We start from the raw sequence: 53386 nt of genomic DNA, 5'->3' as shown, positions 1-53386 counted from the left end.
GCCCACTTAAACCAGTAGCTCTCAATCTTGCCAGCACTTTGGAATCACTTAGGGAGCTTTTAAAAATCCCAATGCCAGGGACGCTTGGGTGGCTCAGTTGGTTGAGCACCGACTTTGGCTCAGGTCATGATCTCACGGTTCATGGGTTCAAGCTCTGTGTTGGGCTCTGTGCTGACAGCTCAGAGCCTGGAGCCTGCTTTGGATTCTGTGTCTCCTTCTCTCTCTGCCCCTACCTCTCTCTCTCTCTCAAAACTAAACATTAAAAAATCCCTGGGGCGCCTGGGTGGCGCAGTCGGTTGAGCGTCCGACTTCAGCCAGGTCACGATCTCGCGGTCCGTGAGTTCGAGCCCCGCGTCAGGCTCTGGGCTGATGGCTCGGAGCCTGGAGCCTGTTTCCGATTCTGTGTCTCCCTCTCTCTCTGCCCCTCCCCCGTTCATGCTCTGTCTCTCTCTGTCCCAAAAATAAATAAACGTTGAAAAAAAAAAAAAAATTAAAAAAAAAAAAAAAAAATCCCAATGCCCAAGTCACACTCCAGACCAATACATCGGAATTTCTGCAGATGGGACTTTGGCATAAATACTTCATATCAATAATCATAATCTCCTTAGGTGATTCCAATGTCCCGCCAGGGCTAGGTATTCCTAAAAGCCCTTCTCCCATTCCTCTGCACAGAGAAAACTTCTGTTCATCCTTCAAGACCCAACTCCCAAGGCCTCTTTGGAGGAATTGCCTGAAATTCCCAACGACATCTTAGTCATCTGACTGTATCATAATTATTTGCTTATCTACCTGTACATGTCCATGAGCTCCGTGAAGACAGGTGCTGTGTGAGATCCATTCCTCCATTGTGAACACCCAGCTTAATGTCTGATATGCAGCTAATGACCAATAGATGCTTCAGAACGAAAGGGAAGTATGTTACAAAGGCCAGGAATAAGAAAGGGGTGGGAGTGGAGGCCACAGGTTGTTTCTGGGTGGTAAGGCCATGGGGTCTGGTCCCCTGGCGGCAGGATGAGGGTACCTCCCCACCTTTTAGTAACAGAAAGGGTCCTCTTATGTCAATAAGTTTCATGCTGTTTGGTCCACATTTCCTGCTTCCCTAGGAAGTGTCACCAGCAATACTCAGAAAGTCAGGGAGACAAGCGAGTGGGGATATGCCTTGTGCCTGGAGCCCTAGGTGACCAACCTTTTTTTTTTTTTTTAATGTTTATTTTGAGAGAGAGTAGAAAGGGGCAGTGGGGGCGGGGGGGGGGGCGGAGAGAGAGAATCCCAAGCAGGCTCCATGCTGTCAGTGCCGAGCCTAACGCAGAGCTTGATCTCCCCACCATGAGATCATGACCTGAGCTGAAATCCAGAGCTGGATGCTCCATCGACTGAGCCACCTGGGCACCCCAGTGACCATCCCCTTGTAGCCCCCATCCCAAGCCCATTCTGTCTTGCAGGGCACCTTTGCTCTGAGGAGTGCTCTGAGCAATCTGGGTCCCCTACTTCTGTCCCAGATCCAGGACCTGTCCAACAACCTGGTTCTTGGCAAAGGGCCGTGCCTGGGAAACACTAGTGCAGGGGGAGGAGGCTCCTGTCAGTCAGCTGCACCTGCAGACATTCAGGACCCAGTCCAGGATCCGAGGGAGCAGACAGAGACGGCGTGGCTGGGCTGAACCAAAGGACAAATGTGCACCCTGCAGGAGCATAGCTCCTTTCCTCATCACCTCCCATCTCCCTGGGCAGCCCTGCCCCTGAGAGTCCTCTCCCCATTCTTATCTTATGACCTCTTCCCCACCCCCAAATGCCCACTGAGGTGAAGTGATGTGACAAGGCCACACAAAGACTTTGGGCTGGGACTGGACTATGGGGCCAGAAAGGGGGTAAGAGCACAGGATTTGGTGTGAGATCACCCTGATTTGAGGGCCAGATCCATCACTGTCTCCTTGGGGCCTTATTTCTTCATCTGTAAAATGGGATTAAAATGACAGTTCCCACCTCATAAACTTGTGGAATGGATTCAGTGAGGTATGAAGTGGAAAGAGCTCCTCACATGTTTCTGACCAGGCCTCCTGGTCACTAGTCCAGATTTGAGGTCATGGTGAGGGCTCCCTACACCATGACACACACACACACACACACACACACACACACACACACTCACATGCTCAACTTCTAGGCCGACACCAGCCTCTCCCCTCCTCCCACAACTCCCCCTTAACTGACCAGCCAAAGTCCTGGTCGCCCACAGAGTCCATTCAACACGAGCAAGTGTTTTCTTTACATGTTTGGGCTTTTACTTCAATTTGAAGCAGATGGTTGAGCACAGATGTGAACAGCTTTGGCCTTTTGAGCACAAGGAAGGAATAGGCCTTGGCTTTGAACATGCCCCTCGCCACCTTACTGGCCCATTTCCCTGGTCCCTTCCTTCCCTCTGCCCACCCCCTGCATAACCGGGAACAGACGACTGGCCTTCATGCAGGGCACCATCTTGTTTTCCCAGCCAGGAGGGTGGGCCATGGGCAAGGAGTGGCTGGCTGGGCTGGCTGGGGAGCAAAGACCCTTTAGGCTGGTCACCTTGGGGGACAAGACCCTGGGGTGGGGTACGGGGTGGTCAAATTGGTTTCTTTTCCCCCTTACTCCCTTGCCATGATGCTCAGGGCCCAAGAAGCCTGGACCAGAACACTGACAATCAGGGTCAGAGGCCTAGGCAGCCAGTGGGAAGGAGAGAAGAGGGCCAGGATCTCACATCCCACTCCATATAAGCACCCCCAGCCCCCTCTCACAGCCCCCAGAAGGCTTATCTTGTACCCAGCCAGCTCAGGACCCAGCGTAGAAAGAGAGTGCCAGGTCAGAGGGTCGAGTGCTTCCAATGGTCACCAAATGTCCATCCCTTCCACGAGTTTCCTGTGGGATCGCTGACTCGTCTTTGGCTTGAGATGGAACTCGGGCAACAGGAGGAGCAAAAGTCCTAGAGCAATGGGGTGGCTTTTTGCCATGGGGTTTTGTCACCACCATTTCTTCAGTGTCTCTGTGGAATCTTTGGCAATGAATTTCTGCAGCCAGACAGGGGCCTCAGGCCCTGGGCAAGGGGGAGGCTTTGCTCTCCCCTCCCCACCAGGCCGAGGGCAAAGTGCAGAGTCACCAGAGTGGCTGAGGGGGGACAGGAGGGCAAGAGGGAGGCAGGTGTGCCCCTGCCCCACCCTGAGAGGCAGTGGTCTGAGCATCTGGTGGAATCCTGGAGAAGACAAGGCTGGACTTGGAGAGCTCACCTTCTCCTCGGGCTTGACCAGAACGAGGGCCCACGGAAGCATCCTGGGTCTAGACCGGGGCCAGTCACTCCTGAAAGAAACAACCAACCATCAGAAAAACTTGACTCTCCTGACTCTTTCCTAAAGGCCAGCTGATCCCAGGAGCTGGCACCCCAGCACCTCCTCTCTCTTGATCCTTGCTGGCTCCTGCCCCGGGAGGGACCTGTGTGGCTCAGGCAGGGGACTGCATCCTGAGGGGTTCAGTAAGTGATGGAGCCGGCATCTGGACCCAGAACTGGCTGCCTCCAGAGCCCACACTGTCCCCTTACTCCTCACTCTGCATTTCAGAGCCATTGCTGACTTGGCCGCTTTGGGGATATGGGCAGGGCTGCAGGGGTTAGAGGGGGGCTCAGGGACACCTGGTGCTGATAACACAGTCCTCCGGGTCACACCTCTGAGGCATGTGAGTCAGGTCTGCCCCCCCCCTCCACAGGAATGACCACCCGCAGCCCCTTTTCCCTACGCTGTTCAGACAAGAGCACTATACCAGGAGTCCAGGGGCCTCCTCTAGGTGCTGTCCATCCACCCCGCCAGGTGGGTGACCCGAGACAAGTCACTTAACTCCTCTGGGCCTCAGTGTTCTCCTGACACAGCTAGAGCAGGTCAATAATTTTCAAACTTTCTTTTAAGCAGCAGAAATGAAGTCTAACCCGTGAAACCCTAACACAGAAAACAGATAAACATGGTCTGGTGTGTTTGCAGTAGCAGGGTAGGGAGGACACAGGGAGAGGGGGTCACAGGGTGCATTCCCTCCAACGGGAGGCCTGGGACATCTCTGAGAACCCAGGGTGCGTAGGAGCCTAGTTTGAAAACCACTAGGTTGCGCCGTCCGTCGTGCGCGCCTCGCAGTCCCGACCTTTGGAACCCTCACTCTGGCAGCTGAACCTGGTGTCGCTCATGAGAAAAGTGACCGCAGGGTGTGACGTGCTACCAGGGACAGGAGACAGGGAAAGGTCACAGGGGCTGCTGGGACTTCAGGTTCTGGGGGAGGTCAGCACTGTGAGGGGTGGGGGGGGGGGTCCTGCGAGGCCTCCAAGTCTACCCAAACACGCCAAAGAGCAACAGCAGTGCCCTAACCTGGCACAGCACACTCCTACGAAAGCAGCTCCAAATACTGCTTCTCTGGGATTCTTGCAACAACCCTGAACAAACAGCTAAGCACTCGTTTTTGAAGCAAAACATCTGTCAGGCACCTCCACCATGCCAGGGGGGCTTTCTCTGCACCCTCATCTCAGAGGTGAGCCATCGCCGGTGGAGAGGGGGAGCTGGAAGCTGGCGGTCATCAGGATTCGAATGCGGATCGACAATGTTTGTTCTACCACAGAGAAGCTGCTTCTGCTGAACCGGAGGCTTGGGGAGCCGGGATGGGGCCAAACCACAGCCTGGAGGGCCTGCCAACCACAGGCCCCGGTGAGCCTCGCAGGCCTGGGGCGCCGGGCTTGGCCAGCGGCCAGGGTGCGAGGCTGGGGTAAGGCTGGAAGTGGGGTCCGAGGAGGGCGAGAGCTGGGCCAGGAGGAGGGGGCGTCCCCTAGCTAACAGAGGCTGAGAAGGGAGAAAGGAAAGAAGAGGGAGCATCTTGATGGGGTGAGTCCCGGCTCACATCCTCCGAGCCCACAGTGCGGTGCGTGGCTGGCCCCAGCAGGAATCTGCTTTTTGTTACCGAGTCTGAGGAGGAGGATTAAGAGGCGGAAAGGAAACCCGTGGGGATGGCACAGGGTCTGTGGTCCACGGGGTGATTTACAGCCCGCGTCAGCCAGTCGCTGGCTGCCTGGGCAGGCCCTGCGGAGAAGGGCCCAGAGTTCCTCTCTGTCCAGCCGGCCTGCGGTCTGGGGGTTCGGCGCAGAAAGCTGGCTGGGCAGGCGGGCCGGAGCTGTCCCACTGGCTACTCGGTCAAGGCGCCAGGGCCCTGCCCGGGCTCGTTATTGGCCCTCAGGCCCTGCGGAAGCCATGACTACCACCCAAGAGCAAGGAAGCCAGGTTCTTCTCGCCAAAGCCTGACCTTCAGTTCTTGCTCCCACCCTTTCCCTGGTGTCTACACTGGACCTGTGTTCCCACCGCCCACCTCGGCACAGGAATCCCAGCACACGTATCATCCATACGTGGAAGTCTTATGTCAAATGGGGCGTGGTGGGAAGAACACCAGGAGGCCTTGGGTGCCAGGACCTCCTCTGTGATTAACCAGCTTTGTGACTTTGGGGAACTCACTCTCCCTCTCTGTGCTTAATTCCTTCACTTGTACAGCACACACATGGATTTGCACTCCCCCCAAAGGGTACGAACATTAGGCAGGTGAGGTTATCCCATCTGGGAATCTGGGAAACATTTTAGACCTTGACCCCACTACATATATTAGCGTATTAAAGGACTGAAAAGTCCTGCAATGAAGAAATTCACAAGACTTTATTTACTCGTTGTTTTCTGAACTCCTATGATCCTGTGATCACAACTGCACCCTGAGTCAATCTGTGGCCCTTCCCTCTAGGTGCCTCCCAGAAGCAGCACTAGGCCACATCAAGTATCTGCTTCCTTCCTGCCTACCAGGTGGCCCCAGTCTCTCAGTGCCCCAACTCAAATGTCCCAGTGGAGGCAGCCGGTGGTCCAGCCTCAATCAGATTTCCTCCACAGATCAGCTGTGGCTGAAGGGTTAGGAGACAAACCCATGGATGCCCCTTCAGAAGGGGCAGGGTGTATGTGTGTGTGTATTAATTACAGGCACATAATTACAAATGCGACAGAGAGGGCTGGCAAATACCCCCAACTTTGGCAACCATACTACAGACCCTTTCTCATGAAACTGGTGGCAACATCCTATGTCACCTCATATAGAAGCACAGCCTGAGAGGGCCTCCCGAACCCCATCCAGCTCTGGGATTTATAGGTGGTGTTTCCTCTTTGGGCCAAGGCTCTGGGTACAGAGGGGAAAGGCTGTTGGCTCACTGCTCACAGAAGTCTCCTACATCCCAGCCCCTTACCACAGAAGATGCCCTTTAAACAGGTTCTGCAGTGAAAATAAACTTTGAACACGACTAGGCAAGATGGCCTCCCAGGTCCCTTTCCGCGGTCTGACGTGCTGAGTCTGTTGGAGGTGCTTTGGTCAGAGTGGCAAAGTGGCTGAGTCTATCACATTTAGAAATCATTTTTTTTTAATCTGTTCATTTGTGGTCAGAGCATCATTTGTGGTCGGAACATCAGCTCCACAAGGACAGGGACATGGTCTGTTTTGTTCCCTGACGTAGCCCGAGAGCCTAGAACAGTCTGGACACATACTAGCATCCTGATAAATATTTGTTGAACACGTGAATAAATATTTCCAGTCACAGGCATTTTATTCACCATAGCTTTTATATACCATGGAGTATGTTTCCTGTTTCAAATGTAACTTCGCATTTTTGAAAATATGCCTATGCTTTACGGAAACTTGGGGTAATTGTTGTGAACCCTGGAACAATTCTGCATCATTTTTTGCTTTTGTTCACCTCCAGTTTTTTATTCTGACTCTATGTCCTCTGCTTACCAAGTCTGTCTCTGGCTTTAGGTAGATTGGTTTCCTCCTTTGATCACTTCTGTGTATTGCAGGGCAATTTTACCATTTTAGAGGCATTTAAAAATGACTGTGTCTGCTTTCTAAGGTATTTTACCTTTTAAATTCATTTTCGGTCCATGTTACCTACTTAACCATTTTTCATTATTTTTAAATTATACTTTTTTTTTTTTTTTTTTTTTACATTTTAGCAATTTGGATACAGCCTTCTACATGCAGAAAAAGACATCTAATGGAACGGAAATCCCTTCTTTTGCATTAGTTTGTCCTAAAAAGAATAGTCAGGTTTCAGATGTTAGTTTAAAACAAAAACTCAAGGGGCGCCTGGGTGGCTCAGTTGGTTGGCTGAGCGTCCGACTTTGGCTCAGGTCATGATCTCACAGTTCATGAGTTCGAGCCCCGTGTCAGACCCTGTGCTAATGGCTCAGAGCCTGGAGCTTGCTTCGGACTCTGTGTCTCCCTCTCTCCCTGTCCCACCCCTGATCGCACTGTCTCTCTCTCTCTCTCTCTCAAATGAATAAACATTTAAAAAAATTTTTTTAAAAATACAAGAGACAAGCAGAGAGGACGTGGGAAAAGTATTTTTCAAGACCCATGCTATTAGGTATTATTTTTTCTTTCACTTTTAAGTACACCCACGTTTGGGCTGGAAAGGGGGTTCTGTGTTTGGTTCTAAATGCAGAACATTGGGGTTCACCTTGGCCCCAAAGTCAGCAGGCTATGGGGCTCTGGGCAAGTGAGTTAATCTCTCTATGCCTCAGTTTCCTCATCTTTATAGTGAACCTAGTAACAGTACTCACCTTCCAGTTGCCAAGAATCAATGAGACAATGGAGCGGTGCCCCGCCCCCCCCCATCAGGGCCTGGCACACAGTGGGAACACTGGAAGGTGCTGGCTCATGTTCCTGGAAAAAGCTGGGTCCTCGGTTTGACTAATGGGTGTTTAGAAACATAAAAAGGCATCACAGGCTGAAAAGTCTCAAAGTAAGTTTATGTCATCTTGACCAATTTGCTTTCAATGGATTGTTTTTAAAAATGTAGACACAACTTCTAAAATCACATAAGGCATGTCTCTTGCCTCATGAATGGATAACCAAAGTGTGGTGTATCCATGCCAGGGAATATTATTCAGCCACAAAAAGAAATGAAGCTCTAACACATTTCCAGAACATGGATGAACCCTGAGAAGAGTATGCTGAGTGAAAGAAGCCAGGCACCGAAGACCGTGTGTCACAGGATTCCATTTACACGAACTGTCCAGAATGGGAAAATCCACAGAGTAGGCTAGGACTGAGGGACAGTGAAGACTGTGGGGTAGGAAGAAATAGCTAAAGCATACAGGGTATTTTTTTTTTTTTTTTTTTTTTTTTGCCTGATACAAAAGTTCTAAAATTGTGGTAATGGCTGCACATAGGTGTGAAAATACTAAAAACCACTGAAGTGGACACATTTTTTTTTTAAGTAATTTTTTTTGTTGTTAAATTTATTTAGTTATTTTGAGAGAGAGAGAGCACGCGAGGGTGCACACAAAGCAGGGGAGGGGCAGAGAGAGAGGGAAAGAGAGAGAATCCCAAGGAGGCTCCGCACCATCAGCACAGAGCCTGATGTGGGGCTCAAACTCCCAACTGTGAGATCATGACCTGAGCCAAAAGCAAGGGTGGGACGCTTAACCAACTGAGCCACCCACGCGACCCTGAAGGGGACACTTTAAACAGGTGAACTATATACGATCTCAATAAAGCAGTTAAGTTTTTAAAAACATTACACAGGTAGGACATGTTAATTATAGAAAAACTAGAAAATACAGAAGAGTGAACAGAAGAAACAACACTTCAATCACCTCAGTCTCCCCACTGGGAGCAAACCACTGATAGCCTTGGGTGACTTATTGTTCCATATATTTTTATGCTTAGACCTACCTATATAGTATTTTTTTTTGTTTGTCTGGGTATTTATTTGTTTACTTGTATTTTAAGATTTTTATTATTTAAGTATGCTTGGCACCAATGTAGTAGTTTATGAAAGTGGAGTTATGTTGTGTAAACTGCGGGTGTTTGTGTTTTCTCCAACACCCCAGCCTGTACACCTTTGCATCTGGCAGATGTGTTTTCACATCTCCACGGGCCAGGCTGTGCTGAGGTTATTCTGGGCACAAGCACAGGCCTGGGCTTCTGGCCTCCCAACTTCCCAGGGAACTGGAAGCAGGTATGGACCAGCCCACCCCCAGCGCCTCCCGCCCCGCCTGGCCTGGGCGCCAGGGGTGACAGGCAGGAAATTTATGAGCAGTTGGAGTTGGCTGCTATTTTCTGAGGGCGGGAACATGGTGTGAATCAAGGATCCCACTGTGTCCGGGCTGGGAGGGCCCTCTGAGGTCCCAGCCATCTAAGATTTGCAAAGTTACAGCCAGAGCCCCTTGTGGGCCAGGAGAATCTGCCTGGGGACCATGAATTGGGAGAATTCATTTACTCATCAAAGATGTACTCAGTCCCTACTGGGTGCCAGCTCTGTGACAGGCATGGGGTTAGAGTCCCTGCCCCGGGGCAGCTGACGATGTAACTCCAGGGTGAGACTGAAAACCACTGCTGCTGGTACATGCCATTGATTCGCCCGGTCCCCCTTGTGTTCGCTCCTCACTAGAGGAGCGGCTGAAGTGGCCAGGGGGTCTAGGCTAGTGTGCAGACAGCTGCCTGGGCAGCTAAGAGGCTCCCCTGCCCTGCGGGGCCCAGCCCCCCAGGTGGGAGCATGGGTGGGTCCAGCAGTCTAAACCCCCCATTGACTGAGGCCAGTGGAGACGACCAAACTTCAGTCAGTCAGTGACATACAGAAGAACCGTCCTACCAGGAAGAATGAACGCCCTCATCAGACAATGTTGAGGATGAGAGCAGGTAACCCTGGGGCCCCCTCCTGTGCTAAGACGCCAGCCGCAGAACCGGGTCCAGGTATGCTGGGCAAGCATTGCGAGAGCACAGTCCACACACCCCACGCTGCCCTGAAGCTTTACTTGGAGTTACTCCCGCCGGCTGGACCATAAACTCCAGGAGGGCAGAGTTTTGTGGCTGGGTCCCTGCTGTCTCCTGGTCCAGGATAATCGGGGCGAACTTGAGTCCAGTCTCTTCACCCCCCCAGGCCCCACCTCCACTGCAGGCTGAGAAAAACGCGCCTCTCCTCTGCACTCCCGAGGCACCGTATGTGGACTCCCACACCCCTCCGTGCCACGAATTATTGTTGGTACGATTGCCATCATCATCCCCTCGCTCACCCCACATACCTCGAGTGCGAGCTCCCGAGGGAAGGAGGGGGTCGCGTCATCCTGTCCACCGCTGTCCTCCCAGGCCTAAGGCCAGAAGTGAGTGAATCGGCGCTCAGAGCTACCATCTACTGCCTTGTGCCGGGCACCACGCTGCCCTCCTTTGCATGTGCTGTCTTATACACTCCCTGGGAGGTGGCCATCTCTGCTCCCATTTTGCAGATGAGGAAATGGAGGCCGGTCCGGTTTCCTGACTGGCCTGGGTCACGCTGCTAAGATGCAGCAGAGCAAGGCAGACCCCCTGACCTCTGGACAGCTCAGCTTCTTCACTGGCAAGCGGGCTGGTGAGTCCTCAAGCCATGCACCCAGCTGCCACCTTCCTTGGTTCTAAGAAAAATCTCCGTCTTTGTCCTTTGAGCCTAAGGGAAAGGTGGCTGGCAGTGGGAGGCCTGGCATTCCCAGAGCCAGGGCCAGAACCCAGAAGGAGCCCACTGAGCCTGCAGGGGATGGCCAGGGAGAGCCGCGGCCCCCGCCACGCTGACGCCTTCTTGGGCTACAGGCCGCTCTCTCTGGCTGCCAGTCTCTCACTTTCTTTCTCCATGCTTTGCCTATGTGTCTCTGTGCCAACTTTCTTTTGGCCTCTCCTTTGTTTATATCTCCCCGTCCATCAGCCTGTCTGTCTTTCTTGGCCCCCACCCCACCCCACCCAGAGCACAGAGCACTGGGAGGGTCGAGCTGGCCCGAGAGAGGCCTGAGGCCCAGCTGCTGCAGCTTCCCATCTGCTTCCCATTCTGTGATGCTGTCCAGCCAATTCCACTCGGCTACACACTGCTCTTCCAGACCCCAGGAGCTCAAGGAGCCCGTGACCTTGCCCCATAGCCAGGGGAGGCACTCAGGCTGGAGGGGAGCAGACAGCTGGGCAGACAGGTGGCCCAGCCAGGTGAGGAAGGCCCTGCTCCCTGGCAGCTTCCCGGTGGGCGCTGACCCATGCCCCTCACCCCACCCCCACCCCCACCCCCACCCCCACTATGCACATACACACACACATCTAACCGCAGTGCTGACAGATCCCTGTCAGACCTGCTTCTTCCCCAGCTGGGGATCGCTGGCCATCACTGCCCTATATCTTTCAGTGCCTCCCCCCCCCCATCCTTACTGCAACTGACAGCAGGGGTGATGGGGAACCAAGCAGACAAGCCAATTCACGCCCAAATGCTGGCCAGCGCGCCTTTGCAAAGATCACAATGTATCTCTCCAGGAGACCTCCAGGAAGGAGTCTAGCTGTGGATATTTCAGGACCAGCGGGGCAATAACATGTGGTCATGGAGCCCCTGGAGAGCCCAAACAATCAAATGACTTCCACAAAAACAGCGTGCAAATGCAGTTTTAAGGTGAGAAAAACACCACCCCTACCCCTTCTCATCATCCCTGGGCCTCTCACAGCCAGATTCCGGAGGCACGGTGGGGGACATCTTTGATCAGGGCTCTTTACTCACTGCCACCCTGTCCATCGGTGACACCACAAAAGTAGCTCCCAGCCGCATAAGGGAAAGGCCGAGACTGGACGAGAAACGATTATTTTACCCACGTGCGTGTGCACACGCACACCTACTGACAGGCAACACAGCGCGGTGGCTGAATGTGCCAGCCGTGGCACCACATGGCCTCTGTTTGAATCCTGACTTCCTCATTCTTCCAGCTGTGTGACCTTGGGCACGTTCCTTAACCTCTCTGTACCTCAGTTTCTTCACCTATAAAATGGTAATAATAGTAATCTACTGCAGGAGGTTGTAGGGAGGACTCAAGAGCACAGTGGTGGCCCCGCGAAGCACTCGGCACTAGGCAGTCAGGTGCCAGAGCACACGTGTGTGCATCTGTGTCTCCCTTCCATTGGCCCGTTAGCTCCTCAAGGCAGGACTGTGTCTCCACCTCAGACTGCCAGGGTCCCACCCAGTACTGGGCACAGAGGAGCTGCCTATTAGATCTTGGGGAGGACAACTGGAAACCCCTCCTTTCCTATGGCTTCCACTCGTCCGTTCTTTCGGCAAACATCTACGGAGCGTTTAGACCATGCCAGGCTCCCTTTGAGGCACTGGGGATGCTGCAAACAGCAAAACAGACACGGAGCCCTGCCCTCCCCGCACTGACATCCTAGAACCAGCTCTTGCACAGAAGCAGACTTCCCCAGAGAAAGGAAGCCTCATGTTTTCTGTGCCAAAACAGCTTGGACAGGTCCTTTCCTAATAATTGATGCACTTCCCTGCATTCTCAGCCCGACGTTACTGGATGTACTTTAGCTTCCTCTTGACAACCCAAGGTCAAGCCCAGAAACATCGGGCCAGAGAAGACTCCACAGGTCCTCGAGGCCTCGGGGGCCCTTTACCCAGACACTAAACGGCTCCAAGCCTCTTGGCTCTTCTGAGCCTCTGGCACTGCTCTCTTTGTTTTTCTGCTTCTTCCCACACCATCAGGCCGCTGGCTGTGACTCTGGGCACTGTCCCTGCACCTGCTCCAGGTTACCACTTCAATAGGTTATTTCTGCTCAGCTGCTCTGATCTGAGACACCGGGGAGTCCAGCTTGTCAGAACTGCGCACAGATTAAGGGCCGTGGGTTCTGAAGAAGGCCCCTTCAGGGCTCCCCTATGAGCTTTTATGCTTGGCCCTTGTGTCATTTAGCCCTGCCCTCCAAGGGGTGGGGCCTTTGTTTGTTTTGTTCTCCAACGTGACCCGGCACCCAGAACAATGTCTGCCGCACAGTGGACATTCCAAAGTATTTATTCTTAAACAAATGTGCAGGACCCTCACACTTTCTTCATCTTTTACTGCTCCTGTTAACTCAAGAGACTGAACAAGTAAGAATCACTGTGTGGATAGGCTGAGGGGGTGAGTGGGCCAAAGTGGGCCAACCTTTGCCAGTAACCACACTGGCTGCCCACCCATGTCCCATGTGTGCGTGCAGGTGGGGCTGCGGGGGGCAGGAGAGCACCACTGCCACGGACTGGGTGGGGTGATTCTCAGCAACACCTCTACCCACCTGGACGGGAACTCAACCTACCATGTAGGAGGCCCCCCATCTGATCCTGACAGACGGTGCCTAGAGACCGACCCAGCGGGATACCCGTGCGTGTGTGTGCGCGCAGGATGGACGGGGTGTCCTCTGCGCGGCGATGCAATCAAGTCCTCTGTGGCCAGCCCAGTCTGATATCCATTCTCAAAATCACTGGGTGGGGAGGGGACACTGGGGCCCCTCTGCCCAGTGCCCTGATGGACGTGGAACCTCTCTGACCACACAGCATTTCCAGCTGACAAAGCCCTTTCTCAGCCATTGTTTCCTTGAAGCCTGCTCACCTGTGGCCATTTCCATCCGTGTTTTAGGAGGAGCAGAGCATAGAGAAGGCAAGACCCTGAGGTGACAAAGCCCATGAGTGGCTGGGCTGAGACTCAGACCCACATCTCCCAGTCCTGGGCCTTTCACTGCCAGACACTCTCTGCAGCTCATACCCACCTTGGGAGCAGCAGAGGACAGAGACGGTCTAGATTCAGGAGCACCTGTGTCATGGGGCTGAGGAGCCTGCCTTACCCCACCTGGCCTGCCCAGCTGTGTGACCTGGGTGACTTCACCTCTGGGTCCCAGCCTCCCCATCTAGCTGCCATGGTTAGAAATATGTGTCTCGGGGAGGTCTGGGTGGCTCAGTCAGTTAGGCATCCGACTTTGGCTCAAGTCATGATCTCGCGGGTTGGTGAGTTTGAGCCCCACATCATGCTCTCTGCTGTGGGCGCAGAGCCCACTGCAGATCCTCTGTTTCCTTGTCGCTGCCCCTCCCCCACTCTCTTGGAAGGAAGGAAGGAAGGAAGGAAGGAAGGAAGGAAGGAAGGAAGGAAGAAATGTGCGTCTCCAGAGGTTGCTATAGGAGTTAAGGGAGTAACAGGCATGAGAGGGCTCTGCAAAGTGTAAAGCACAGCGCAGAGAGGTACATGGTCACTAGTGGCCTAGCCTGGTCACCCAGGTTCTTTTAACCTTAGTGTCGTCAACTGAAAATGGAGCTATTGGCACTCACTTTGCGGAGCCACGGTGAAGAGGGAGCAAGCTCACGGAGGCGGGGTTCTGGCGCTGTGGTTAAGGTTAGGACACCAGTTAGCCCCACTGAGAAGAAAACCACCCTGTCACAAATCAGGGCCAATGCTCCAGGGATGTCACGTAGCTGCATGTCACGAGCCTGCTGCACTCCCAACTGAGAGATCCTGATGTCTTTCTCACTTTCAGGGGGAGCACCCCTTCTTCTAGGACAGGTAGGGGATGTCTGGGCAGGACGACTGAACTGATGAGGAGAAAGGCTCTCTCCAGCAAAGCCCCTGTTCTGCCTTTGGATGTAACATGAGGATGAAGTGCTCAGTGCTGTGGCAGCCACTATGTAGCCATGAGATGAAGAAAGAAAGAAGTCTCTGCCTTCAGCCTAGGAATACTCAGCCCCAGCTGTGTGGATATTAGTTGAAGGAATGGTGTGTCATTATTTGGGGGCCTACTATGCGCCAGAAACTGGGATGCAAACATGAAAGGGCACCCAGTCTGATTGGAGAAGCAGGCACTAAATAAACACTGTATGCCGTAAGGTAGTGTAGTGTGGGGGTTATAATATCACATAATATATCCTGTAACACACCAGCTAAAAGTGTAACAATATAACATGGGCTCCAGCACGTCACATAACAGAACATCTTATATTGTTACTTCACAGTATATCATAGGACACTCTCCTGAATTAGACTATACACACCCCTGTGGTAAAGGCAAGTAGAGTGGCCATGCTATGAGGCCCTGAGGAGGAGGCTGGGGTAGGGGTCAGAGAGGTCTTCCAGGAGGAACTGAGCCTTCCAGAATGAGCAGGAGTTAGCCAGCCAGACAGGGGAGAAGGGCATTCCAGGCAGAAGGAACAACATGAGCACAGAGGCCAAAAATAGCCCCTTTGGGCGAGGAGTTCCTTGTTGCTAGAGTGTAAATTGGGACACAGGGAGTGACCGGTTGGAGCCAGGTCACTTGGGGGAGGGTCAGGTGTCCTACGAAGGGGTGTGGCCTCTACTCTTGGCCTGTGGGGAGCCCCTGAGGGTCCCGAGCAGGGAGTGAGGTGGTCAGACCTGGCTTCTGGCTGAGCTGCTAGGAGGGGCTCATGTGGGGGCCCACAGAGCCGGAGCAGTTGGGCAGCTGGGCCAGGTCCCAGGTGGCTGTGAATTCTGGGTGGAGGGCAGGAAGGTCTTGAAGGAAGGAATGGCTCCCTACTTCTCCCTCCAGAAATATTTTTACTAGGAGCTCAAGGAAGGCAGGGATTGATATCTTCCCCTAGAACCAGCTTTCTGGTGTGCTAGGGCAGGTAAAAGGGAAGAACCAGTTCAAGGACAGGCGAGGAACGGGGGCCTGCAGCCACCCCTCTGATCCGGGCCTTCTGCTGTGCTGGGTACAGTGTTCAAGGCTGAGCAGGGAGCAGGGAAGCCTCAGGGCTGGAAAGCAACTTCTGGTCATTGGGCTGACTCTACATTATAACCAGGGGCCTGGGGCCAGCAGTCACTCCTCCTTGCCTGGCCCCCCGCCCCACCCCCACCCCCGACACCTTTGGCCCCACAAAGACCAATTTCTCAGGCAGAGGACATGGGAGAGAGGAGGGAGTTCACGAAACAGCTTCACATACTTTGTGCATCAATCCTTGAGTAGATTCAGAAGGCAGGCTAGGCATCTTCCAGACGGGACACTTGAACACGGACACCCAGTCACACAGCCCCGGGGCAGAGCTGAGGCTGGCTTCAGAGTCTGGGGCCCAGACACCTGCCCACTGACACCAAGCAGGGAGGGTAGATCTCAGCCCCCTCTGAGCCCTTCAGACGGTGAGATTAATGGCCCTGAAATTGTGATAAACATAAATATTTGGTCCTTCTGGAGCTCCCTCTCTCCAACTAAAACTGGGAGGGGAGGAGAGAGAAAAGGAGGGCAAAGGAATGAAATGCAGGGGCCTGGGTACAGTGTAGATGAGACACACGGATGCCCTCCAACACCCACAGTCCTTGGCTTGTAAGAAGCCAGCCACCCACAGCCATGGGACAACAGACTTTTCCCACTGCTGCGGTGAGGGGTTCCGGAGCTTCTGGGTCTGCTGGGGCTGTGTGGGGGCAGACAGTGGGAAAGGGGTGCAGGGAATTGAGAAAGGAAAGGGGAGACCCCAGTCCCTTGGCCCTGACCCGTGTCCCACCCCCCCCCATATCAAATCAGCACCCTCTGACACTTGGGAGGCATCCCTCTTCCCACCTCCACCTGGCAGCAGCCTGGGGCCTGAGTCTCAGCTCCACATCGGTGCTCCAAGGGGTATGAGGAAGGCGGGCCACGCCTTGCCATCTTGCTTCCTCCCGGAAGCTGGTGTCGCAGCTGCCGGCCCTGCCCCAGCACCCGTGGCCTCCGGACAGACCACAGGGTGACTGCTCCCAAGAGGTGCCCAGATTCCAGGCACACATCTCCCAGAAGCTTCTGGGACAGCCAGTTCTTTAAAAAGGCTTCATGTCATACTGCAATCAGCTGAGGGGCCCAAGCACAAGGGTGTTTATGAATGCCACTGTTCTCCCAAAGCATCTCCACGTTGCTCTCTGATGAGCCGACAAGGGTCTCTGCGTTATCTCTGCCCCACTGACGTCGCTGGCATCTTTTGTGACTGGGTTTATGACTTTCTGCCTCTCATCCAAGACCTGAGCATTGATGGCCTGGGCCTTGCCCATAGCGCGCCCTCCCAGGCACCTTCTTTCCCGTCTGTCCTTCCCTACCCCCCCTGCGCCCCCCCCCCCCGCCCAGGTTTTATGAAAACAGTCACTTCCAACTCCCTCCAACTCTAACAGTTTTGAGAAGGAAAGGATTCTGGCAGCATCCAGGAGAACTAATTAGGTGGTCTTCAGGCACCTTAGAGGAAGAAGAAAAGTCATAAGTGGTGTAAGAAGAGGAAGAAACAACATAAAAAGAAAACGAGGGGAAACAAAATAAAAACCAGAGATAAAAAGTCAAGAGAAAACGGCGGCGCCTGAGAAACAAGAATTCCAGCCGCCAACTTTTACGGCGTCCAGCCCTGTTATTCATAAGTGAGTTTCCTCTCTCACAAAGGACCTTTTGCACGGTTTTCCCTTCTGCCTCCAAACCAGCTGCTCGCGCTGTTGTATCCTGAGTGATGATGAGGCTCTGAAAGGGTTTTTTGGGAACAGATGGCCAGGGGAGAGCTGGGGAATGTGCCAGCAGAGGGCTGGGCGGGCTGCCAAGGCCTGCGGTGACTGAGTGCTTGGGCTTCCAGCTCGCGTGCTTTCCCTGCCCTCTGCCCTCCGTGGCGCCAGCAGGCCTTCCCAGCGAGCGCTCGGAACATCTGGAGTCTGGGGCTGCCAGGAGGGGGGGCCGCGGCGGCCGGGCGGGGGACCCTCTGTTCCAGCGAAGCTCCCATGGACTCGCCACCAGGCCCGCCTCGCAGAACAGCTAATCAAAACCACAGCGCCCCGAATGGGAACCAGGCGTGCTCCCAGCTGCAGCCAGAGGCCGCCAGGCGACTTAACCCGGTGTCAAGCCTCGCTGGCGGTGCAGCGCTGGGGGTGCGCGGGGCTGATGACACCCCCAGCCTACCCCACCCCGCGCCACCCCCAGCGCCACCACCGGCGGGCTATTGGCTCCCTGCAGCTAAATGCAGCCTCCACGTGCTGCGGCCCGGCCGCTTACATAAGAGCTGCTGCTCGGGGCAAGGCGTTGCACCCGGCATTTGCTGGGGGCCCTCTGGGCGCAGGCCACCCCAATGGGCAGTGGGTGAGCCTGGGGTCCCGGCAGGCCTCCAGAGTTGAAGGGAGGGCATGGAGTTTGGAACCAAAGAGACACAGGCTGGAAACGGCTCGACCGCTTGCTAGCCATGTGGCCTTGGGCAAGTGCCCTCCTCTTGGCCTCGGTTTCCCCTCTGTGCAATGGGGAAGGAGGTCCTAACTTGTGCGGTTAGTGTAACGTGAGGTAGAGACAACGTACGTGAGGTGCCTGGCAGACAATGGGCACTCACTGCATGGTCGGCATGACCGTAGGGGGCAGTTTATTAGCACTATTACTTGTGCACAACCAAACATTATGCATGTTTTTTGGTATGAGTCCATGAACTTGAAAAGTCAGGGGATTTCTGAGTTGGCTGCATGTTCACCTTATGGGTATGACACCAGGGGTTTGGGCTGAAGTGCTGGAGAGGGGAGGGGTCCCCCATTCAGAACTATTCATTCTTATCTGCCTTTTGGTTGGTCAGTCTTTCGTCCACCCCAGGCACCGCCCCTTCCAGAGATAGTCCTTCCTGGGGTTCCATATGAAATTGTTACCTTACTGCTATAAATTCCAGAGACTTCCTTTCTGGCACTCCCGGAGAAAATGCCAGGCCCTTCTCATATGGCAACCTGTTGAATCCTTCCAGCAAGGTGGCAAGGAAGGCATGTGGGCTCTCACTTTATAGATGAGGGAATGGGGGATCAGAGCGGTTAAGTGACATGCCTAAGGCCACACAGCTAGGTCTTGCCCATGTCAGGACTCTCCCCCACAAAACTCTATTCTTGGCCTACTTCACAGTCTTCCTGAAGGTCTCCCTGTTCTGCTTTCATATGTCTTAAAGTTACACAACAGCACCAGAGAGAACTGAAGAGAACTGTAGGGTTCAACCTACCCCTCCCCCAACCTACACAGACACCCTTTCTCCAGTGTCTTGGACCAAGGGTCATTGAGCTTCTGCAGAGATTTCCAGAGGGACACCCTGGCTCAAAGAGCAGCTGGCAGGAGGATGGGAGGGGGGTTCTCGGAAGGGTCTCTACATTCCCAAGGGTGATCCTTTAGAGCCTCAGCGGGGTCTTCCCATGTCTCTGTGACCTTCTGACCATGAGTGGTTGGTTCTTTCTCGCTGTGCCCAAGATGCCAAGTTTTCACTCGTGGACAGCATGCTGGGGAGAAGGGTGCATGTCAGGAGCAGAGCAATTTGGAAAAGGGGACAGGAGGCGGGTGAAGAGTGCGTGAAAGCAGAGAGTAAAGCAGCGCTAGCCTCCACCCCACCCTGGGACCACCCGGGGAACATCGGAGGGCCGACTTCCGGGGAAAGCTGGCTCTGAGCTCACCTGTGAGGCTCCCCAGCCAATGATCCCTCCAACCCAGTCCCTGCCAGACTTGTGGACTAATGATGTCAAATGTGAGAGGAGAAACGGCAGCTGAGAGAACACTCTGTTAGAGCAAACAGCTGGCGACAAACGTCTATGTAATTGGAATGCCAGAAAAAATAAATTGCATCCATTTTTATGACTAGAAGGGAATTTGATGGTGGTTTCCCACCCACCCCCCTTTTTTCCCAGCATAGATGGACTCTATGGGCTTTGAAGGCAAATGGTATTTAACTCAGTAACTTGGCCGGTAGGATTTGGAAATAGAACCTCCTCTCACACACCCACTTCCATGTGGGAGGCAGAACAGGGAAGGGTAGGGCCGCTGCACCCCTCTCTGACTGGCTAAGGGACCTTGGTCAAGTTCCTTAGGTCTCTGGACCTCAGCTTCATTATCTGTGTAATGGGACAGCATCAGTACCTCCCTCGTAGGCTTGGCAAAAAGAGTCACGAGTCGATACATCACAAGATCTAAGCACCATGCCCGACACGTAGTCCAGGCTCTAAGAACATCAGGTATTACCAGTGTTCCTGGGACACAATGCACTGGAGACCCAGCAGTCCCTGTGAGAAACTTTCAGGTCTGTGTAAGATGCCCATGCAGGGCACAGGGAAATTAAGAGTACCACGTTTAGTCATTCAGACAGAAAAAGGGGCTGAGGTGACCTCAGCTCAGAAAGCCCAACCAGAAAGGGCCTCAGAAATCACTTCTGGTGACAACTCGCCTCAGAGAAGTGGACACTGAGGCCCCAGTGCAGATGACTATGTACATGCAATGGGGACAGAGCCAGGGCTGTGCCCCTTGGCAGATACTCTAGGGACACAGGAGGCCAGGCACACCAGCAGTTGGGTCCAGCCAGAGCAGGAGCTCTTAAGACTGGGCCACATGCTCCAGGGCTTGGGTACAGTCCACATAAGGCTCTGGGCTCAGCCAGTCAGTAAAGGGCCCCTCGAAACACCCTTGGCTCCCATGGACCCCCAACCCAAAACCAACGTACCACCTCCGCTTGTCCCCAGCACCAAAGCTACAGAAGTCTGCACACAAGATGTTCTTCCGAAAAGGAGCAGGTCACCCTGGGACCTGCCATCACAAAGAAAAGCCTCCCCCGCCTAAAAAGCAGCAGGAAAAGAGGGAAGACATAAGTCTGATGGAGCTGCATCAGCTTCAGGGCTTCCTCCGGCCCAGATCACCCAACGTGTTAGGAGCAACCTCCAGTCTTGCAGAGCCAGCCTCCCTCCATCTGGCACAGCCCTGGGGGTCCCTAACCGCTGCCCAGGCTTCTGGAACAGCCCTTAACTCGGTGCATCATGACGTTTTCTCTCTCCCCATCCCCAAATAGCCTGCAAGCAACTTGAGGGCACGGACTTACTGGTCATTTAGCACTAGCGTTTAAACTATGCCTTCAGTGTTAGTAGCTGTCGTTATTACCATTATTATTATTACTCAGTAGGTTAAAGGCGCTGGTAAGGGGCGTCCTCGATTGTGGGAAATTGGTCCTTTCCTATTCTGCAGGTCTGGCAAGGCCCACCCGGCCCAGGTGTGAAACAGTCTTGCTGCTCTTCCTCCTCCTCCTCCTCCTCCTCCTCCCCCTCCCCCTCCCCCTCCTCCAAAGCTCCCAGGAGTTGCTGCTTTAAAAACAGGAGCTGCAGAAACATGGCCCAAAGCCAGGTGCTTAACGTGCATTATCTCCAGCTACAGCCAGAGTCAGAACTGTGTTCTCCAGGGCCCATCCACTCCTCCCCACCATCTCTGGGCTGGGCGGCCTCACCGGCTGACACAGGCCTCACCGCACAACAGGGGCTTCCAAACGAGGCTCCGAAACCTCAGAGTTGTGTCCCATGAGGACCAGAGACAGAAGACCCACCGGTCAAGGGACACCGAACTCCCATCCTTGGTAGGGAAGAGCTGAGGTGAGGCAAAAGGATGCACCTGGGACTTGGGGTGGGGAGCACTGAATTCAGATTCAATCCCATTCTTAACACAGGTCTGGCGGGTGGGCAAGGCAGCTCATTAGCGCTACAAGGGATCTCAGATGACACGGTGTACAATCTCTCAAGGAGGCATCCTGAGAAAGGGTCGCCCGGCCTCTTGGGGACACATGAACTGTGTGAGGGAGCCATCAAGTGGGACAGCTGGCTAAAGATGCTATCAGTCATACCGGTGAGGGTCACTGCCATCACAGCAGCTGTTTACAGAGGACTTCCTTGAGCCACTTACACTGGCACATGTTTTCTAGTTTGTTCCCTTCTTTACTTTTTATCTCTCTCATTAGGATTTAAGCTTGGCTCACCCCCATCCCCAAATCCTCAGTGGCCACAGGGGAGGGGTACAGAGGCTTGATCTGAGCCCCAAATCCATATACTCTGTGTACAGGGACTATGGAGGGCCAAGTCTCAGTGTGGATGGAACTCACTGCACATGCTCAATGAACATTGAGTGAATGAATGAATGAATGAATGAGTGAATGATCAAGTGAATTTCCAGGGATACCGGTCTCCTTCATTCTGGTTAACAAAAAGGTGGCCTGCCCCAGCCACTCAGGGCCACTGGGCAGGTCACTAGAGACCATCCCTGAGGAAGGACATCTCAGAACTCACCTCACCTGCCTGGTGACAGAGAGGCAGGGAAGCACAGGTCACAGAAATGGGGTGGTGCTGTGAACCCCCTACCTGCCAGGGCAGAATGCTGGGGCTGGAGAAGTCCTCAGATGTCCCGGCAACTCCAGGACCCTATCCGTCTAAGTCCTCTCAGCAGAGCTGACTGTGTAGGCATAGCCCTTGGGAGATAGCAGCCCGGGGACAGTTAGGAGGATGGGATGTGGGTTGCAAGCAGCCCCATGCCCTTCTGAGGTGAGGCAAGACCTCTGCGTGGACACACAGGCTGGAAAGGGCCTGAGAAATCACTGATGATGCTCCCACTGTGCCCATTTATCAGTGAGAGAACTGAGGCTCGAAGAGGTTAAGAAATGGGTCCAAGATGACACAGACACAGCTGTTAGGTGACTGTGAACTCAGGGTTCTTTGTTGCTCTGAACTGCCGTCTGCCACCTCAGTCTCCCAATCTGGACAATGGGAAGTTGGACCAGATGGCCTCTAAGGTGTCTTAGATTTGAAGTGATTTTAGGGGAAGCCAAAAGCTCATCTCTGCTGGGGCTCATCTTGACCCCACTCCCCTGCTGTCCTCCCCAGCCCAGGACGTGGTCTGCTCCAATCAAGGAATAGGGAAGAGAGGGGGCCTCAGCACTGTCTTGCTGCATGGGGGGACTTTGGGGGTCAGGTGAGGGGATGAGGGGTGGATTTGGAGCAAATGGCGCCTGACCACCCTGCCCATCCACACCTCGGGACCGCCCGAATGCCACGGGAAGTTCACCCAGAGTTTACAAACCTCCTTTGTCACAGAGCCCTGCATGGAGCCATCAATCACGCCCTTAATTTACCCGTGTCACTTTCCAGAGGAAAGCCGCCCTGCCAGCAGCCAGTGGCGCTTCCTCTCTCACCCACTTGATGAGGATTTCATCTAATTGGTCCATGTTAAATCACTCCCAGGAATGCAACGTACAATTACTGCAGCAGTGGCTGGCGGTGAGGACGTGCCTGGCCCTCCTTGGTGGAGGCAGGAGAGTCTAGGGGGGGCCTCCCTGGCTCAGGGCCCAGAGGCCGCTGGGAGAACCCAGAGAGGAGCCTGATGGAAAGGGGGGCCGGAGGAGGAATGTCAGGGACAAGAGGGAGAGGCAGGTCAGGAAGGAAGAAGGAGGCAGCAGGAAGGAGGGAGGATGCCAGCCACCGGGTTCCCCCACCTTCCCCATCCCTGGATGCCCAGGGGAGCCAGGCGTCTCTCACAGCCTCCACCCTCCTCATGGACACAGCCTGGGTCCCACCCTCTGTGTCTCTTCCCCTAGCCTCCCAGGAACAGGCATCCAGAGGGTTGCCACAGCTTTGCCCGGCACTGCCTGGCACTGACCCCCAAATGGAAAGCTGGAAGCACAGGCCATTCAGGGACCACAGCTGTGCCCACCACCTTTCCTCCTGCACATATTTCTCTAAACACATCAAGCTCTGTACAGGCTGTTCCCTCGGTCTCGGATGCTCTTCCATGTTTCATCTTCCTGGCGAACTCTTGGTTATCCTTCTGGTCCCAGATCAAATACCACTTACACTAAGATGCCCTTTCAAACCACGTTGGGCGGGAGAGGTAACCTGTCCCTCCTCTGCCTGGCCTTCCACGGCCCTCAGCAGAGACCTCCGAGACCACCCTGTACCATCCATATCTACTGGCAGAAGGGTCACTCTGACCATGCTGTGAGCTTCATGGGGCCTGGGGCCACATGTCTGTCACTTTTATAGCCCCTGCCCAGCACGCTTTGTACGTGGGTGGGGTCGGCAAATCTCTCCACAATGAATAAATGAATTACAAATATCACCCGCCTTAATATACGGCCTCAGGTAATCCACAGGCCAAGTCACACTCCCAAAACGTGCCAAAGGGCTCTCCTGGGCTGTCACCCTGCTCAGAGGATCTCATTCTAATATAAATTTATTAGGGGCCATGTGAGCAAACTAGCACCAGAATACATAAAACCAGAAAGAGCTTCAGACACACCATCTTCCGCAGTAAGTGAGCAAATGAGCAAACCCAGGCCCAGAGGCCCAGGGTGACTGTCCAAGGTACCCACCAGGCCCATGACCAGTAGAGTCACCCCCATAATCCCAGGGGCGTGAGAAGCTCCGAAGGCGGAGCAACCCCCAGCAAACCTCTAAGAGGCTGATCTCGCTGGCCCCCTTAGAAGCCTCGGTGAGCGTGGGGTGCCCCGATTTCTCTTCCCACCTCTCCCATCCCCCTCCGGAGGCTGCTGCCCGAGTGGCTGGCACATACCTTACGCTTCTTGGCACGTCCCTCGGCCTGCAGGGTGCGGGTGCAGCGCTGCACACACTCGGAGAAGCTGAGGTTGCTGTGGTCGGCACTGTAGTCAAGGTCAGCCAGCCGCGCCAGGGACAGGATGTAGTTACAGGCAATCCTCAGGATGGCCAGTTTGGACAGCTTCTGCCCATATGAGTAACACGGCACCTGTGGGTTGAGAAGGCATCAGGAGGGGCTGCCGGGGGTCTCTGTGCTGAGCTAGGCCCAGCAGGGCACACCGGCCAGGCCGGCGTGGGGCCCCTCACAGTGACATCCCACCGCCTGAGAGGGGACGGCTGGGCAACAGAGGTGGCCTGTCTAATCCCCTAACGCAGAGTTTATTTTCGAAGCACCTGCTGTTTTCCACGCATACATCTCAACTCATCCACTCACAAACTCCGGGAGGCATCCACATTCCCACTTTGTAGTGGAAGAAACTGAGGCTCAGCTCATGCCCACGAGGCAATAGGAATGAAGCATATGAGTTCCCGCCGTGACAGAGCTCTGTCCCCCACCCTCCCTAAGGAGTCTCTCAGAGAGAACGGACACATTTGTCAGCTCCCACGTTCCATTCATTCACTCAGGCAGTGACACTTGTTTTGCTGGGCACTTGGGGGTCCAACTCTGAACAATAACTTGATTCCTGGCTTCGGAGAACTCACGCTCAAGAGTTACGTTACAATGTCATAATGGAATTAGGTACCCAGGGTCCTGGGTCAAACGCAAGTGCTTAGCTGGGAGGGCACACATATGCTTGGTTTTCTTTTTCTTTTCTCTTTTTCTTGATGCCCTCTGGACCCTAAGTGCTGCTGGGCATACAACAGGTACACAATAAATACAGCCCCAACCAGACATGCTTGTCAGTGACTCATCGCCAAGTACACACTCACTAATTGCACACGGGTGAGTACGGCGTGAAGCGACGGAGCCTCTACCTTTTTAACATTGTCCTGTGTGAGCAAAAGGCAACGCAGACTACAGCTGAGTTCTGCGCGGTGACGTGCAGGCGATACTCAAGGCCCATGTGACCGGTGCTAACCGGTACAGCCGACTGCCCCTCTGATGCACACCGTTCACCTAGATGGCTGAAACGTGCTGACCCAGCAACCAGGGCTCTGGTCTCCTCTGCCCTGTGGCTCTCCAGGATCTATACCCAGCATCCATCCCTACCACCGCCGCTGGTACTAATCAACCCCATGCCATAGACTGGGTCACCCCAGCACATCCCTTCCGCAAGTATTTGGTGAGTATCCCCCATCTGCCAGGCACCGTTCTGGGCCAATGGTTCTCAACAGGGGATGATTCCGTCCCTCGGGGGACTGTTTGCAATGTCTGCAAGACACGCCTAACTGTCCATCTTGGGGAGCAATGGAGGGGAGGTGCAACTGGCTCCCACTGGGGAGAGGCCAGGGTTGCTGCTAAACAGCCTGCAGTGCACAGGGGCCTAAAAGGCCCCCACCACACAGAATTGCCTGGCCCAAACTGTCACTGGTGCAGAGATGGAGAAAGCATGAAGAAGACAGTCACTCAGATGGGGACTCTAAATGCATCATCTATTTTGATCTCACTTGAAACCTCACCTTGCCCAGGAGCTCTCTCTGACCTTCCCCACCCAACCCTAAGCCAGGGGGCAAGGGGCAGAGTGCAGGAGGGGGCACCTGCCCTTAACAGTGCTCTAGTAGCCCCCCAACCGTCCTTAATTCACAATCATCGCAACTAATTTAATGGCCCGTCTTCCTGTGAGCCGTTGGAGGAAGGGCCATGTCTGCAGGACCTAGCACAGGCCAAGGCCATAAACAAGGGCATTTGTTGAACGAGGGAATGAATGAATAAATAAATGACTGATCTACCTCCATGTTCCCCAGGTGTCTCCAGAATGTTTAGAAATGGGTTCAAAACCCTTCCCTCTCTCGGAGGATGAAGATTAGCTATTGAGGGTAGAGCTGAAGCACACGTACCTTTTGGTCATCTGGGTTCAACTCCTGACTCTAGCTCTCACCAGGGTGAGTGATATCACCTTTCCAAGCCTGGGTTTCCTCTTCAGATGCTCCCGGCACTGCCCTTACAGCACGGTAGGGTTAAGTGAGATGACCTGATACAAGTCGGTGAGTTATTACTGCAGAACGTCTCCAAAGAGGGGCCCCAGAGCAGGTGAGGAGCAAGAGGCCGGAAGCCAGGACACAATGCCGGCTCATCGCCCCGCTCCCCCACTAGTTGGGGTCCTGAAATGGCACCCACGTCAGAGGCGAGGTTTGCTGTCTCCTTTTGAAATCCTCCAGCAGCCAAGGAGTTGCCCCTCACCAAGCTGGGAAACTGAAGGAGGACCCGCTTGGTGACAGACAGCATGCCAACTCCTGTGCGCTCCCCCTTCCCACCTCCCATGCCCAGCCCTGGCTGCGGCTCCAAACCCATCCAAGAAAAGCCAAGAAAGGCCAGCAGAACAATGCACTTTGCCTGTTCCCAGCCAGAGTCCAGAGAATCCTGCTTTATCAGCCTGAACAAATAAACAAGGTCTGTGGTACAGAAAGGATCCTGGGAGGCAGGGAGGGGGGATCTCAAAAGCCGGCCCAGCACCTCTGGCTCCTCTGCACCCCAGGAGGGAGTGCCTATCTGGCAGAGGCCCTCGGGCACTGAGCGCAGCTCTGTGACACAGGTCCCTGCTGCTGTTTTCACCCAGGAGCCACGCCGGGAGTTACCCAGCTCACTGAGCTCTTGGCCCCTGAACAGAGGGGCTTTCCTGCCAGTGGGGAGTAGGGATCTCAGGAAGGAGCCGCATGTGGGGATCCAGGGTCACTGCAGGATTACAGAGCAACAGATGAGGTCAAGGCCAACCTAGGGGCTCCTGTGCCAGGCTTGGGCCAGTTTTGTCACTCTGTCCCATTGCTTCTTTCAAAATCCACATCTGACAAGGAAACTATCCATCAAGCTCTAGTTGTATATCTGGTACTATGGGAGCAATTCACAGGTCGTTTGTCCCCCCTTTAAAACCCTCCCCCAAATAAAGATGGTTATCCCATCTGCACATGAAGAAACAGAAAAGTGACGTATTGGACCACAGTTCACTCAGCTAAGAGCTTCAGCTAAGCCAGGAGCTTATCTATCTAGTACCCAAGGAAGGTACATGGCCACTGAGCTCCCCAGGATCCCTCCACCACAGGTGGCTATATATGGGACACCAAGGGCACCTTTTGGACAGCTCACTCCTCCTCCTCCTCCTCCCCTCCCCTGGAGGGAGGTGTTCCTCAGCCCACTGGTTAATTCCAGACCCTCCTGGAATTTTTAAGCCCCAGAGCCCCGTTCAGAAGCACCCTGGCCTGGCCTGGCTCCTACAAAGTATGAGTCTAGCAGCAGGTCCTAGTTCTGGAAGGTGGAGGTAGGGTGGAAAGAGCTGGTCTGAATCACAGACACTTATCAGTAGTGTGACTCTGGACAAGTGCTTTCACCTCTCTGAGCCTCAGTTCCCTCACCCGGAGAGTGGGGATGACAATGCCTGGGGACTCCACATGATTGTGGGGACTGGGCCACCTCTTGCTGTTTACTGTGATCTACTAAGGGTATTTTTGATACAGTGCCTATATTTATCTTTAAACTTTATTTATCTATAGTTTTAATACAATGCCTATATTTATGTTTAAAAAGTGAGGTAGAAATGATCACTTCCACTTTACAGAGAAGCATTTGATGCCTCAGCTGGGCTCCTTCCAATGAGCTGGAAGCAACTGCTTGAGGATTTGGATGAGCCTTTATAGCCAAAGGTCAGGGCACCGGCAGCCTGCCCTTCTGAGCTGGGGATGGAGAGTTCTGGACTGATAATCCCATGGGACCTTAGCCTTTGTGCATTACCAGCGACCCCACCACCTGCAGGGGAACCCCTCAGCAGCTGTCTGTGACCCTGGTCAGAGGACACAGGGCACAGGAGACAGCAAGGTCACTTGGCTTCAATTCCTGACAGATTGCCCAACTTCCAGCAAAGTAAGGGACCTGCCCCGTGCTCACCCCATCAGGATTTTCAAGCTTCAGAGGACCAGGGGTGGGGATTTTCACAAGGTCCCCTATGCCCCCACAAACATTCCATCCCACCTACCCCAAGCCAGGCTCTCTCCTGGCTCTGGAAAGCAGGAGACGGTGGGAAGGGCACTGGTCTGGGACCCTGAGGACCTGGCTCTATTCCTGGTCATCCAATGTGACCTTAGGTAGTTCCATAACCGTAAAGGACCTCAGTTTCCTCACCAACAAAATGATCATCAGAATACCCACTACCTCACAGTGGGAGCCCAGCAGGCAAATATAGGAAGTTGCTACAGAGAAACAAAGTCCGGAACCTACCAGCCCATGCGGGAAAGTCCTCAGAGCCCTCCCCTCTTCAGACCCAGCCCAGGATGCCCTCCTGGTAGCCCATCGGGACTCCCGGACCCACCGAGCTCCAATATCACCATGTCATGGCACACAGCTGAGCCCCTGACTGCATTTAAAACTATTCTCTAATCGCTCAGTGGGTGCTGGCTGCCTGGGGTGAAGCCACTTGGTGCAAGGCCGTGCGAGGTCCTTGTCAAGTTCTACCAAAATAGGTTCTCGAAAATCCCCTTTCCACACAGCCGTGAGGCTGGACCCTGAGAACCTGGCTCTTAGTAGTTAAGAGCCATGACCCCAGGGCCAGACAGACCTGGGTACAAGTCCTGGTCACTCGCTTAACCTCTCTGTAAGTGTTCTCATCTGTAAAATGGGAAGGTGACAGCAGAGATGTGCAACAGGCTCAGGTAAGGCACTTCACCCAGTGCAATGAGACTCAATAAACAGCCACTCTGGTGACTGTGGTCATGAGGGGGCAGAGTAAAGCCCTCTGTCACCCCTCAACCATGTGGATGGAGTCCCCAAAGCTGGCCTGCCCCCCATTCCCTGAGGAGGTACGCACTGGCTGCTGTGGGGTCACAGCCCCCGGCATCCTATGGGGTAGGGGCTAAGGGAGGTATAGGGCTGGGGGCCCCATCCCAATGCCCCCTCATGGTCCACCCTGAGTTCACTCAGTGAGGATCCCCTGGGAGACAGCAGGGTAGGGGCCCCAGGCCCAACTTGCTTGGCCCCCCGCTCATGAAGAGGTACCTCAGCTGGCCCTGAGGGCTCCTCACCACCACCCCAGGCCTCGGCCCTGTCAGGTTACCATTCCTCCATCGAGGCTGAGGGGCTTTTGAGGGGAGAGAGGAAATCTGCACTCACACCAGATGTCCCAGTGTTCTGCCAGGAGGCTGAGGCCAGAACTCGGGCCTCTCCCCTCACTCACCCAGCAAGGCCAGGCTTTCCTTCTGACCCCCTCCCACCTGGCCCCGAGCAGCCCTGCACACGGGCCAGGCCCAGCTGTGCACACATGGCCTTCACATGAGGCAGCAGGGAGGGCCCTACGCAGCTGGGCTGGTGGCATGTGCTGTGGCCTGACCATCTGCCCCGCACACCCCCCCACCAAGACCAGAGGGCCTCTCCCCACCTGCACTTCCTTGGCCAAGCAGCTGCCCCCACTTCCCCTTCTGGTTAAGAGCAGAGTGCGTTGGACCAAACAGGAGGCTTCCTGGTGCCGAGGGTGGACAGCTCCGGGGCATTCAAAAGCCTGAGAAGCAGAGCTCTTAAAAGCCTGGGCACTGGAGTGACTCACTGACTCTGATCTGAATCCCGGCCCTACAGTGACAGTGGAACACAGCGACACAGGCTGTGCCTACACCATGCCAAGAAGGCACCAACACACACAAATCTAAAGACTGTTCGCCAAGGAGATGTGCAGTACAAAACCCGCAAGGCCCCATGTGGTGGCAAAAGGCTGCGACCTCGGCCAACTCACATAAGCTCTCTGAACCTCAGTTTCACTACCTGTGAAATGGGGAGAGGATAATATACCTATTTCATTAAACGAACTAACACACATAATATGCTTAGCCTGGTGCTCTACCCAAAGCAAACATCTGATAAATGGTAGCTTCTATCATTGTTATTAAAATGATTATAGGGGTATCCTGGTGGCTCAGTGGGTTAAGTGTCTGACTTCGGCTCAGGTCATGATCCCGTGGTTCGTGAGTTCGAGTCCCACATCAGGCTCTGTGCTGACAGCTCAGAGCCTGGAGCCTGCTTCAGATTCTGTGTCTTCCTCTCTCTCTCTCTGCCCCTCCCCCACTCACACTCTGTCTCAGTCTCTCTCTCTCTCTCTCAAAAATGAATAAACATTAAACATTTTAAATAAAATAAAATGATTATAGAATATGTATTTCCACTTATTTCTCAAGGCTTTGCTTGGCACTGAGGACACTATAAATGCTCAAGGATTGTTCATTCCTCCTACAGCCCCATTCCTTTCTTCATTTGCTCTTTGCAAAGAAACTATGGGGAGGTGTTGGGGGGAGCCTTATCACCATTTTCCAGCTTTAGCCACTAAAGCCCAGAGAGGGGAAGTGACTTTCCATGATCACACAGAAAGCATGCAGCAGAGGCATGATTCAAACCCAGAGGAGGCCTCTGAACTCCTCATCCAGTGCTCTTTTAGCCATACCAGGAAGCTGCTCAGGGAAACAAGACCCCAGATTATAGCCACAGTCCCAGAACTGATCTCGGTGCTATGATGGCCAAGCCCTCCTTTCAGGCAAAACCATCCTCCTTCCTTTCCCTCCTTTGCCAAGGGCCCATTTCAAACAGTCAAACCAGAGCGACAGCTTGTGTGGACTGGAGTATCTGGATTGGGATGTGGATGTGTGCACCTTTTACAGGTTGGGGACTGAGGCCCAGAGGAGGAAGGAGCTCCTTCGGGACACAGGACTTTCTCCATCTGATGGATGCCATGGTGGGTGTGGCCTCAGCCCCTGGCTCTGAGACCACGAGTGCCCTTGCCATATTTTCTTTCCTCCCAGACAATAGGCAGATGCCCCCTATGGCCCAGCAGCATTCTGGGGAAGGGACAGAACGGTCTGAGCAAGGAGAGAACGAACAGGAGCAGGCACCTCTGTGACCGTGTATTTGTGTGTGCTCTTAGGCACATGTAATGATCATGGCATAGCCATAGGTATGTCCCTGAATCTGTCCTTTTTATGTAGAACTTCTCCACAAGAAGGGTAGAAGCAAAAAGGGACCAGGACTTAAATAATCTCATCTCTGACTCAGCCACGTGTTAACCAGCTTCTGATTGTTAATAAACATGACACTGGTACAAAGATGGCACGGTGGAAAGCATTTGGCCAGGCAGTCATTCCAGAAACTGCTGTCATCTGCCTTTACCCACTAGATGATCTTGGACAAGTCTCCTTCCTTCCTTCTCCAGGCCTCAGTTTTCCATTCCATTGAATGGGCTCATTCAACCTGCCAGGATGTTAAGATCAAACAAGATGGAATATTATTGGAAGAAGTTAAAGCCACTGGGTGAATGAGATGTAGTTGAGTACACAGAGACCATGAATACTTTCTCAGAAATGAACGAGGCAAAAGGGGCCTTGAACTGGCAGCCAAAGGGACCTAGGTGACAGCCCTGCCCTGCTACTCACCGGCTGTGATGCTCTAGGCATGTGGCCTCCCCAGTCTGGGAGGTTTCCCTAGTTGCAAGGGGAGCAAGTGGACAGGCATCTTTCTGCCCTTCTGTCATCCTTCCATCCTTGGGGTGGGTTGTAGGACACTCTACAGGCTGCCACCCTCCCCAGGCATTCAGACACAGAGCTGCTGTCCAAGAATAAGCCTGAATGTTCCACTGGGCCCACTGCCCAGGGTCCCAACCTGTGTGGCTGGCCACCTCACTGACCAAGCATCTTACCCAAGCCCAAGCAAGACACTTTGGCTCAAGTCGTAGAGCCTCTTTTCTCCCAGGAGCTCAATTCCCTTCCAATGGATGGACACATGTCCCTGTCTACTCCGCCCGCAGGAGGAAGAAGAGAGTGGGATCCAGAAAGAAGATCATGTTTTCTAAGACGCTTTGTTGTTGGCTAAAGAGAGAGGCTGAGTTACTTTCTTGGAGTCACACAAGAAATCAGCTATAGAGTAAGCAAAAAACCTGAACATCTAAACCAGTCCCATCCACCCCTAATCCATCCCCATGCCCTGTGGGGCTGGGGGCAGGGGGCACTTACTACCCTCTTCTAAGATCTCCCTTCTTTCTAAGAAAATGAGAAGTCTAGAACCCCAGGGCAGTCCCTGTCTTGTTTAAAGTGTAATTGCAAAACTGCCCCTCCCCTCTAAGGGTAATTCTCTAACAAATGTTCTTCATCACTCATCCCCCCAGAGGACGCTGGTAAGGGCAGTGCCCACCAGCCCCAAACTGAGAAGCCCCTGACCCACCTCAGAACTAGGCTCTGAAGATCCCCTAACCATCCGGTCCCCTCAGTAGACCTACCCGCTTCACCGTGGGGTAAAAGGGAGCAGCGGAGGGCGTCCCCCAGGAAGGCTCTCACCAGCCAATTCCTGAGGCTGCCCCCTGGGGAGGGGACGCAGGCTTGTAACCCAGATCCTTAAGGATACCAGGGAAAAGGGTGCAGAACCCCAAGCAGCCAGAGTGTAGGGGTATCTCTTTGGGGACGTAGGGGCTGAAGAGGGGCTAGCAAAACTAGGTCCACCCCTCCGAAGCATATGGGCCTTCCAAGACCCAGACCACACTAAATGCCGGAAGGGAAAGGGTCTTCCCCACTCTTCCTCGCTGGAGACAGATTCCCACATTCCCTCTCTCCACTCCCCACCGCGCCCAAGGGACCCGGGGAGACAAATAACTCGCTGCCATAAAAGTGAACTATGAGGGCTGAAGTCAGACGCGCAGACAGGGTCACCCTGGGGGGCTGGGGGAAGAACCGGGGCGTGCCTGGCCAGAGATCTCGAACCTTTGCCCTCACTTTGCAAGCTAAGATCCGTACCAACGCTGTGACAAAGGTTACTGCCCTAGAAGGGCTCAAATGTGTCTGGGCCCTGGGGCCGACCGGGAGGGAACAATATGCGCCTCACACACACCTTCATCCGCCCGAAAATCCCCCCGCCACTCACCCACCCACTCCCGCAACCATCCCTCGGGCGCAGTGAGGGTGTGCGGCTGGGAGCTGGTACCTGCTTCCTGAGCGCCTCGAAGGCTGCGCTGATCGTGTGCACCCGCGTCCGCTCCCTGGCGTTCGCTAGGAGCCTCCGGGTCTGCTGCAGGGCTTTGATCTCCGAAGCGGCGGTGGTCGCTTCGCCCGGCCGTTTCCTAGGCGACGCGGAGGAATCCGGGTGGTTATTGTAAATTACGTGTGAAATTGACGAGTAAGAACTTTCCCCGGGGCGCGTGGGGGCCGCCGGGCGCACTGAAGACTCCGGGGGCGCAGGGGGCGCCGACGGCGTGGGGCGTGCAGGCGGTGCGCACAGCAAGATGCGGGGACGCAGGCCGGGTTCCCGGAAAGGCTGCGCCTCGGGACCCCCAGGTACTTGGCCCTGGGACGCTGGAACCGGCGGCGGTGGCGGCGGCGGCGGCGGCGGCGTGGGGAGTCCCGGCCCCACTGCGCCCAAGGCGAAGCCGCGTTTCCGCGCGTCCGAGACCTCCGGCGCTCGGGCGCCCCGGCGCTCCCCGGCTGGGTCCGCACCCCCACCTGAGGGAACCGCCGGCGCCGCCGGGGCTGGCACCGGGGCCGCGACCGGCTGCAGCCTCTGGGTCCTGTCGCGCAGCCCGTTGGTGGCGGTGGCGCCGTGCTCGGGCGCTTCCAAGTCCAATCGGAAAGTTTTATAGCCGTTCGCGCGCCGCGCCGGCTCCTTGCCTTTCCGCTTGAGCTTCTTGAGGCCGTTCAGCTCCTTCACGTACACGGTCTTCCACGGCCCGTCCTCGAGAACCGGGATGTGCTTCATGGCGCGGGCAGCGCGAGAGGCAGGGGCGTGGGGCTGCCCGGGCCGCGCGCCCGCCGCGCTCGCTCTGCACGCTGCGCGCCGGCTCTGCCCGGGCCGCCGCCGCGCTCAGCGCCTGGGAGTCTCGGGCTCTCCCCCTTCTCGCGCCCGCCCTCCTCCCTCCCTCTCTCCCCCTCGCCCGGGGCAGCTGCGCCGCCGGCTCCGCGAAGCCGCCGGGCTGTCCGTTCCCGGAGCGCTCAGAGTGTCATCTGAAGTCGCTGCCGCCTTGCCAGCATTTCTGGAGAACGCCCGCTGCGCTCCATCTGTGTTTGTTTAGCCTCAGTTTACACAGAAGCCCAGTTCGCGAGATCAGTCAGCGCCGCCGCCCGGAGAGGAGGCAGCTCCCGCCGCCGCCGCCTCCCCAGCGCCGGCCGCCCGAGCCACGAGCGCCTTTAAAGAAACAGGAAGCATTTTTCAAAACAGCTGGGCTGCCGGCCGCCTCCTTTGTCCGCGTCCTCTCTACCTCCCCCCACCCCCATCCCTTCTGTCCAGAACCTACCTCCTCAGGCTCCCCCTCCCCGCCCCCTCCTCAAGTCCGGGGCGCTTCTCTTTCCCCAGAGGACGGTCCGCTCCCAGCAGAACTGCCCGGAGCACGTGGCTTCTGGGCCCTTGGGCCCTTCCCCAAATCTGAGCTGGGCCTTCTCTACCCGGGCTAGCTGACCTCTGGGTGATGCACCAGCGACCTTCTGCACCCAGCAGCTCTCCGTCCCAACTCACCATTGGAGAAAAAAAAAAAAAGCAAAAACGGATCCGCAACTTCTGCGAGGGACGTTGTGGGGGGAGGGGGAGCACAAGGTGGGGGAAGGAAAAGGTCCTGAGCAGTTGAGACCCTCACTCCCACAGCACCGCAACCCCACCCACTCTGGCACTCGCTGGAGCAGGGAGGCCAGGAGTAGAAGACCTAAGCGATAGGGAAACTGAGGCTCTGAAAAGAAATGTGCTTTCCCAGTGTCACACAGGGAGTCAAAGACGCCCCCAAAGAGGCTGAGTAGAATGGACACTTCGGATTTAGGTGGACCTAGCATCTGTGAGATTGTGAAGTCGCCTCCCGCTAGGCCGCCTGCTAAGCCCAGATTTATTCATCTATGAAATGAGAAATGTGCAGGCCATCAGTGCCCAAGTCCCAGCCTTGCTGTGAGGAGCTGAGCCCCAGGCACACTGGAGGTACTAGTCAAATGGTGGCTTTGCTTATAATTGTTATTAATAACAGGGGCAGAGTAGCTCCTAGAGGCAGATTTCCTGGGTTTGAACCCCAGTTCTTCCACTTACAAACAGTGATCTTAGGCAAGTCACTGAACCTCTCTATGCCTCCCTGTAAAACGGAGGTAATAATTATACCTTCCTGCCGAGGTGGTTGTGAAGATTGAGAATGTGTGTGCAGCACTCAGAGCTGCACTAAGGGAGAGCTTTGCAAGTGCCCACAGTTACTGGCAGGAAGCAGAAGTTGACTCCCTGCTCCCCCCAGACCTTCAGTCCTCAGTGCCATCCCACTGGAGATTTGGAAAGGAGAGGTCAAGCTAGGGGGACCATTTCTCCAAGTCTGCCCTGGAGGACCAGCACAGGGCTTTACCCATCCCAGGTCCTTTCTTATGGCAGTTCCTCCTTAAGGCAGCGGTGGGCACTTTAAACAGTTTGGGAGAAGAAGATGGACCTTCAACCCTGGTCTTGGGCTCTGGCCTCTGCAGCCACTGCACCTCATCTTCTGGTTTCATTCCTTCACTCCTGCCCCCATACCTACCAGACCAGGTTGGGGGTTTTCCTGTAAAAATGCAGGAGGAGGCAGGTGGCTTGGTGGCCTGTGGCATGCAGGGTCCTGGGAGATAGGAGAGCAGTCTAGGCAAAAGTTTTGGGGCAGAAGCATAGAGCTGGGGCCAGGAGCCCATCCATGATAGACCTTGGCTTTTCAACTACTGAGCCCCCTGACCATGGGCCAGACATCATCCCACTGGGGTTCTTTTCGCTCCTCTGTCCCTGAGGATGATATTTCTGTCCAGCCAACCTCTCAGGGTAGTTGGGAAAGGGAAAAGAGATTGTGGAGGCAAAACTACTTTGACATAGGGCTTCAAAGATACACTCACACATACACATTCACATACACGGAGGCATGAAATTTTCTGACTACAGCAAATCCAAAACTACTTTTCTTCCCACTGAGATGGGTCTCCATAAGGCATGTGCTCCCTGGGGCACCCCCCTTCATGGACGCCCAGCGTCTTCCTGCACCTTATCTCTCTCCTAAGACCAAGAGGGTGCCCCAGAGAGGAGCCGTCATTCACCTGCTCTTTCCCCGCCCCAGCCCACGACCCTAATGCCCTGGCTTTCGCTCATAGATCTCCCACATCTCCCTACGTCAGAGCATGCTCATCCTCACCCTTTGATGACTGGCTCCAGTCCCGCCTCCTCCTGTAAACCTTGGCTGACCACCAGAGCCCCCTGTCTCACTCTTGCTGTCCTCTGCACATACTCACTCACAGGTATGGGTGCAATTTATCCTTCACTGAGGACCTGGCTGACTCCCTAGGTTTATGAGCTCCTGGAAACCTGCGGGCTCCTTCCTCCCTATCTCCAAGAGTTGGTGCTCAGGAAACCTTTGCTGAAGGACAACCAGCCCTTATGCCCTTCTTCACCTTCTCCAGAACCCAAGCAGAGGCTAAGATCCGTGTTTGCCCACTCCTCGTGCATCTAGTCAGTCAGTGGCAGGGATGGGAGGAAAGCCAGGTCCCCCTCTCCAGAGTTGCTCAGGTACTCTCTGAGCCTCAGTTTCCTCACCTGTAAAATGGAGATCATAATATTGTGCCTCACAGGGCTATCACGAGGCTGCATGTACAGCATGGAGCATAGTGATGATATAGAGTGAATGGTGGCCTTAGGCATCCTCTGTTAGCACTCTGCCTTGGCTCCTTGCATCCTGGCATCTGCCCCTAGACTAGGGGTGCAGTTGCAGGCTGTGGTGTTGATGGCTAGTTGGGGTGGCTAGTGTGGAAGTCTCTGGCAGGACTGAAAATCATCCCTAAAGAGCCCAGGCTGCACTCCAGGAAAAGCACATATCTTGGCTGAGCATCGAGGGCTCTCAGCGTTGTGCTGCCTGAGCCCCTTGCCATCTTTCCCCAAAATAGAGCAGTTTGCTGAAATCCCACAGTGTGGGAAGAGAGGAAGGGAATGGATAGGAATGGGAAGGGAAAGACTCAGACCTGGCTCCAGTCTCCCAGGACACCCTCCTGCCCCCTCACCATGCTGCCTCTCCTCTGGTCAGACACTGGGGCCCCGGGGTTGGCAGCAGGCAAGCCTAGGAGGGATCTTTGCTTTGCCATTTACCAGCTGTGTGGCCTTAAGCAACCACTTTACCTCTCTGAGACTTAGTTCATTATTTGGGGTTTATCCCCTTAATCATAAGATAGAATGCATGTACAGGAACGGGAGGCAAACTGTGAAGGACCCAAGTGACGTGAAGAGTCCCTGTTATTGCTATTCCCAGCCCACCAGGTGGCAGATCTTCAAGGTGCAGACTAGCTGCCCGTGGACCGCAGCCTGAGGGCAAACCTGCATCCAGGGCTCCTCATTCTGCCTCCCATCAGCCTCCTTGAGAAATGGGGGAGAGAGACCAGCTGGGCAGCGCCCCCTGGTGGTATGATGCTGCCTGTACTGCACATCTCCTATGAGGAACTATTTGCTGATCTTGGCGCCCGGAGTGGTAGCTCTGCAATGACAGTCATATGCGTTTTGTGAATTCATAGAGTTGCCAGGATAAAAAGGCTCTTGAGGCTCAAGGTGGTATCGCCCTCCGCTTGGGATGGCACAACGCAGGCACTCCAGAAAACCTATGCCCTACATTAAAAACATCCCTCCTTGAATCAACTGTTTGATGTTGCTACCCCGGGCTAGCACGATGGTGCCATTGGGAGGTGCCACATCCCCTGGATGGCTGGTCCAAGTAACAAGAACGAAGCTAGAAAGGGAAAGGAAGGCAAGAGCTTAGGGCTTAGGCCCCTGGGGACAAATACTAGACAGTCAGGCAGCAATAATTACCTCCACGCAGGGATTGATCGGAGGCTCTATTTCACTAAATCCTTATAACAATCCAAGGAGGTAAGCCCATTCTACAGATAAGGAAACTATTCCCAGAGGAAAAAACTTGCCAACAGAAAGGAAATAACGGAAGTGGGATTTGAACCCAGGGCAACTGACCCAAAAACCCAAGCTTTGAGTCACTGTGGTTTGCTGCCTGTTGAGACCTCGGTGACTAACATCTGGGGAGTTGCGTAGCTGGGCTTCCTATTGTACTGGCTGCTTTGGCATCCTGGCTGTCCCTGCATGTGCTGGCAGCCTGGGTGAGCTTCTTGCTGTCCACCTCTCATCTGAAGCCACTGACCTTCCTTGGACCAGCCCAGTGTGCCTCCAGCTCCTTTCAGGTCAGGATTAGATGACAGGGCGCCACTTCTGGACCTCAGATCTTTGGATGTCCAAGCACTGGTGCCTTCCCATCATTACTGAGTGGAACTTGCCCAGCAATCCCTTGGTGCACACGCAACACCCATGGGTGACCAAGAGACAGCTTGGCAGGGTGATGTCCAATGATGGCTGTCTTCTTAGCTGGATGGGATAGAACCTTAGACACTTGCTACATGAAATTCTATATTCCTGAATCTGCAGTCCTCATTTCTGGCTGTTCCAATTGTTCCAGAGTGGGTGTGTCTGTCACCTATTCAAGAAAGGGAGGAAGAGTAGACACTGGGTGGCCAGAAGGAAACAGGGTGTGTATGCCTAGAGCACCCGGAGCGGTGCTCGAAGCAACCCTAGATAGGACCACCCAGGGGAGCGAGCATGAAGTAGAATACGGTCAGCATGGTGGCTCCAAAGCCCCTCCCTATCTTCTGGCACAGGGTCCACACCGCCAGCATTAATCAGCAGGACGCTGGATCCAGAGGACAGGGATGAGTCATGCAGGCAGGAAGCTCCTTTGGACTCACTTTCTGGTCTTCCTTCTACCTTCCTCTATCCAAGTGACCTTTGCACTGGCTGTTCCGTTTGCAATGCTCCCAGGTATCCCCATGGCTCATTCCCTCACCCCTTGTGGTGTTTCTGTGTCACCCTAGTGAGGCTGTCCCTGAGCACCCATGTGAAGTTTATATCCCTCCCCTAACCTGCTCTAATTTTTAAAGCACTTACCATCATCTGACATTTTATATATATGTCAGATTATATATATTGGTCATTATATATATGAATGTCAGCTCCATGGGGGCAGAGAGTTTTGCCTGCCTTGTCCACTGCTGCATCCCAGCCTCTAGAACAATCCCTGGTACACAGTAGGCACTCAAAAATACTTACTGAATGAGCAAAGGCCCACTGCACAGTATGGACCAGGGCTTGCTCAGCTGCTCTGACAGAAGAACCAGTGGATCCAGAGACAGAGTTGATCACATCACAGGAATGGCTGCTCTCACTACTGAGAACTGGTGGTCATGTCAGATTCGGTTTCTCTTCTCTGACTTTTGGCCTCTAGACTGATAAACTGAGTGGGGGATGACGGGTTTTAATCAACAGTCACCCATTCGTTTGACAGATCTTGCGCCCATTCAGGTCTCATGGTGGGACTGGGGCAAAGAAATGACGTGTCCACATCAGGAGCTTAAGTGCAAACAGCAGACCATTCCCATCCCCTCCCTCCCTGGTCCACCTCTGACAATTCAGTATGCATTTGTAGACCACCAACTGAGGCTGGGGATACAGCAGTGAAGACAGCAAACACCCCTGACCTCAGGGGGTGGGCGTTCCAGCGGGAAGAGACATGATGTCCACCTCAAGGGGCCCTGAGCCCAGTGGAAAGATAACTCAAGTCTGTTGAGAGCTGCAAGACACAGCGCAAAGTGCTACACGCTGCAGGAAAAGCTGTGGGAACTCCAAGTATGGCAGAACAGCTCTGGGAGACTTCCTGGAGGAAGGGACATTTAAATCAGGCTTGAGAACGGTCAGACTTGGCCTGGCAGACTGCCTCCCGGGCAAAGGCCCACAGCTTGCTCCCTCGCCTCCTTCAAGCCTTCCCCACCATGTCACTTCCTCGCTGTCATGTCACGTCCTCACCACCCATTTACAACTGAACCGCCAGCACTTTCCTGCTGCTAACACACCATGTTCATGGTCTGTGTTCTCACCCAAAGGAGACAGGAAGGAGCAACACCTGCTCCCTTGCAAAGCCCAGCAAGGATTCTTCCCATTGGCAGGCAAGATGGCAGAGGAGAGAGGGGATGGTCACGTGCTACTGCCCAGACTTTCGAGAATTTGCTAAAAAGCAAGGGGATTATCTGAGCCTCCTGGAGACCTGCCCAAGGAAGAAACACTGCTAGCCAGGCCTGTGCTGGGCAAATACACCCCCAGAGGACAGGCGGACTGCCCTGGAGTAGCTAAGTCTTCAAGCTCTCAGCTTCCTCTGACCAACATCTGACTTGGCCCTGCCCTCTCCTGTCCTCTTCCCTCACCCTGACTTCATACTGTCCTCCAGATTCCTTCATTCTAACGGCCTCTGATGGGGAAGGCCCAGAGTCTTCTGTCGCTTCTCCTCTGCTCCTCTTCTATGCCCTATGGGTTCTGTTTCAGCAAAACAATATTATCTGTCGTACTAACTTAATGTCGCTAATGCTCTATCACCTTTGTGGTTTTGTCTATTAATTTATTAACTTGTTTTGGTTTCTAGTTACATAAGACTGAGTGCACTTATGTCATAGCGTAAGAGTACAATTATGTCATCGGGCTCTGTGACAATGTGTTGTCCTTTCAGACAAGGGCATACATTCCTCAGGTCCAAGAAGCTCTGGGCTAGATGCTGTCGGAGTTCTGCAGCTTTGACTTGCTGGTCTGGGAAGCAAGAGATGCGTTCTCTTCCCAGGATTGGCAAATACCCTTCCCTTTGGCACCTGCCTCCCCTGCCTTCCTCCCCGCGGCAAGCTTCAGTGTCTTCATCTGTAAAATGGGAAGAGTGAGGAGGAGCTGGAGCCTGCCTCTCCTGAGAAACCACCCCCCGCCCCATCCCCAGCATCTCTCCATTTGTCATAACGCCAGCAAGGAAAAGCACAACATTCACTCCTGGGAGAGAAAGCTCTCCTGCATGCCTAACCTCCATCGCAGACAAGAAAAGCTGTCTCAGGGAGCCATCGAGCCCACTGGAACGCTGAAGCTGGATCAGCCAGGGAGGAGGCAGTGAGCAAGCAGGCGGCTCATTAGGGTTCTGCTCATGAGCACCAAGTTGTCAACAGCCTAACGAGACCCGGCTTAAGCCGGTGATCTCCTGGGAGCGGTTACCAATCCTCACAGACTTGCTCTGTGGCTAGATGTGAAACCAGAGTGTGATAACTCCTTTTTTTTTTTTTTTTTTTTTTTTTAAGGAAAACAACTTTAAATTCCCCAAGGAGCACATTCCTTCATTGTGAAGTATTCCCTACCCATCTCCCCCATTCCCTCCTAAAAGAAGGGAAACAAAAAAGGCTTGACTGCTTCTTCTGTGCAGGCTTCTTAAAAAAAACTATTTTTACAGCTCTCTGAAAAAGTCCCCGCTGCTGGCGGCAGCCGGAGAACATGAGGGGGCAGAGCAGAGCTGACGCAATGCACATTTATTAGCAGTGAGGAAAATTAATAAGGCACCAGCTCAGCCATGGCCCAGCTCAAGGGCAGCTCCACAGACCTAGGAAGCCCCAGGGGCAGCTGTCGATCTGGTGGTCTCCAGGCTGAGCCCTCAGACACCTAATCAGTTGCAATCCTAGATCAGCACAGCTGGAGGGAGGCTTCGAGATCCTCTAGTGCCCAGAGGACAAACGCTTTTTATCATGCATGCCAAATCTAATTGATTGGTAGGGGCTGCCTGAAGCCCTGTGTTGAAAAGGATTCTGAGACCCTCATCTGGGTCCCATGGGAATGAGTGCTGTAATTGATTAGCAATGTCTGCCATGGATGAAAGGGGAAGAGTGGTAGTATTCACACCGCGTGTTTGCCACTCCCGATCTAGCCCAACCTTCCCATTTTATTGTTGGAGAGACTGAGTCCCAAAGCTTATTGTTCATAGGGTTTTTTTTCCCAGCCTTCTCAGGAGTCTGGCTGTTGCTGGTAAGTAGCTGGTAGCCTAAGTGCGTCTAAGAACCAAAGATACCGGACCTAAAGACTATCTCTGAAAATCCAGAACAATTACTGGGTTTGGTGAGTTCAGTCAATTACCTGTTTCCTGGAAATAATTGGTAAAATCAGTTCTCTTGTGGAATTGACAAATCAGTTCAACCAATGAAGGTGATCTGGCAGGCCCAGGTGACCTCAAGCTGGTGCTTACCTAATATTAGTGGTCAGTTAGGTCAAAAAGAACCAATGGGTGAGACTAACCAACTATTTGACCTCAGGACAATAAAGTCCCCAGGTGGTCAGTGGAGTCATCCGAATTAGTCAGATAGATTCCTGTCCCCTCTGGTCTCTACCTGGCAAGCTTGGGTCTGACCATCCTGAGCATAACTCCACCTCCCTCACTCCATCTTCTCCTGTCCTGCCATGCCTGGCTTATTTCCTTCTTCTCTCCCAAGCCTGTGAAAGACCCCGCTTCCTCTGCCAGAGAATCTCTCTGCAGTGGGCTGGCCACCTTAGACAAGCTCATCTCGCCCCCCACCCAACACCTGCCTATCACCTCTGCCATCTTAGACTCTCCCCCTCCATCTGCGACAGCTCATCCAGGCCACTCCTCACTTCAGAACTACGAACACTGAGTCCTGAGCAGGGAAAGGACTCGCTAAACATCTCTAGGAAGTCGTGGCAGCTCTTGGTCTCCTGACTCCAAGTCTAGAGTCATGCTGGTTGCCCTGAGAAACCCATTCTGTCTGGTTCACCTCAGTTTCAGGCACCAGTCAGAGTAGCATAGATAACTTCTGAGGATCCCCAAAGTGGGCACTCCCAGAGTGAACATCTAGGGTAGGAAAGAACTTGGCATGTGAAGGAGGTATCCTGGGGGCTGTAGGAGGGGACATGGGTCATTAGGAAGGTGATTCGGGCTGCAGGAAAGGCCTGGCTTGGTATGGAACCTGGCAGGCCTGCCAAGGGGCCCAACTGCCACGTCCCGGGAATGGTGAGGCCGGGCAGATTCCTTTCCAGTCTCCATGCACTTGTCACACTGCCTCTGGGAGGCATCTTAGATCCTGTCTTTGAATTTAACAGTTTTCTTTCCGGGGGCAAAAAAAATCAACAAACAAAAATAGGCCCTTACCTGGGCAACTTGGCTAAATGGAAAAGGCCCCTCCTTGTGGTGGGGAGAAATCGGTCTTTACAGTGGGACAACTCTTAGTTGAACACTAGCTTGCCACTTACCAGCTGGGAGCTTGGCAAAGTTCCTTCATCTCTCTGGGCCTCAGTTTCCTTGTTTGTAAAGTCAAGTAGAGAGATCGGTGACCCTTGTAGGGTTGCTGGGAAGACTGAAGGGGATTGTCAACGGAAAGCGCTTAGCCCGGGGCTCGGCACATGGTAACCCCTGAACGCCTCTCCTCTCCTTTCAATGCAATACTTCATGCTTCAGGGCTCAGACCCTATGAAACCTCCTCCGGGAAGCCTTCCCTGAACACCATCAGTCATTCATGCATCCCACTCTGGGGAACTTCCAGGCTGGCCCGACTGTGTTCTGTACTGGGAGACTTGTTTCCCCATAAGAGCCTATGAGTGGGTCACGGGGAGCCGGGGTGGTCTGCATCTCCTCTCCCTCCCGAGAGCCCCCAGCTCTGGGCTGGGAACACAATGGGTGCTAGATAAAGTGGCTGCACAGATCCTGGCACCAGCCTCCCACCCCCACCCACCTAATCTCCTGGTTGCCTGATTTTCCAACCCCCTGTCTAGTTTCTTCCTAATGCTTCTGTCTCCACATCTCCAGGGCTCTGTTTGTACGAGGGAGAAAAGTCTACACACACACACACACAGCCCAGAAAGCATCCAGTTGCTCCTGGGCAGGCTGCCAGCGATTGAGTGACCTGAAGCTTCCCCCCCAAATCACATTCCACTGGCACGGATCTTGCCCCGCCTGACGCCAGCCTCCGAACTCGCCCCCAGAGCAAACATTTCCAGTTGGCAGCTCAGCCTTGTTTTTCTGAGGCCCTGATTCAGGCTCCCTTGTAGAAAACAGAAAACAAAATGCATGGGACCAAAAATGAATTAAAATCTGAAAGGAGGAGGGTGAGGTGGGGAGGCGTTTGCTCTAAGGCGCATGGAAAAATATGAGCTTCGGGATGTGCAAAGAGTTTCTAAGAAGCAAACGCACATGCTCGCCACCCCTCCCCTGCTGGCTTGGAGGCTGTGATCAATTCATTCAGGCCACTGCCTCCTGCTAAAAGACTCACTCTGTTCTCATTCACAGCTGCGAGGGAGGACAGGGCGAGGGTGGGGAGGCTGCGGATCTGCGAGGAGAGGGTGGTCGCTGGTACAGGGCTGGTGTTTGTTCTAAAGGGGAAATGAAAGGAAGAAAAACAAACACGGCCAGCCGGATTTTCACGGCAACGGGTGAGGCATCAGGGCGAGGAGGGGGTGTGTGTGCGCGTGTGCTAGCGTGTGCACATGCCTGTGGGCACCCCCGTGTTTGCCTTCTCGAATAGGAGCTGCTCGGTGGAAAGATGTCATAACCCAGGCTTGGGTGGCAGGGGGACAGGCCAGCCAGGGAGGGCTAGGGCTGGTGCCGAGGCCTGCCCCTGGGGTCAGGCAAAGGCCAGGTGTCTAAAGAGGAGACCTCAGCTGGGGCCATTAGTCAAGGGCCGGAGCATGGGGACTCAGAAGGTCAATCTCAAATCGAGTGCTCAGTCCCTGGGGAAGAGGTGGACCAAGGGGCATCACTAGAAGGATGGGCTCAGGCCTGGAATATAGATGCCCCTTTGAGGAGGGGAGGGCCGTGAAGCAGGAGGGAGGGATTGAGAGAGGTCCAAGGGATAGGAAGGGGCTGGTGAGGTGATAGGGTGGGAAAGACGACAGCGAGAGGTGGTTAACAGACTCCAGAGTGACGGCAGATCAACCATTAATCCAGCTGAGACACGGAGCTGATCAGCGGGGCTATAAAGAACCTCCCACCCAGGGACAAGGGTCCCATGAGGGCACCAGAGAGGAGAGAGGAATCCCTCAGCTGAGATGCAGGGTCCCAGGCCCAGTAGAGCCTAAGAAGTGTCATCAGGAGTGAGTGGGCTGTCACATGAGATGCTGGGCATGTCAGGACAGCTCAGGAAGCCACAAGAGAGGGGAGCTCAGAGCTCACACCGGGACCCGTGTGGCTGGGTCCCTTCTCCATGGTGCCAGCTGCCCCACACAAGGAAAGGCCTGGCATCTTCGAGGGACCTGGCAGTAGTAAAGAGGTCCCAGGGAGAGGGGCCTGCTAAAGTCTGCAGAGGCTGGAAGTGCTCAGCTGAGACAGACCAGCACTGCTGGAGCAGAAAGTCACATGGGCCAATAGAAGAGATCCAGAAGCCCTGGTCTAGTGTCTCCCAGAAAATGGTGACAGAACCACCTGTGTCCAAATCACCTGTGACATATAATAATCTATGCATTTCTGCCATCCTTTCCACCTGCTGGAACAGATGCCATCTGATTGGGCTACTGAGGAGCTGAATTTTGGAGAGGCAGCTCAGGGGGTTCTTGTGCACATTCAAGTTGAATTCCTCCCCTACATGATGTGGCCAAGTTCTCTGACCCTCCCAGCCCCTCCTGTCTAGCTGTACCCCTATCTGTCCAGACCCAGGAATCATAGGACCATCACAATCTATGAGGGTAGAAGTTAACAAACTTTTCCCAAGGGGATTTTGGCTTTGACTTAGAACATCTCTTAACCCAAAGAAAATGAGTCTCTAATGGTGGAAATTCAGGCCCGGAGAAAGCCAGAGGGAGAGTTTTGGGAATACGTGAGCAGTCTTCCAACTAGGCCTCAAGCTCACTATATTATTGGGAGGCCCCAAAGTTAGCTTTACAGAACTTCTTTCCCTTTACTTATCAGTTCTCAGAAGAGTGAGTTTTCTGTAAACATCCTGCGGAATGTCTTTTTATTATTATTATCATTTTGAATTTACAGATTTTAAAAATATTTGATATGTTGCAATTCACTGCAAGGTTTTTGTTTGTTTAGCTTTGATTTTGATGCACAAATGATCCCCTTCTGTCCAGCAGGAGCTCCTTCAAGTTGGCACCTGTGTCCTTTTGACATGACTCCGGTGGTGTTTGATAGCTCTCTTGGCTTCTGGTACAAGATGTTCTGGGCTCCTTTTATATGTTTCCTGCTCCAGACCTGGAAACAGCCAGTTCTCCAAGAAGCCTTGGTTTTTTTCATGAGAAAAGATGTTTAGAGACCACAATGTGATCACTATATATGCTCAAAGACAGCTTATTTTGTTTTGAGTTTCTTAATCTTCTCCAAGAGGGCCTTGAGTCTGGGCCCAAGGGCATCTGAAGGATATGACACCTTGCCCCCTTAAGTGTGTTTCTCCCGAATCCCAGCTGTCTCCTCCTTGGAAGTAAGCTCTCTACCCACCTGAGGAAGCCTCTGTCTTTCTTCCCTCTCCAAAGATCAATCTCTGTCCCCCAGGGCTGGCCCGTCAGCCCCAAAGCCCTCCTCACCATCTCTCTTGGGTGTGTTCTATAATGTGAGGAACACAGATACAAAAATCAGACCCCAAGGAAGTTGCTCACCTCTCCATGCCATAGTTTCTTCACCTGAAAAGTGAGGTTGAAAGTATTTTAAATGAGGGAATTCAAAGGAAGTTCTCAGCACAGTGCTTAGCTAACAGTAAGCACTAGAAAACGTTATGGCTTTGGATTATTACCTGCCAGGGGAACCTACAAAGTTTTGGTGTGTGCAAATAGAGTTTCCAACAGTCTCCTCTGACTCTCCTGAGGCAGGCAGGCCTGTAGATCCCCATCTTGCTGTAAAACAGGGACACAAAGGTGGTTTGTGCTGGCTTTAGGCTTTTGAGAGGGGAGTGCCCAGTGGAGAAAGGAGCACTCAAAGGAAATAAGAAGTCCCTGGAATGAGGTCGTAGGTTAAAAGAAATGAGCAATGTGTGTGTGGAGGGTGGTGGGCCTTGCAAGGCATGCATGGGGCAATAAGGGGATGAAGATCTTGTGTGAGTACAAACCAGGACCACAGTATGGCAGGGCCTTGTGAAATCTGGACCTCTGCAATCTGAAGCGGCTCTGGGGACCAGCTCCCTTCTCCCTGGACATCAATAAGACTGGCCACAAACATTCTTGTTTCTCCTCTTTTCGTGTGCATGGTAGCATCACATGACTCTTGTACCTTTAAAATTAGGCACAGCCATATTGTAAGTGGAAGGGTCACACGTCACCTCTGAGCAGAAGCCTTAAGAGCTGATGAGCAATTGGCTGAATTTCCTTCCGCTGCCTCTGCAACCGTGGAGGTACTTGTAGGTCTGAGTTGCGGCACGAGAACGTGCAGCGACTTCCTGGCTCACCTGCGATGGACAGGTAGTGTGTGGTCAAGAATAAACTCTTGCTGGGTCAGCCACTGGCATCTGGGACTGTTTGTTTCCACAGCTGAGTCTAGCCTATCCTGACTAACTGCTCTCTCTTTCCTTCTTAGTAGCACTCTTGCCCACTCAGGGAGTCTGTTCTTTCTGTGAATCAATTCCACCCTCTTCTCCCTACCAACTGACTTCTTCTTGCCCTGGACTCTGGGGTAGTTCTTTCCTTGTAGCTTTACCTGCTCCTCTTTTCTGCTCCCACATAACTTTTGCTTGCCTATCATTCTTGCACGGCCCTGTCTTTGCTTCGTGGCTCTGCCTGTAACTGCTTCCTTCTTCAGACCGTCTTAGTTTGGAGAGGCAAAGAAAGATTGATTTCCCTAGCTCATCTCTTCAAGCCAGGCCACACGTGGGAGGTTGTCCAGCTTCTAGACTGGCTCTCTGGTCTACATACCAATCTCTGGCCCAAAGAGCTGTGGAAAAAGAGGACAAGTGGACTGGAGGTTGTACCAGGATACAAAACAGGGCACCACCCTGAGTGCGGGGGAGGCAGGGCATGGCTATCTGGAAGGACTGTAAGGGAGCAGGCATCAGACGGGGTGGGGGTGGGGGGTTGGAGGTGGGGAAGGGAAGGAAGTTTGCTTTTAAGCATTAAATCATGTTAACCTTCCATCTACGAGATACTCAACATCTGGCTGAAACAAGAACACTTTCACGGAACATCTGGATACTCACTCTGCACAGTGTGAAACAGCTGGATCCCTGGCAGCATCTGCCTGAGTCACTGATGTGGGGTCTCCTCTGTGTGTTTAACATCACATTTGTGCTTTCCTTTGCCTGTAACAGAACACCAGACTCAAACTGGTTTAAATTTTTTAAAAGGACATTACTAGCTCACTGGGCTGAAAAAGTCCAGAGACGAGGCCGGCTTCAGGTAAGCACTAGCAGCTGAACATATCTCCAAGGACTCAGCTTCTTTGTATCCTGCTGGGAGCATTATCCCCAAACTGGCTGTCCTCAGGGGTCCCAAAAAGACTGCCAGAAGCCCCCACAGTTACACGTATCTTGTTTAATGACAAGAGTGGAATCATATCTGTCTCAGCATCCCTAGCAAAAGGCTTGATATCTCCTCTGATTGGATAGGACCAGGTCACGTGCCCCGATTGATCCAGTCGCTGAGACCTAAGGGTACTGGAATGTGCTGACAGACTTAGTCACACACTCCACCCTTGGAACCGGAGATGGAGTCAGCTTCTTCAGAAACCCAAGGAGCCCCAAGGGCAAGCTGAAGAATGTTGGGAAATGGAAAGAGGCGTGGAAGGTTATGTGCTGCTAGACACAAGGTCGGGACTAGGGCGAAGCAAGTGAGAAACCCAGGGCACAAAATTTAAGGAGAAGCTCACTCTCAGGGTTGGGCCTCAAATTTTGTGCCCTGGGTTCCTCACTTACTTCACCCTAGTCCCAGCCCTGGCTGCATCACAGGTTACCCCAAAAGTTGGTAGCTTCAAACAATAAACGCTTATTATATCATGGTTTCTGGGAGTCAGGAATTTGAAAGTGGCTTTGCTGGGGTGCTCTGGCTTGGGTGGTTCCTGAGGTTGCCATCAAGATGTTAGCAAGGACTCCAGTCATAGGAAGACTTGACTGGGGCCTGCAGACCCACTTCCGAAATGACTTCCTCACATGGCTTTTGGCAGAAAATCTCAGCTCCTTCCCATGTGGACTTCCCTCCGTAGGGCTGCTGGAACATCCTCATGACATGGTGGCTGGCCTTCCACAGAATACGTGATCCAAGAAAGGGCAAGGGGAAAGCAACATTGCCTTTCATAGCACCATTCAGTATTCACACACCATCACTTCTGCCATTTTCTATTCACTAGAAATGAATTATCAGATCCAGATCATGGTCAAAGGGAGGGAACTACCTGCCACCCTTTGAAGGGTGGACTGTAAAAGAATTTTTAGACGTATTTAAAGACCCCACATGAAGCAATGACAAGATGACTGAGTCACTAAAGGTGCCCTGAATTATGGCTTCCTTCCTTCCCGTTATCTAAGGCTGAGATGACATGTATACTTTATCTCCTGTGCCAACTTTGTCTGGTTGGTAATGACTGTCTAAGAAAAAGAGGTATAATTGATTATTAATATCTGCCCTGAGACTAACCAGCAGCCGTGGCACCCTATTTCTCTGATAACAGAATTTGTCTTTGTTCAGGATCCAGCCACAATGTGCTGAGAGAAAGTGGGCCCCCGATGATGACCCATGATTGGCCTAAATCAACCATCCCATGGGAAGGGGTGACCCTGTTCACCCTTGCCAATGGTTGGTTGAAAGATAGAGATGTAACCTAGTCTAGCCAAGAAAGGATTCTGATTCCAAACAATTCTGATGAAGAGGTTTTGGAAACGGTTTCCCTTGTAGATAAAATGGCCCTGGTGAGGAGAATGCTTTCTTCCTTTGAAAGCAGATTTAGGAGAATATAATGCTTGGGCGTCTAGCTACCGTGTTACAACCAAAAGGAAAAGCTGTGAGAATTTCCAGGAAATGGAACTAGAACCCAGACATCATCTTGACTTAATCAATTCCAGAACAGCCCTCCTCTGGACTTCTTGTTTGGAGAGATAAGAAATGCTCTCACTGAGTATTTTGGTCGAGTTTTCTGTTACATGTGGCCCCGAGTGACCTAACTGATATGTGAAATGATCCCAATTTTATGAACTTTCATGTATCTTGAAGAAAACTGGAGAAGTTCCTTCCTTACATCCCAACAGAATATTGCTCGGTATGACATCACATCTTCCTTCATGACCAGAGTGCACCTTGGAACCTCTTCTTGCCTAAGTAGGAAAGTAAAACCCTGCACTTCAACTTCTTCCCTTTTGTTAGATGCAGACCCTCTCCAGAGACCCTTGCCAAGGTATCCCCGACCCACATGAAGTCTGGGCCCACGTGGCAGGTGGTTAATCCATCTCTGGGGAAGGGGAAGACCACCCCCAACTCCAACAGAGCCTGCCTATGACAAACCCCTGGGGATGGGTCCAGGCGTGCTGGGAGGTCAGGTCCGGCCATAGGTACAAGTTGCTCCTAAGAGTCTTTCCCTCCTTCTTGTTTCCTTCCTCCTCCCTCCAAGAGCCTCTCTTCCTCTTTATTTCTCTCTGTCCCAACACCCATCGTCTCCTTTCTCATGGGGCTTCTTACTCTGGACACATCATGCTCAAAACAAAGACTGCCTTCCAGAACCTCTCTTGCAGCTAGAGGCAGCCCTGTGACTACATTCTGATCAGTGACACAGCGAGGGGAACGATGTGTGCAACAACCACTTGGGTCCAACAACGACAGGCATGCCCTCCCCCACCCCTCCTCTACCCTGCAGCTTGCACTGGGGGGAATGGTGGAAAGGGAAGGAGCCTGGGTTCCCACGCTGGCCCTAGACCAACACCTACAGCTTTGTGTAAGAGAAACTGCCATTCTGCTTGAGCCACTCTTATTTCCGGGTCTCTGTAACCTGGAGTCCAGCCCTTCCTTTCGCCTCTCCTCCCCTTCTTTCCCCTCTCCCCTCTCATATTTTTCTCTTCCTTTTCCCTTTCCTTCCTGATCTTTCAATCCGCTCACCTTCCCCTCTTCTGTCTTCTCTCCAACCTACTGGCCCCTTCCAAAGTGGCAGGAGTCGGCAGCCCTCTTTCTTCCCAGTCCCTGTGAATGTGTCCCTGTCCCGAGGGCCCCGCCCAGCAGGGGTTTTTGTCCCCGTCCAGAGGACTCCCCACCATGTCCAGTTCTGTTCTCTGAGGATGGCCTGCTCCCAGGGAGGGGCAGAGGGCCAGCCAGGGCACCAACCACAGGCAGCCCATCCCGTGGCCTGATGCCCAGTGCCCAATGCCTGTCTCATGATTCCACGGTGACCGCTCTGATGCCTGGAACTGGATGCTTGCCTGTGCTGGAGACCATCTGGCTGTGCCCTCTGGCTTCCCTAGAAGGGAATGCTCTTAGATGGCAGCTGAAGCCAGCCCGAGATGGGGGCTGACCCCTTCTGACCCGTTTATTCTCCAGCCCTGGGTTCAAACTGTATGGTGGGTAATGCTGGCAGAAGGGGCAGCGAGGGGGCTCTCTCACCCGGGGGCCCTCAAAACCTGTAGCACAGGTCCCTGTGACTTCCCCTCCCAGCTCTGCCCTCTGAGCCCCAGTGCTAGCCTGCTGTCCCCGCTCAGCCCTGGCGGGTGACAGATGGTGCCTTGAAGACAAGTCCTGGGTCTGAGCCCAGGGTGCGGATGTCAGCTGTGGCAGGAGCACTCCCCTTTCATCCTTCGGCGTGCGGCTGGGGCAGTCCCAGCTCTTCACCTGGCTAAGCAGGGCTTAGCGGGGCTGGGAGGGCCGAGCTGCAAGACGCCACACGCGGGCTGGGCTCCAGCGGCCCCCTGGGAGCAAAGGCCTGGCCTGCCTGAACCCCAGGATGGGGTAGGAGAGCCTACAGTGGCATGAGTGTGGGGCCTCTGCTGGGCTCAAGTCACAGGGGACGGATGCAGGGAGACTCTTTGCCTCCAGGTTGCTCTCAGCGACGGTCTGGACACCCAGAAGGCCTCTCCCTGTGTACGCGGCCCCTCAGTTCTAGATTACCACCTCCCAAGCCCGGCTCTTTGATCTGAGCCAGCCCTTGAGGGGAGCCAAAGGGAATGGCTTCACCTGGCCACTCCCAGATCAGTTACTGTCAGCTCAGTGTCAGGATGGTATGATGTCAGGTCAGAATTCTCGAAACACTTTCCATCTGGAGTCAACGCCATCCTTGCAGCTGCTCCGAGGGCTGTGCGCCACTGCCAGCCATGAGAGGGGATCAAGTGTCCTTCTAGAGGCCAAGCTTAGGGCAGGCTTTGGAAGAACAAAGTCCAGGCGGGGAGCTCCTGAGGGAGCAGGGAAGCACTTGTGGGGCTGAAGAGCAGAAGCTCTGAGCCCAGAGGCGAGCAGAGAGAAGCTCACGGAGTTCAGGGCCAGGCCGAGAGCCCTAGGGAGGGTGTCCCAGAAGCCAGAGGCTAAGGAAAGACACGTGGACACAAATAGGAGCCTGCCTCTCTCTGTCTCTGTCTCTGTCTCTGTGTGTGTGTGTGTCTCTCTCTCTCTCACACACACACACAGACTTTCATACCCATACCATCCTCTCTGTGCTAAGTACTCCCAAGCCTTTGAGCTTTGCTCCTGCTGTTCCCTTGCCGGGAATGCCCTCCACCCACCTGGTGAATTTCTTTCATCCTTCACAGGGCGGCTTAAATGTCACCTCCTCAGTGATACAGCTCTCCTCCCAATACTGACCCCACCCTCTGCCCCTTCTCCACTCGCAGATTCCTGAGAGCCTTCCTCTGAGCTTGGGCAGCAACTTGACCACACTGAGCTCACACTGCTTTGTTGGCAGATGGGTTCACAGCCCACCTGCCCATCCGTCTGCTGGCAAAGGACAAGGAGCGCCTCAAGGGCAGGCCGAAACCTGGCGGAGCTCAGGCATGACTTGCTCCTCTGACAGACATGTGGTCACCAGAGTCTGTCCTTGGGCGGGTCACACACAGGCCTCAGGACTCACTGAGGCAGCTGAGGGCAATAGGGAGCCCACTTTTGTGACTTGTTTGTCCCATGGTGGGCACACAATTGAAACTTGAACAAATAGTTGCCAATTAAGTGCATTTAGGGGCACTTAGGTGGCTCAGTTGGTTAAGCGTCCGACTTTTGATTTCGGCTCTGGTCGTGATCTCACATTCATGAGATCGAGCCCTGCATTGGGCTCAGCGTGGAGCCCAGAGACAGCCTGGGATTCGATTCTCTCTCTCTCTCTCTCTCTCTCTCTCAAAATAAATAAATAAACCTAAAAAATGCATTTAAATAGGCCTTTGTCATATATCCACACACATCCCAGAGCTCCCTAGCACTTCTCTCTCTCTCTCTC

At 53.7% G+C, this 53386-nt stretch overlaps 1 protein-coding gene across 1 annotated transcript; it reads right to left on the bottom strand.

Moving 5' to 3' along the window:
• Nucleotides 1–2254: 2254 nt before the first annotated feature.
• ATOH8 (atonal bHLH transcription factor 8) lies at nt 2255–34451 on the bottom strand. Its single transcript, XM_045446728.1, has 3 exons — nt 33199–34451; nt 24127–24318; nt 2255–3324 (listed from the first exon to the last, which is right to left on the bottom strand). The coding sequence occupies exons 1-3, from the start codon at nt 33964–33966 to the stop codon at nt 3319–3321; spliced, it is 966 nt and encodes a 321-aa protein (XP_045302684.1). The 5' UTR covers nt 33967–34451; the 3' UTR covers nt 2255–3318.
• Between the last annotated feature and the right edge of the window lie 18935 nt (nt 34452–53386).

The sequence above is a fragment of the Leopardus geoffroyi genome, chromosome A3 (genome assembly GCF_018350155.1).
Source record: "Leopardus geoffroyi isolate Oge1 chromosome A3, O.geoffroyi_Oge1_pat1.0, whole genome shotgun sequence".
Lineage (NCBI taxonomy): Eukaryota > Metazoa > Chordata > Mammalia > Carnivora > Felidae > Leopardus > Leopardus geoffroyi.
Note: the sequence above shows the minus strand (reverse complement) of the source record. Positions and strands in the feature narration are given on the sequence as shown.

Excerpts from the sequence above, each read along its gene's own strand:
- ATOH8 (XM_045446728.1), bottom strand. The coding sequence starts at position 33,966 with ATGAAGCACATCCCGGTTCTCGAGGACGGGCCGTGGAAGACCGTGTAC. Across the intron at positions 24,319-33,198 it reads TCGAGGCGCTCAGGAAGCAG|GTGCCGTGTTACTCATATGG; the intron begins GTACCAGCTCCC and ends CTCAACCCACAG.